We start from the raw sequence: 72089 nt of genomic DNA, 5'->3' as shown, positions 1-72089 counted from the left end.
CTGCTTCAGATTCTGTGTTTCCCTCTCTCTGCCCCTCCCCTGCTCATGCTCTGTCTCTCTCTGTCTCAAAAATAAATAAAAACATTAAAAAAATTTTTGAAAGCATGATCTTTCCGGAATGGGACAGAAGATGGGGGAGGTGCTTCCCAATGGAGGGAGTCTGGGCTGGCCTCCAGCACAATGCCTAGGGGCATAGTAGATGCTCAGTAAGTATTTGGTAAGCGCTGAATGAATGAATAGGATTTTGGAGAAGGGTCCTCCTGGGGCAGGATTGCAATGACCTATGAGCACTGGGTGTTTGATGTAGGGAGTCTTCAGAAGGAAACTGCCAGACATATACTCTACTTCCCAGTTCCACCAGACCATACCTCGCCTTTTCTACTCCACCACTCCCCAGATCAGAGAACCTGGACAAGTCAAACTGTGCTAACTTCATTCCTGCCTGGCTTTCTGCCTACTCCTTGGCACCTGTGCCATGTTAAAAATAGATACCGGTTTGTAAATGTTAAACAGCTGGCTCTGCGTGAGGCTGGCAGCTGGTGGCTAACAGGACTGAGGTCTGTAGCGTGAGAGTTGCCTCCTGGGAATTTGAATCCCCATGGAGGCACCACTATGGACTTCTGATTGTGAAGCATAGAGTCACACAGTGCTCCATCAGCTGCAATTTCTCTGGAAACATGAAAGAGTGGTGGAGGGATGGGTGTCAACCTCATCTCATCATTTTTTTTTTTTTGCTATAAAATGGGCCTTTCTCGGGCCACATACACCAGGAGGCCTTCTCACACTGCTGCTGGGGTGACACTTCATATTTTTGTTAAGCAGATACTCCCTTGATGCCAAAAGTCCCTCGGCCTGATAAATAACATCTCCTTCAACCTGACCAGACTCTGTGTGCCTTTCATGTCTCCCTGGGTCCCCTGTGGAGCTGCCTGCCCGGCTTCTCATCACGGTGACAGCTGACACAGAGTGACTTCATTTCAAATTTCAAGGTCACTCCCCCTTTGTTATCGCTGTCACTCACCCCTGCACGTACATACGCCATTGAGACTGGTTCAGCCTCAAAAACTCAGAAAACCCCTTCAGAGATTGCCTACACACCAGCTCCTAAAGATACCCAAACCTTCCAAGAGAACTGGCATTGGGTCTAAGACTATGCGCTACAGAAGGTGTGAGAGGGGGGTGGGACTGGAGTCCCAGGCAGTGCAGGATGATTAAGAGCATGGAGTTAGTTACACATGTTTGGGTTTGCTCTTCCTAAATGCAACACCTTGGTCTTGGAGCCTCAAGTTTCTTACCTGCCAGATGAGGATAATAGCACCAAGTCATAAAGTTACATTGGAAAGTAAATGAGATGAAGCATGTGTAGTGCTTTGCGTATAGTAACTGCTCAATAAATATAAGCTATATTATTATTAGTCATAAAAATAATGATGAAGCCATTCCCCTAAACATTAGACCAGGGGGAGCATTGAAATTGATGATGGTACTGTGCATGTTACCCTTGGCTCACAGTCTTGGAGGAAGAGTTAGGCCCAGCAACCAGGTCGGGAGACTATAGAAAGAGTCAGAGACTTGGGTTGTATGAGTCAGGGTTCAAATAAGGAGAACAGATACCTTCTGAGACTTTAATGCCAAAGGAATTTAATGCAGGGAATAGCTTACACAGATAAGCAAAGAACAGAGAAGCCTAAGAAAGTGAAATGGTGAGGCAACTCAGAGCTTGGCAACAGCAGGAAGCCCCTCCTATACTTGGCCTTTGGAACAGAGAAGATGGTGTGACCAGGAGCCAGGTCACCGTTTGGAAGCTGGGACCACAGAGAGCCTTCTCTCAGGAGCTGGACTCACAGAAGTGACACGGCTACTACTAGAGGTGCTGGCTGAGGCTGAGAAGAAGGGAGAGAAAGACTGACTTCTCTCTGTCACCCACCACTCTCTTACCTGTGTCTTCCACTGGCCAGCCCCAGACGACAGCTAGCAAAGTGTTCTGGGAAATGTAGCCCACAGAGGTCCGCCACCAGTGATAGGCAAGCAGAAGGTGGGAAATGGGGCTGAGACAAATAAGTCCAGTTTTGAAGGGGCTGATGTATGGTTGCCACCTAAAGCACAGGATTCCCAGGTAAATTTGAATGCAGATAAGCAGTGATTTTTTTAAAAGAATAAGTATGCCGGAATGACATTGTTACTGTTCATTTTCACATACTAAACTTTTTCATTGCTTATATGAAGTTCAAATTTAACTGGATAGCTCCTGGGTTTCATTTGCTACATTTGGTTACCCTAGATTGAAGGCAATTTTGGACCCACTGGAGGGTCCCAATTCTCAGATCAAACTAGGTAGGTGACAGGTTAGGAAGAGGAAGGAGAGAGGAATGGGGATATATCAAGCAGCTCCGAAGTTTGCCAAATGGATTAAAGCTGCCTCTGCTTGTCTTAAAGGGATTCATTCATTTATTCATTCAGTTGTCTATCCATCCTACATCCATCTTTCTGCTCATTTGTTCATTCCCTACTTACTGAACCTCTCTGTGCCTTGCATTATGTTGGGCATTGGGAATTAGTGAGGAGACAGATAGTTTCTTCTCTTGGGCAGCTTACATGCCAGATGAGAATACAGATTTTAAACCATAAAACACATGAAAAAGTATCTGGTAACAATTTTAACCAAGTCTATAAATGGTTGTACAGGAAGCCTGGACAGTCAGGGAAGGCTTTCTTGAGGAAGTGTTCAAACTGAGACATGGGGGATTAGTAGGTATTACTTAAGTGAAGGTGGAATTGAGGGTAAGTGTACCTAAAAGACAGAACAACATAGATAAAGTTGGGAAGATGTTTGGTGTGTTTGAGGGCTAAGAGAAGGTCCATGTGGGTCCAATGTGGTGAGCAAAGGGAAAAATTGGTACAGATGAGGCTGGAGAAGTTATCAGGGGCAGGGCTGCTGTGTATGGACAGACAGGGTTGTACAGGGCACAGCTCCACAGTATAATAGATCATAGTCTAGAGACTCATGTGCCCTAAAGTCACTTAGGATGGCCATATATGGTATTCACCAGCCAGAAAATGCAGGAACTTATGAGTCACGGTAAGGACTTAAGACATTATTTGTTAGAACCATGAGGAGGCATAACTAGATTTACATTATAGAAGGATCCTTTCCTTGGCAGGTGGAAAATGGACGATAGTGAGCCTAGAAGAGATTGGGATAGACCTATAAGGATACCTTTGTAGTCCTCAAAGTAAGCAGTCATGGTAGTTTATATTGGAATATTTGTGATTAAGGGAGAGGGGTAGGCAGATAGATATTCAAATGAATGGAGGGATGCCTTTTAAAGATCCCAATCCCTGGATTGGATGTGGGAGGGGGGTCATGAGCAAGGAAGATACCACTTAAGTTTCTGGCTTGGGAAGTTGGGTGGATAGATGGTGTTCCATGTGATGGTGAACACTACTATGAAATCATTAGAGAAATAAAACATAAACATCAAAGAATTTCTTTAGTGAAAATTTAAATCAATTCAGTCAAATCCACCTTATACTTAATTTTATATTTAAACTAGAATAAGATTCTCAATTTTTTTTTTTTTTTTTTTTGCCCAAATATTTTCTTGGTATTCTGAAATTGTTCCTTTCTGGTTGTGTGCTTTTTCCCTTCCTATCTTAGGAAGTAGAGTCCTACCACATGACCATTTTTTTTACTGTATGTGAAAGCAAGATAAATACATTAAAAAACTATTACATTTCATTGTTTCTAAAATACACATTAAATAACATTATGTCATCTCAAAAATTGGGATGCATCCGGGAGTCAATGGCCTCTTACAATACTGTCAGCTGGACAGCCATTTTTTATGTGGTTGTCATTGTGTTGAGTATTTGCACACTTGGTTCTTATTCCTGGTGGCCTTGGCTCCAGAATGCTTCAGTCACCCAACCATTAAAGACCACTGAAGTAAGGACTATGAATTCTGGTTGTTGTCTACTGCTACTTCTGGTAAGAAAGTTCCAGCATCCAACTTTGCAGGGTGAGATCATCAGCTTGGGAGGAGAACTCTGGGGGCAATAGTGGAACACTCTGAAGAAAAACTGTGTCACCAATGCAATGATATGCTGAATGTCATTGTGTGAAGAAAGAAATGGAGAGCTTTGATTGTGAGTCAAGAGTGATTCAGAAGAATTGGATTCTGAACACATAGGAGTTTTAGGAACACCCTACCAATATCTTTTGCTTATATTTTCCCTTTTTTATGAGTGCAGAAGAATAATATGTGATAAAAGTCCAAACAAATAAATCTAAAATAGCTCTTTAAGTAGGTATAAAATAAAAAATTATAAGTGATAAGAAAGCTTTGTGCCCTAGTTTAATTGGTAGTGTTTTTTCTTTCTTAGGGCTACATAAAATAGTGGTGAGTCAAGGATGAGTCTTACAAATATAATGTTGAATGATTGAAGTCATAAACAAAAGAATATATAATGTATGATACCACTTACATAAAGCTTAAAAAACCAGGCAAAACCAAGATATAGTGTTATAAGTCAAGGCAGTTGTTACCTTTGAGAGGATAGAGGGAACATAAGCAGGGCAGGCGGGGGACTTCTGAAAGGCTGGCATCGCTCTATTTCTTGACCCAGCAGGCGGTCACACAGGTGTTTGCTTTGTGATTATTCATTGAGCTATGCATTTATGTCTATACACTTTTCTCTCTGTATGCTGTGCTTCAATAAAAATTTTTAAAGTGGTGTCTTGTAATTGCTAGCATCTTGAATATGATGAAATGCAGAAATTGTGTGTGTGTGTGTCTGTGTGTGTGTGCGTGCACGTGTGTAGTATTTTCTTTTCTCTTTTTCCTAGTGTCCTTTTTTAATTAGTCAGAGGCATATATCTTGCCTTGACAAGAATTAGGATGGATATAGCAGGAACATAATGACACATTTTTATTTTGGTTTACAAAATAGGCTTATGATAATCCAAAGGGAAGAGAGGAGCAGGGCATAGTTTATGCCATAACTGCACACGTGACATAGAATAGAGAATAAACTGCAAAATAAAATGCATACTGTCAACCAGAGATGGGAGTCACCATACTGGAGGGAAGTGGACATGGTGGTGGGCGAGAGAATCACAGGAGAGAATCACACCTGGCAGAAACCATGTGGAACAGAGTTGAATTCACATGAAGTTATAGCTAAGCACTCTCTGAGACCAGTGCCAGGATTGGTATATAAAAGCCTGGAAGGAGTTATGGTGTTTATTTCTAGGTACTAGTATCACATGTATTTAAAAAAATTATGCTTCCCATATTTTTGAAATCTTCCACAATTCACATATATTATGCTTCTACTAAGAAAAAAGTTATTTTTAATTAAACAAGAATCTCTCCCCATCTCCACCATGTGTATGGTACTAGCACCTAGTGGTGCCTGTGGATGCTCTTAAGTCCTGAGAATGTATTTATAGCATCTTAAATCCTCTACCCTGCATGCAGTATTCTGAACACTGAAGGCAGGGCAGGCACCTGAAGCTTCCAGTTGAGAGAGCTATATGTGTAGACCCATCATTCTAAATGGTCCAAGCTTTCAGTTGCCCAGACTCCTACTTAGTGCCTTTTGTCTTCTGTAGTGTAAGTATAGTACTTTGGACAGATGCAATCTGTTGGAGGCAAACATGAATTTGGTTTAAAATGCTCCTTTTTTGCCAGTGGCAGCAGCTTTTCTTTCAACTGCTACCCAACGGAGCATATCACCATATGGCACCCACCTTTATCCCTCTGTGAGTGCCTTGAGGACACCTAGATGTATAGAAAAATAAAACACAGTTCATGCCCTCAGGGAGTTCACAGTCTCCTAAGGGAAGCAGATTATATACATCTAGTCAAAATACAGTGTGATGATTATTATGACAGAGGAGTGGAGGGAACATATTTTTCTCCCTCCACTCCCATCTTCCTGTGACATATACCAAGGAGATAGATATCTTTGAGCATAATAATGAGTAGGGAATGAGATTGTGGAGGACATTAATCTTGGCAGTGTGATAGATCAGATTACTTTTTTTTTTCAACGTTTTTTATTTATTTTTGGGACAGAGAGAGACAGAGCATGAACGGGGGAGGGGCAGAGAGAGAGGGAGACACAGAATCAGAAACAGGCTCCAGGCTCCGAGCCATCAGCCCAGAGCCTGACGCGGGGCTCGAACTCACGGACCGCGAGATCGTGACCTGGCTGAAGTCGGACGCTTAACCGACTGCGCCACCCAGGCGCCCCAAGATTACTTTTTGATAATCCACTGTGAGGGAGGCCAGGCTGAGCACACCTCTTCTTCTCCTCAGAGATCTGGGCCCCTTCCTCGTGCCCCAGTCCCCAGCCCAACAGTGGAACAAAAGGAGGATCCAGATGGCTGAAAAACTGCACTGGAAACTAAGCACAAGAAGATTGAGCAGTGGCTTGAATAAGCTAAGGGTTCCTGGAGGGAAGGGAAGTAGAGGATGAGGGTCCAAGTGGAGGAGGTTTCCAAATTGGTAATTCCTCATGGGATATCATTCTTGAGGGGGGAAAATCCCTGGATCTACTGGAGTAGCTTGTAAGCATTGGCAGAGTGGTATAATAGAATAAGGATACAACTTCAAAATCTTTATTCTCTTTGGAGTCTATAGGGATTGTAAAATACCACCCAAATCCCAGTAAGGGACTGCTCATAATCTTCTGAATTTGGTATAGGGGATTGATGGGCTGCACATATTTATTTATGGACTTTATAAACACCCTTCTGGATAAAGAATATAGTTATAGAGGTATAGTAAATATTTTTCTCTCTTTCTCTATACTTCAACCTCTGTATCAAGCATTTGTCATGTTCAGGGTGCTGTCCTAGGTGCTGACAGTGAAACTGGGAACAAAATAGAAATCCCTGCCTTCTTGGAGTTTATACTCTGTGGACGAGACATAATCTTACGGCAGCATGAGGGAGAAAGTGATTATTAGTGCCTGAGAGAGGAGGGATCAGCAAGGATTTCCACTGAGTAAACATTTGAGCTAGATCTTGGAGGATGAGGAAGGCATTGCCATGGGAAAAGGTGGCAGAAGACAGGCTTAAGGCAAAGGCTTAGGAGCATGTTGTCAGGTGTGTCTAGAGACTGTGGGTGGTTGAGTATGGGCAGACCTGAAGAGACTGATAATTGATCACACATGGGCTGAATTGGGCCAGCAGTCATGTTTGGTTGGGTGAGCACAGACTTTTTAAAATCTGAATTTAAATATCTTTAGAGGGGCTTGGCTCCCTATTCACTCAGTCCCTACCACTTCCTCGTTTTCCTCATACTTGGCCCTCTGACCCATGTCTCTTACATACATTGTTAAATACACACAGTGTCCTCTGAAGACTTTTGAGTTTGTAAGTTATTTGGCTAGAATTATTTTTAAATTGAAAATAAAAAAAATTAAGAATAACCTAAACATAGCAAAAAGCACAAATCATAAGCACATGTAGTGCAATGAATGTTTGCAATCTGAACATGTCCATGTAACCATACCCAGATCAAGAGCTGGATCTTTGCTAGTGTTCCACAATATCCACCATCACGCCTTCTGGTCACTACCAAGGGTATCTACTCCCTGTCTTCTAACAGAATAGATTATTTTGCTTATTTTTGAACTTTACATAAGTTGAATCTGACACCGGTATCCTTGTGTCTGGCTTATTTCATTCAACATTATAATTGTCATATTCACCCACATCGTTGCTTGTAGTTTGTTGATTCTCATTACCATATTCCATTGTTTGATCATACCCCAACATATTTACCTATCCTATCCATTCTAGCATTGATGGGCCTCTCAGTAGTTTCCAGTTTGGGCCCATTGTGAATAGTGATGCTATGAACATTTCCATGAATGTCTTTGGCTTAATATTTGTATATATTTCTACAGAGCACATACCTAGAAATGGGATTTTTAGGTTGTCGTATATGTATATATTCAACGCTAGTAGATTCTGCCAAATAGTTTTTCAGAGTACTTGTACAAATTTAAATTTTCATCATCAGTGGAGGAGAGCTTCAGCTCCTCCACATTTTTGCCTTGGCTAGAGGCTCGATTGTATCGTAGAGAAGGGAGAGACACAAAACTGGAGAATTGGCAGCAATAAGATGTTGCAAGATTTTAAGAGAAAGTGTTAGAGCATTTCATTATTTATTCATTCACTCTTTCAACAAATATTTGATGAAGATTTGCTACATTTCTGGCACTATGCTAGACTCGGGATGCATCTATAAAGAGATGGACAGAATTCCTGTCCCCACGAAGTTTATAGTCTATTGGAAAAGGAAGCATCCCTTGTTAGGAGAATTGTAGTACCAATTGTAGTACCCTTATTTTCTGATTTTCATTCCATATCCAGCCTGCAAATGGATTTCCTTTAGGCCCTGTCCAATTTCTCTCAGGCCATGTCTGCTGGGACCCAGCTAACTTGACTGGCTTCCCCGGGGATTATCGATTGCTTGGACATCTAGATGCATTTACATTCCAAAACTACAATGTCACTTCTGGAGGTCAATTAGTGTGTGGACTGGATCTTTGCAACTTGGAAATGATTCCAGGTTTCTGATTCATCATCTCCTTTTTTCTTGCTGAGGGCAGTTATAAAGATGAGGTCTGCACCTCAACCACTGCAGAGTCCTCATTAAATCCGTGCTTCTTGTTGATTAACCAAGCCATTATCCTTTGTAGGAACTTCTATTCCTTCACACACCTCACTTCCATAATTGGAAGTTGTAAAAGCCTTTCCTTACTTGAATTATTGTGTCCTTCTTCTTACATGCCAAATGTCAGTTTTCTCATAATCGCAACGCATGAAAAGTAATGATCCCTTTGGCAGAAGGGTAGATCAGACAGCGAAGGCTTCCTTCTAACCCACAGTGAAGAAGTTGTCCAAATTGCTTCAAAGTGGTTGTTGGAGCTGGAACGGGACCAAATTGGGAGGATTTGGGGCATCATGCATTGTAGGTGTGGGGCAAATTTTGCTCCACACTTATCCACCACAATTTATTGAGTAGCTACCTTGTGCCAGGCATTTGTGCTGGGCACTGACAGCATACTGGTGAGCAAGTTATGGTCTCTACCCTTGCGAAACTCAGTCTAGTGAGGGAGACAGATATGTCAACCAAAAAAATATAATACAGTATATAAACACTACCAATCGGGAAATTCAGCATGCTAGGGGATTGTAAGGAGGGGCCATCCACCCAATCTGTGGTGGAAGAAAGGCTTCCTGGAGGAAGCACCACTAAACAGAGACCTGATGGAGCTACAGGAATGTGGGAAAGTGAAGAGGGGTATTACAAGCAAAGGGAACACCACATACAAAGTCCTGAAAGGAAGAGAACGTGGTGAATTTGAGGGACACAAATCAGTGCGGTCTAACTGGGTGGGTTGTGGAAGGTAAAGTGAGGTAAGGTCATGCTTTGAAAGTGGGCCTTTAAAGCCAGAATGAGAAATTTGGGACTTTTTCTGATAACAGAGGGGGAGGCAGGATGGGCTTTTTTTTTTAAATTTTTTTCAACGTTTATTTATTTTTGGGACAGAGAGAGACAGAGCATGAACGGGGGAGGGGCAGAGAGAGAGGGAGGCACAGAATCGGAAACAGGCTCCAGGCTCTGAGCCATCAGCCCAGAGCCCGACGCGGGGCTCGAACTCACGGACCGCGAGATCGTGACCTGGCTGAAGTCGGACGCTTAACCGACTGCGCCACCCAGGCGCCCCAAGGATGGGCTTTTAAGCAGAGTGTGACATGTTTAATTTTGTGCTTTAGGGAGACCATTCTAATTGCACTTTGGCAGAAGGATGGTTCTGTGATAATTGGGCAGTTGAGAAGAGGGGTTAGAGCTGTCTTGTGTGGCAGAAAAACTCTTTTAGGATTGTCCTTGGTTAATAATTTGGTGCTTTAATATATATGCTTGGAGCCCCGCCCATCTGCCCATGACACTATTTTATGCATACTCAGCCCAAAGCTTCCAAAGGGCTGACAGTGATTCTGCCTGATGACTTTCTCTGGTAACTGGAGCCCCGTGAGCCTGTGTCCCAAGATGTTAATGCTCCATGGGATTAGCTCTCAACCAGTGACTGATGTGAGTTGGTAAATGAATACCCTGGTTCCCTTGCTATCCCAGGTGACATAACTGACTCCCCCAGTGGTAACCTCTTCAGTAACGTACTGTTTATTGACTTATTTCCTTTCATTGTCTCACTCCACCCTCTACTATATTGGACACTTGTGATATGCAGATGTCCGTTCATTGAAGGACTTCCTGCCTAGAGTGCTGTTAGCCAATGACCTTCAACTGTCAGTCCCTTTAGGGATCATCTAGCTGCAGACAGCTGCTGTGACCAAGGAAACACCTTATTCTGGAGAAGCCCACCCCTCATGACTGATTCATATGTGTTTATAAAAGCTCAGCCATCCCAGCCGAGTTTTGGACTACTTGTAAGTGTTGTTCCAGCTTCAGAGCTCTCTGTAGGGTTGGTGCAGGTATTACTGGGCCTGCATTGTGGCTAACCTCCTCCGCTTCCCATCCTCTATTCCTTCTGCCTTTTATAGGTGTTGATTCCAAGGGCATTCTGTAACTAACATCCTGCATGCTAACCCCATCTCAGAGTCCACTTTCTGAGGAACTCAACCACTGACATCTCCTTTCCTGGGGTCACCTCTCAAACTCCTTGAATCATTGTCTTTCTGGATTTTTCTGGGAGAACTAAACCCAAGACATTATTAAATCTTGCTAAGAAGCTGGGTAAACAAAGTTGGCTCAGTCTGAATTCTAGGGCAGAAAGAAAAACACGTGAGAACCCAATGTTTTGGAAGAAAATGATTAAGGACAGGGGATGTTTCTTTAGATATCAACACAAACCCTGTATCAACTATTTTCCCCTAGACTTGACTGTTGGAATATGTAACCATTTGTACAAAATAAATCTCTCTGCATGTTCTCTCAAGTACACTAAAGTACCTAGAGTTGCTCATGTGGGAAGCAATAATGCTATATTTTGTAGTGTCTACCCTTATGACTTTCATTTAGGGGCTCATTTTTGAAACCACTGTGTGTTTTCTGTGTCCACAGTTTTGTAATATAGCACATCCGGACAGTCACTAACTTCTCGTACTGCAGTGTTGCCTACAGAAGGGCAAGTGACCATTGATGTCCCCCTACGTATCCCCCCTCAGTCCATCTGGACTCACTTGCAGCTATGGACAGTTCCCACATGCATCTCCCTTTTCTGCCCTTCAGCTTCCTCTGGTACCTGGGAGAATGGTGTTAGATCTTAATGCCCTAGGTGAAACCCTCAACCACCGGAGCGTGGAAATCATCGAATGAATGACCCAGCCTCCTCATCATCCAGAGAGACCTTTTAGAGGAATGTTTCATATGATTTCTCATAAGATTCTAATAGGAGTGAGTCCTTATTTCCCCTGGTGGTATTCAGCTCATCAGAATGCTTTGTTGGCTCTTACCCTTCTCTGACTCACATTTCCCATTTCCTCACTTGTTCTTCCTGGGGTCACTTCCCAAGTAAACTACCTGCATTCAAGTCTAGCCCCTGATTTTAGGGAAACCCAAAGTCAAACAACTGCCTATCTGCAAGGTAAAATTCATCAACTTCACATAACCTCTATTTTTTTAGTTGATTGACCCAAATATACATTCCAAATTTAGTGAAAGCCTGCTATGCCTTCTTTTTTTTAGATAAACAGAACAAAAAAATCCTTAATTTTACTTAAGTAGATTTAAAAAAGGGGACTACATGAAGCTAAGTCCTTCTCTGAGTCAGAAGTCCAGACTTTGGACTGGACACTGGGGCCCATGGAAACCTCCTTCTGCCCACAGACCGGTTTTCCAATCCAGGAGAAAAGAATCGAGTTTTGGAGTTTGTACCTTGTCTTGCTTATATTGACAAGGAAGCCTCTGGCCATGACTGGGTTTGGAAGGAAGCCTGTGCAGAAAATCATCAGCTTTTCTTTTCCTCTGCACTTTGCGGGGCTACTTTTTCATTCCATGTCACAAATTTGGGAAGGCCCATCTGCCTGTGTGATTAATGAGCCCTCTCTGCAAAAGCAACAGAGATAAATGTCCTCTAGGAACCCAGCAAAGAGAAATGAAGAAATAGGATGGCTAATTTTCAGCCATTATTTTGGAGTCTGAACTCCTTCCCCACATCAATTTAGCTATTATTTCAAAAACTAATTAATCTTCACTCAGGCAGCTCCAAGGGACCCGTGTTTAGATAATTAACAACCCGTGGATTATGAAAAGTCTCACTTGCAAATTTGGCTACAGCATTTGGGTAGAAGAACACTTTTTGTATTATTCCATTTAAACCCTCTTCCATCCATCCTTCATTTCCTGACAATTAAGAGCAAATAATTAACCGTGATGGATTTTGCTTGCCTACTTGCTGCTCAAATAATGTTCTCCCTTCCTCTTTGTTCTGAAACCACCTCCATCTGAGCATTTTTGACCAGCTTTGTAGATAATTGCGTTGAACCAGGTAACAGTAGGCTTCATTCGCAATTAACACGCATCAAGAACATTTGGATTTTGCCTTGGATGGGAAGTGGGAGGAAATTCCCAGGGCTCCATCACAGAAGCAGCTTGTAATTTCTCCTTGGCCAAAGTCTCCAAAGACTATTGCGTTCAGGTATAACTCTATTTGTAAAATGTTTTCTATGCCAAATGTGAGGAGGAATTGAGGCTAGACATTAGGCATGATTTTGTGACTGAAAAGGCTGAAACACCCTAGAACAAATTACCAAAAGACATGTTAGCTTCTATGGAATTTCAAAACCACCCCCTCCTGGAAATGTCATTCATTCAACAAACTGGGTGCCTACTGTGTGCCAGGCAGTAGAGAAATTTCTGGAAACACAATGGCAAGGAAATCAAATGCTATTCCTTCCCTCATGAAATGTACAGTCTAGGGAGGAGGTCAGACGGTAATGAATTGATCCCCCAAATTTAAATAAAATTACCTCTGGAGAAACAGAATAAAATGGAAGTATTTAATAGGAAGATGTGATGTACAGTGGAAATGCTGGAATGGGTTGGAACGGCTTCCCTGAACAAGGAACATTTAAGCTGAGCTATGAAGGGTGAGTAGTTATGAACTCTTGCAGGAAGAGCATTACTTCTAGAGAACTGCATGTACAAAACCTCTGACATTTTGAAGGAGCTTGAGTGGATAGAAATCTGAAGATTTCTAAAATAAAAAATATCCTGTGGATTTGGAATATATTTTTTTATAAATAAGATATATTTTATTTTCAAAGCTTATATAAATGTTTCCTCATTTAAAAATTAATATTCAGAAAATTAAAAGCTAGAAAAGTTGGTAGCGGGAGGAGTGGAACACAATCATAGAAAATTCAGCTGCCTAAACCCCTCTGTGGAACTGCAGAATCATAGACCTCTAGAGGTCAGCTGGGTGGGGAAACTGACGATCAGAGAGTGTAAGTGACATGCTGAAGGCACACAGCTAATTAGTAGCAGGCATCCTCCCAGGAGTGTACGTGTCATTGGGGGTACTCATGAAGGTTTGGGGAAGTACATCTACAAATATTTTCTATTAGAACGGTTAATATTTGATTGAATGTATCAGGAATAATATAACTGGTTCATCATATTTGGATCTCCTGGATGGTATTGTTTAGAATGAGGTTATGTGGGGAAAAGTGACTTGGTTTAAATAAAAGCTTAATAACTACTACAGTTGATACACAGATACGGCAAAACCTGCTGACATTAACGAAGCAGAAGACAGGTAGGAATGGGTGCACCACACCGTGCTGCCCAGAATACTTTAGGGTAAATTATTTAGGGATAAGGGATTTTCCAGCAGACCTTACAAAGTCCCTTCAGGGCTTCTGGTTCCAAAGCACTTAGGGCTCTTTTCATCTTGTTCCATTCTTTGGTTTCCTTTCCGTGAACGTATCCCCTTGGTGTGGCACCTGGGTGGCTCAGTCAGTTGAGCATCTGACGTTAGCTCAGGTCGTGATCTCATGGTTCATGAGTTCGACATCCACATTGGGCTTACTGCTGTCAGCCAGAGCCAGCTTCAGATCCTCTGTCCCCCTCCTCCTCTACCCCTCCCCCACTGTGCATGCTGTCTCTCTCTCTCTCTCTCTCAAACGTATAAACGTTAAAAAAGAAGAAAATATCCCCGTGGTTCATCTTTCTTCAAGCTATGGGAGAAGAAAGTAAAAGGTTACCGACTTCACTTCATGTAATCTTAAAAATAATAGCCTTGAATATAACATTGGTTATGGCAAGTGAGAGATTTGTGAAGGGAGTTATCAGCACCTTTCCAAGACTGGGCAGTTAAGGAATGTGAACTTTGGAAGCAGATTAAGGCACTTTGGCAGTTAAACCTTTTAGCAGGAAGATTATACTCATTAAGAAGCCTTTAATTTCTGGGGCATTTAAGTGGCTCAGTTGGTTAAATGTCCAACTTGGGCTCAGGTCATGATCTCAAGGTTTGTGGGTTCAAGCCCTGCGTCGGGCTGTGTGCTGACAGCTTAGAGCCTGCAGCCTGCTTCCGATTCTGTCTCCTTATTCTCTGTCCCTCCCCACTTGCTCTCTGTCTCTGTCTCTCAAAAATATATTTAAAAACCTTTAAAAAAAAAAAAGAAGAAGAAGAAACCCTTAATTTCCTTGGCTTCCCTTTTCTCCAGGTTAGTTCTTCAGGAAAATTGGCCATCCCCCCTCATGAGCTCTCAGGATGGGCCGGAGGATGGTGTGGAAGGCAGACACAGGAATACTTGCTCATCAGTGGGCACAAGTTTCTGCTGAAAATGGTTTCATCTGAGAGCAGGTGTGGTCAGGGCTGATTTATTCATTAGCACAGTAGGTGCAATACCTAGGGCCCTCAAAAATATTTTAATTTCCTTTAAAAGCAGAAGAAAACCATGAATATAATCAAGCCAGGGTTATATTTGTTTTTATTACCAACACAGTCATAATATATGTATATTATATATAATCTATTTTTCTATATCTATGCATACATTTTATATTTTTTGAGGAAGGGATTCCTAGAAGTGCCTAAGACCCGTAAAAATCATAATGTGGCCTGGGGTACAGTGGACATCTTTATTTTTGTCTTCTCCCCATCTATTCCCCCATCTTCTAGTCATAGAACCGTAGTTCTCCTGCTGGAAACTACTCCTCCTATATTCTTCTTTCTGTAGGATTTTGTCTGATGGGTTTTGTCAGTCCTTGCTCCAGAAATGGTCATGTGATTCAGGCCCAGCCCATCAAGAAGCCCACATCCCTTATGATTGGTTCAGGATGAGGCAGTGACCTAAGTGGGGCCAGTCAGGGCCAACAAAGCTCAATTAATTGTGGGAAGTGAGGAACTGAATGTATGGAGGCTGGAGATGCTGGTCACCATCTTTATCTCTGTGTGTGGAGAGTTGGGAAAGAGGCTATCAGTAGAATAGCTGTGGGGTGTCCAGCAGTAGGAGTTTGCGGTCTTTAACTTAAGGGCTGGGACACCTCTCTACCCCAGACTCTCTCTGGAAAGAATCTGACTGGCTCATCAGTCAGGTGTTTACTTCTGATCGAATCAGCTGTGGCTAAGGGGTGGGTGGCAAAGTTCTACAAATATGATTGTGAAGATTCAGTGCCCTGTGGGAGTCTTGGGCACAGCAGATGGTGTCAAGTGTAGGTTATTTGCTAGAAGGATTTTTTTTTCAGGTTAGAAGGCTATGGAGTGTCAGGTAATATGGCTTGGCTTCTAATTTTGAATGGGGAACTTCAGGAAGCTTTGACCTAATTCGGAATTTCTGAATTCATGTTTCTGTGATACTAGTGTCAGTGGGGATATTCAAAAGGATTTTATGGTCAAGTATATTTGGGAAATAACAGTTTAAATAACATCATTTGAACTCCTTTCTTGTAGGACTTCTTGGATCTTTAATATATTTATGTACATGATGAATTTCCAGGGGAGGAGGAAATTGGAGGTCCAATATTTCTTAAACTTGTATGACCACCAAATTAGGGGTTTCAAGGAATTCCTAGCTTTGAGGAAAGCTACTCTTTTGAGGAATACAGTTTAAGAAATACTGGTCAAGTTGATTAACCTTGAGAGCATTAAATGCTATAAAGGAAAAACATTTAAAAATCTAAAACCTTTTAAAAAGTCTCTTTTTATGAGGATGCACCAGCATCTGACAGGTTCACAGTTTTCCCTACTAAGAGATGTAGAATCCTGTACCAGCTCCATCAATATTAAAAATAATAAAAAGCAACCTTTATCTAATGCTAATTCTAAGCTCTAGAGAACTGTGCTAAGGGATTTATGTGCCCTGTCTCATTTACTCCTCACCACAATAAAGGAGGTAGGTGCTATGATTAGTCCCATTTTATAGCTGAGAAAACTGAGGCACAGAGAGATAAAGTAACTTGCATGTGGTGGAGGTAGAATCTGAAGCCAGGCATTCTGACTCCAGCATCCTGCCCCCAGCTCAACCTAACGCTAAAATACTTTGCATATTACATTGGGCAAGTCTCTTCTCTTATTGAATCTCAGTTTCTCAATCTGTAAATTGAGTGCATTAGACTAGAGACCTTTTGTTTGTTTTGAGAGTGAGAGAGAGAGAAAAAGAGCTTGAGAGTGTGCATAAACAGGGAAGGGGCTGAGGGAGAGGGAGAGAGAGAACCTTGCATGCTCCAAGCTCAGCTTAGATCCCACAGCTGTGAGATCACAACCTGAGCCAAAATCAAGAGTCAGATGTTTAACTGACTGAGCCACCAGGCAGCCCAGACTAGAGACTTTTAAAGCAGTCTGGCTCTACATACATTGCATGATTTGATATCTGTAACTCCACCTTGAGGAAAGTGGCATCAATAAAATTATTTCCTTGTTGCAAGATGGAATGACTTAAGACGTGGAAGAAAACGGAGGTAGAAGTGGGGAACTTCAGACGATTGCTTAGGAACAGGGGCAAAGCCCTGAATGTAGGTTTCAGCACTGTAGAAGGACATGTGAGTGAGGTAAGAACCTGTGAAAATGAGGCCTCTGGAGAGGTCTCTATTGATTGCCAATCTAAATTTAGCTAAGATATCAGACGTCCAGACAGACATCAATGGCTGCATGAGAAGCCTCTGCTTCTTTCCTGGCATGCGGCAGACAGGCATTCAAGCCAGACTCAGCAGTTCACTGGTTTGCCATCCATCAACCTATGGCAGGTGGGCCTTGAGTCATCTCACGTTCTTCTGGCTCTGCGTTGCTCACATGGGACAGATGTCATGTGCCAGAATTGATGATTCCTTCCAGAGGAAGAGGACAGAATGGAAGAGGCCTGTTAAGCAAACCCTTGATGACACTATGTATCTCTAGACCACTTGATGCCTTCCATCTCATGAGGGCCTCACAGTGACCCTGAGAGATCGGTAATAATAAATGCAGCTAGAATTTATTGACCACATACTATGTTTTAGGCATGGGCATAAATGCTTTAAATACATTATTTCATTGTATCATTTCATGGAGATCCATACAGCTAGAGTGACCATATATTCTGGTTTACAAGGGACAGTCCTGATTCATACTTGTTAGTCTGGCCTTATTATTAATAGCACCCATTTCACCCTCAAAAAATGAAGTTTTACAGTTATAAAATAAGTAAGTCATGGGGATGTCATGTACAGCTTGGGGAATATAGTCAATAATATTGTATTGACTTTGTATGGTGACAGATGGTAACTAGACTTAACTTATTGTGGTGATCAGTTTGCGATGTATAGCAAGTGTCAAATCACTACATTGTACACTTGAAACTGATATAATATTGTATGTCAGTTATACCTCAATAAAAATGCTTTTTTACACAGGAAATTATATGGTCCTCTTAGCTATGGTCAGACCATGTGGGTTAAATTCTAGGACTTCTGTTAAGAGCTATGTACTACTTGCCTCAGCTTCAACATATAAAACGAGACTAATAACAGAAATATCTCTCTCTAAATTATTTTAATCCAAATTCAAGAACATACTACATAGTAAAATATATCCGTAGAAATTCATAGGATTGTGTATGTGGGGGAAACATATATATTTAAGCTACATATAATCTATCTATAGCTTAGCAGACTAACAGCATTTAGCAAGTGTTCCATAAGGTGGTAGCTTTTTACTCCTCTGTTTTTCCACCTGTAAAATGGCAACAATATCATATGCTAATGCCACATATCTGGTGTTCAGTGGTTGGGATTATTGTCTTAATCTTGGTAAAAAGCTCCCTCTGTGGAGGATTGCCATATTTTAGGTTAAAGAAATGGCTGTCTTACTCCACCAGTATTTTGTTTTGTTTTTTCTTGTTTTTTGTTTTTTGGGTTTTTTTTCCTGGTTAATAATGCCAAGAAGAGGCAATGTCATGCCTTGGATTGTAGAAGAGGTCCTGGAGAAATTGACTTTGCGTTGACCTGGAAGGTTGCTGGACAGGTGCTCTCCAAGGTCCTGAGGGGTATTTTGTAACTATCTCATTTGTAACCAGAAGGGCATTTTGAGACACTTGGGTGTATTTTGTGGTAGATGAATAGATGGTCTGTGTTCAATGAGTATCATGGCCCTGCAATTGAAAAATGAACTGAAATATTAATAGGTCTTACCAACTGCTGGGTGATTGCAGAGTTGAAAAGGCACAGGAAGCCTTTGGGACAGAATTGCTATGTGCTAGAACAGAAATGATAGGAAAGGAAAAATGTTATGGGCTGGGGAGAGTGGCTGCCCAAATTGAGCAGAGCTATTATTTGAGGGCAAGGACCACATATTCTGTATGCTATTAGATGAATTTTGCCCCCTTAGGATTATCAGTAAACTACTTGTATCTGTGCTTGGGAAATTCACCAAAGACTGGGTCGAATTAGATGACAGTCATAGGTAAAATGATGAAGTAGGAGAATGGTTTAGTTTTAGTACCCTCTTCACATCCTTCATACCATACCTACACCCTGAATACAAGAACATATCCCCATGTCTTGGAAACTGCTATCTGGACCTGCCTGCCACAACTCCATATTCTTTGGAAGGACCTGTGTAGTTAGGGATATATTTAGCTGCAAGTAAAACTCTTCTGTAGTAGCTTATAACAAGAAGTCAGGAAATAAATGGCTACTGGTATTGGTTCAGTGAGTGGCTTGGGAATATTAGGGCCAGTGTATCTTTTATGCTTGTTATCCTAAGATCATGTGACAGCTGCTTTAGCTTCAGACATCACATATATATATATGTTCAAGAAAGGAAGATGGGCAGGGAAAAAGGCAGTCACCACACCGGCTGCTTCTCTCTCCTCTTAATAGGAAAGCAAATGCTTTTCACAGGACTGCTGCCTCAGCTTTTGGCTTACATTTGTCCCCTGTGCCTGGATCACATAACCATCCTTAGCTGCAAGAGAGGCTGGGAAGAGGGAACAAGATTGTCATGATCAAATTAGACCAGGCACAACCAATTTTCTGGCATTGGCACTCATTTTTCCAAATAAAATTTGGTTTTGTTATCAAGAAATAAGGAGGAATAGATATTGCTGAGGCAATGAACAGTGTCTTCCATTGTCCTTTTTCTTTACCATCTGAGATAGTAATCTGGGGAAACTGATTTCTATTATGTTTTTATACCTTAAGAGTCTTGAACTGTGCTTATAGCTTCACAGAAAATGTTTAAATGGATAAATGACTAGTGTATTTCTGCTGAATTATAAAACAGGCCAAGTAGTCTCATTTCCTGTTAATATATTTTGGTTTGGGGCTAGGATTTTTATGAAAACACATCACAATTTAAAGATGTGGTTCTAATAATGAGAATTTCAGCTAACAGCAGGTCAGAAAGGGCAAGTCATAGAACATTGGACTGTGCAGTATCCCTTTGTTCAGATTTCCACTGCTTTTTAGTTTTCTGAGGAGAGTCCTAATTTATCAGCCCTGGAAGGAGTCTTTGATGATGATAATCAATAGGTAGAATTTTTGAACACTCACCACTTGCTAGGTACTCTACTAGGACTTTCAAATTATCAATTCATTTCATCCTTGTGAGGAACCTATGAGGTAGATACTATTATAATCCTTATTTCATAGAGGTGGGAAATTAACACCCAGAAAGATTTAGTAACCCACCTGTGTTTATACACACTGCAAGAGGGGGAGCTTGGGTTCAGATCCAGACTGCTGGCTGCAGAGCACATACTCATATTCCTTAGGCAAAGTGGCCTCTCTGGTAATAATAGCTTCCCTTGGTTGAGAGTCTATTTATGTATCTGCTGTACAGCATACACTTATGTAAGCATGTTACATATGTTTTCTCATTTGATTTTCACAGCAACCTGATGACATAATTACAGTTGTTATCCTCATTTTACAGTGAAAGAAACAAAGCACAGAGAGGTCAAGTGACTTGGCCCAGAATTAGTCTGTGTAGGGTGAACTCTGGCTTCTCTGGGCACTAAACTCAGGATCTTTGCTTGTATTGTTCTATATTTCTTGAGATCAGTCTATTTATTTATTTATTTATTTATTTATTTATTTATTTATTTTTAATTAAATTTGTTTTAATGTTTATTAATTTTTGAGACAGAGAGAAAGAGAGAACAAGTGGGGGAGAGGCGGAGAGAGAGAGGGAGACACAGAATCCAAAGCAGGCTCCAGGCTCTGAGCTGTCAGCACAGAGCCCGATGTGGGGCTTGAACCCATGAACCTGAGCTGAAGTCGGATGCTTAACCAACTGAGCCACCCAGGTGCCCCCAAGATCATTCTTTTTAAATCCCTCATTCTGGAGATGAGATTCAACAAAAACAGGATGAGGAAAGCTCATTGAGTGTGGTTAGAAAGTTCCTAGATGTTAGGAAGTCTGTGAGGTCAGGGTTATTATCTCCACTTTACATGTATTGGTTATGTTACGTGCTAACATGCTATATCCAAGAGGCTCCCAAATAGAGTGGCTTAAACAAGGTAGAAGCTTATTCTTTCCTGGTGTGCTGGTGGAGTTGGGCGGTTTGAAGCAGGCTTCCATTATTAGATTCAAGGCAGCTGTCCCACTTGTAATTTCTTAGCAGAAAGGAGAAGGGTAATGTGGACAGAACTTACACATACCATTGCAGTTTCTCCCGTTTACATTTCATTGGTGAGACTGTGGTCACATGTCCTCATGCTGCAAAGCAGGCTGGGAAATACCGAGATGGGTGGGTGGCCTTATGTTCCGGGAAAGGAAGGAGGGAATGATGGGTAGTGGAGGCCAGTCAACAGCCTGTGCCACATCAAAGGTGAGGAAATGGAGGCTCGGAAGGGTAAATCTGTGTCTGGTACCATAGAGTGGCAAACACGGAACGTGCACATTTTGAGGAAGACTAGATGTGGGAGAAATATCAGGATGTGGGGAAATAGCTCAGTGGGTCGGGTGGGGGTGGGGCAGAGAAAGCACACTGCAAAGCCCTGAGTGGCAGAAACAGGCCACAGTGAAAGACTCAGGTACCTGGAGCAGCCAATCTTAGAGGCTGGTAGAGTGGATATCTGGGTGCACATGAATGCATGCTTATGATTGGGTGCTGTGATTGGAGGCACAGACAGGAAGCAGGGCTTTAGGACTGTACAACTCTAGGGAATACCATTTCCAAATAGCACTGTGGAAATGGTGCCCTGGACTTATGCAACACTTTGACTCTGCCAGGAAGGCCTTTCTCCTCTTGCACTGTCATAGGTTGAAGTTCTTAGGGAAGTGGACTTTGAGATGGGGATTGGCATGCGGAGGGGTTGTTAAGGAGAGCTCTTGGGATCAATACCTATGGGGGTAAGAGAAGGAAGTAAGATTGAAAAGAGGAGGAAATTGAGCTGTAATTTGGTCTCAACAGAAACTTCAGCCAGCGTTAGGGAGAGTTCCGAAGAGGAGGCAGTCTTCCAAACTAGTCTCAGAAGTTGTCTGTTAATTAGTAGTTGGGGACAGCCTGCCCAGGAAAGGCAGCATGACCTTGGGCATGACCTTAGATGAGATAGCTCTCTCCAGCTGAGGCAGTCCCTGAAAGGAGCTGATTGTAAAGGGCTCTCTTTTAAAAGTACTTCAGGAGTTGAGCTATTACATCCTTCATTTCTGAAACACCTCACAGTATCCTCTGCATTCCTCAACCAACACACTGCCTGCTCTTCCTTTATCACAGAGTGTGTTTTGAAGAGCTCCCTTTGTCAAATCCCAAATATCCTTAGATTGGTGGGCCAGGGTATCTACAGCTTAGATTTCATTATGAACTAATTAACTGTTAGTCTATCAGCCCCTCCTGGAGGTCTGCTACTAGCATCAGAGAACACTAAAGGGACAGGTCACACCAAGACTAGATGGGACAAGTGACAGGAAGCCTACAGGAAGCAGAAGCGGAAGCTGAGAGGGAGGCATAACCAAGTTCTTCCTTTCCTCACCTCGCTCAAGGCAGATTCTGCCAGCGGCGGGAATCAAGGGGAGAATGGGATGCCACGTGGTTCTGAAGTCAGACTTTGCCAACTGACAATTTTCCCCAAAGCCAAGCCTACCCAGACATTCCTTCTTTCTTTTGTTTGAATTTCTAATTTGCTCTTTACCAAGATGGCTGCCTGTTCAGGAGGATGAAAGATCACAGTTTGATCCTGTTCAGAGTTTGATTTTTTTCTCTCTCCCGCTCAGCATAACAGCTCACGCATCCGAGGGCTACAGCTAAAAAGTGATTTTTAAAGACTTCTCATTGGCAAAGAAATCAATGGAAAGAAATCTCTCCCCCCACCTTACATTCTGCTTTTAATTATTTTACTTTCCAATCCCCTGCTAGGAAAGTTTTGTCTGAGGCCATCTATCATACTTTGTCAGAAAGTTGCATTGTTAAGGATGGGGGTCCTGCTGGTTGAACTGAGGAGCTGGTGAGATTTCCCCATAGTCTTGGCAATTAACTCAGTTTGAGGAAGGGGTGGAATCAAAGAACTCCATCAGGAAGATGGAATCCCAAGACAAAGTCATCTTTCAAGGGCAGGGTTATTGCTGAAATATCTTCACGGCAGCCTCCAAGGAACAAGTTTCAGAGATGGTGGTGTTGATGAAAGGGACAGGTCAGAGAGGGATGACCTTTTAAAAAGATATGGAAGAGAGGACTTGGATGTCCCAGATGGTCTCCCTCCAAGGCTCCTCTGTTGCTCAAAGGTTGTGTCACCTTGGGTAAGTTGGCTACCTCTTTGAGCCTCCGTTTCCTTATCTCTGAAATGGGTGAATACTCTCTACATATTTTAGTGAGATGAGGCAGTGAGGGAACTTGGAGGGACCATAGGCCAGGATAAATAAAAGAGACTTTAACAAAATTGTGGTGAGAACACTTAGCGTGAAAGACACTCTATTAAGTTTTTTACATGAATGCTACAGTATTTTTAGCTATACGCACAATGTTGTATAGCAGATTTCCAGAACTTGTTCATTTGCATAAGTGAAACTTTATCCTCATCGAATGACAACTCCTCATTTCCTCTTCCCCCCAGTCCCTGGCTACCACCATTCAACTCTCTGTTTCACTATTTTAATACTTCATGTAAGTGAAATCATGCAGTATTTGTCCTTCTGTGACTGGCTTATTTCACTTTGCATAACGTCCCCTAGGTTCTCCATATTCTGACATATGGCAAGATTTCCTTCTTTTAAAAGGCTAAAAAGTACCCCATTATATATATACCACATTTTCCCTATCTGTAGCAAAAACAAAAAACCTGAATGAAAGGTGGGCAAAGGACTTAACAAATAGACATTTCTCTAAAGAAGACAGGCAAATGGCCAAGCAGTATGTAAAAAGATCCTCAGTGTTACTAATCACCAGGGAAATGCAAAACTAAGCCACAAATGACATATCACCTCGAACCTGTCAGGATGGACAAAAGATAATAGGTGTTGATGAGGATGTGGAGAAAAGGGAACCCTGTACGTTGTTGGTGGGAGTGTAAAATGGTACAGCTTACTATGGAAAACAGTATGAAGGTTTCTCAAAAAATTAAAAATGGAATTATTGTATGATTCAGCAATCCCCACTCTGGGGACAAAAGGGGCTTAATCATCAAGTCCTTGGAACTGGAATGAAAAGTTACCAGAATCTAAAATATCTCTAATGACCTTCTTCTCTTTCCTTTCCTAACTCATGGTCTCTGTCTTTACTTCTGGATTCTTCTATTCTCCTTTCTACAGACCTACCTCATCTGTAATGCATGGCTTCTGCTTACCAAAATAGCAGCTGGGACAAGGCTTTTGCAGTGTCTCCATCCTTACTCTCCGTTAGGAACTTTCAGCTTCCATTCCCAAGAACAGATACCTCCTCCTGTTTCTTAGCTCACATTCCTGTGAGAGAAAATCTGTTTGGTTCAGCTCATCTTTATGCACTAGGACTCCGGATGGCTTCCTTAGGTCAGGTGATTAAACCTATGCCAGTCAGCTGTCCCTGAAAGGGTGGGCTCACAGCACATTACATCACAGGGAAGCTTATTGCCTAAGGAATTTTTACATTTATGAATGAGTGGTTGAAGTTGACCATAGTATTTGTGGTATTCTCTGGTGCTGCCCCCACTGCCTTTCTCAGAACTGCCTCCTGCAAATGACCACATGAAGAAAACAGTCAAAGCTGCCCAAGCCAGCAGATTCACACAGAGAATCCAAACCAGTTTAAAGTGGATATGAAATCAGTGCAATGTCTTATGGGGTTCCTGACTTGGCTTTCTTTAGCTTTAATCTGATTAAAAGGGAGATAACTAATTAAGGTAGAGTGTTTTCCTTGGAGGGTAAAGGCTGGGGTAGGGGCGGGGTGGTTAGAAAGTTGCTAAGTATGGCAGAATATATTTTCCAGTGATGCTCACACCAATATCTCCAATCCAACGTGCTTTTCTGGAGCCTTGATACTCCCCATTAAGTATCCATGCCACTTCCCCCCCAACCTTATGACTACCTTGAGCAACAGAATATCATGGAAATGGTGTTAAATGATGTCCCAGACTAGTTCACAAAAACCTCCTCCTTGTTCTATTAGGATGTTCTCTTTTGGTACATAGCCACCATGTTGTGAGGAGGCCCAAGTAGCCTGTGGAGGGGAACCAAGCTCTTCAACCCATAGCTTTGGCTGGATTCCCAGCTTAAAACCAGCACCAACTAGCTGGCCTGTGATGAGCCATCTTGAAAGATCTTCCAGCTCCCAGTTCAGATGCCTCACCTAATGCTGCATGGAGCAGAGAATAATCAGCTCTGCCAAGTCTTACCCAAATTGCAGATTTGTGGGCAAAATAAATGATTGTGCTCGTGTCAGGCCACTAAAGTGTGGGATGCTTTGTTAGATAGCAATTAATAGCAGATACAGCATTAAAGAAACACTCTTACAAACTTTCCTAGTTTCGTGTATGAATGGGGAGTTAAGAGGGTTAAAAGCCAAATAGAGAGAAGAAGGTTGAAAATGGACAAGGGGAGGTCAGAGGTCATTGGCTGCACAGGAAGGAAGACACCCCAAGTCTTAAGAATCACCACTTACTGAGTACTTACTATGCACCAGACTCTGAGCTAAGGGTTTTAAACTAATCCCTTATACCTCTTCTGAGAGGTGGTGACTATTACTGACATCATTTGACTGCTGAGGAAACTGGTATTTGGAGAGTTTAAGCCTCTCACTCATGGTCATGAAGCCAGTATATTGTAGAGTTCACATTTGAACCCAGGTCTGACATCAGATTAATTCATTCTTGACCAGAGATCAGGAATCAGGAATAAGATCAGAGATAAGCCTATTCTTAACAAATGTGTAAGCATTTAACGGGGAAAATTTTCTCATCCCCTTTGTGATTCATGGTGAGTTTCACAGTTCTTTCTAATATGTATTTAGTGCTTACCATGTGTCAGGCACTGTTCTAAGCCCCTTACTTACATATTGCACTTAATCCTTAACATAACCCTCATTTTTCAGATGAAGAACCCAAGATTCTCAGGGGTTAAACACTTGCTCAAGGTCACATAGGTCATAAATGGTAGGGCTGAGTCTGATACCAGTTCCCTACCTGTTAGCCACTTCTGCTCCCTAATTTTGTGGATGAGGATGGGAGGAAGAAGGAAGCAACAGGGGGAAGAAGGAAAGAGTTGGAAACAGGAGGGAAGGGGAAAATCCTAAAGTGAGACACAGAGGAGGGAAGGAGATAGACTCAAGGCAGCTGGGTTTTGTTGATGACAGAGCTGGTCATTTTCAGATGGAGACATCTTGGTGGGGGGGGGGGGGGGCCAACCCCCCCCCCCCCCCGCGAGCAAGAAACGGGGGGGGGGGGGGGGTGGGTGGGTGGGGGACATTGGCAGGCTGACTGTAGAGCCTGCCTCTTACAGAGCTATTCTTCCAATAATGTTGTAGAAATATATAGAGTGAAGGAGGAGAGTATGTTGGAATGAAATACTGTATAATTCATTTGTCTTCTTTACTGAGGAAATCTCCCTATAATTTATCAGTAGGAAAGGTTTAAGTGAGTTCTGTAGTTCTTTTTATATGCCCTTAAGAGGCAGGCTCCACTTTGCCAATGGGGGCTTTTTTATCATTCCCTGAACCACAAGTGAGGATCATGCTTTAGAAAAAGGAGAGGAGTTGTAAGAAAAACAAACAAGCAAGAATTTTTGCAACCAAAAGCTACATGATCAAATGCAAAGAGAATGCAAATTGTGACCCAGAATGTAAATTTCCTTCTCTCTACCCTATACAGTATGAGCATGAACACAGATACGCGCGCGCGCACACACACACACACACTCGTTGTATGTGCATAGTCATGCACAGACACGCACACAGACACGGACACACACACATACACACAAACTGCTATGATTCCCTGAACACTGTGTTTACATGTCTCCTAAAATTCTATGGAGTTCCTGAGGCTAGTTGGCCTGAATTCAAATTCTGTTTCTGCCCCCTGCTGGCTTTGTATCTTTGGTCAAGATACTTAACCTCTCTGTGCCTCAGTTTCCTCATGTATAAAATGGACATAATAGTATGTCTAATTCATAGAGTTGCTGTGATAATTAAGTCATTTATTGCATGTATAGTGCTTAGAAAAGTGTCTGGCACATAGTGGCTCTCCATAAATGTTGGTGATTATTGCTATGAATTGGGTAGATTTCACCACTATCATCACTATTGTCATCATCAAGACCTCCCTTTTATTGAGCCCTGCTATTCTGGGCCCTGTGTCAAGGGTTTTGCTTGTATTATCTCATTTAATACTCAAAATAGCTGAGTAAGGTAGATACTATTTGGATAGAAAAGGAAATTGAAGCCTGGAAAGATTCAGTAGTTTGGCCGAGGTCACACATGTGGGAAATGGCCAAACTAGAACTTGAACCTAGGTCTGTTTAATTCCAAGCTCTAGTTGTTAACTATGTGCAACATATGATTTCCCTTACGAGAGAGGGAATCAGAGGGGAGGAGGAAGAGGGAGAGGAAGAATCCAGTGGGATGCAGGGGCCTGGAAGAAAGCAGAGGAGACCACGGAAGAGAGAACGAAGTGAATTAGTCATATTACATGCAGCAGATAGAGCTGGACTGAGAATTGTGGTTCCATAGGGTAGGCTAATAATTGTGCACCCTTCAAACTGGTGCTCTTTAAATATTTGCTTGGCATTCATTTGGAGGAAATCCTGAGCCTGGTGTGGGGCAAAGGCCTCTCCCCTACTGACCTTAAGCAATTAGCTTTAGCTCCAGGCTTGCATTTCATATTCAGGAAAACAAAAGCCCTGCAGTTAAAGAGATCAACCCTCAGAGGAGGGCAGTTGGAAAGCATTTGTTGTTACTCAAGCGTGCCTCCTGGGGAGATGTCACTGTCTTCCCCTGTAACTTATCAAAGTTTACTTTCCAACTGCACAAGGTACTATCCCTAAGAGGAGTTCTGGTAAACACAATTGTCATGTTGTTACCTTTCCAGTGATGTTTTAGAGTCCCATATAGACTTGGGCCCTGGGTAGCTGCCTGGCTACCCTACTAATTAGGTCTAGGAGGAGGGAAGGGATTCCGTCGGTTATTGCCAATAACCTTGGGCAGAGCAAGCCAGTGCGGAGGTGGGGGAGGATGCTAGATGAGGCAAAGAGTAGCTAAATGTGTGCTGAGGACGTGGAATCAGTAAGTGTGAAGAGGTGCTTTTGAGAAGTTTGATAGATTGAGGAGACTGCAGGGTGAAAGGAAATGGCTCTCCTTTTTCTTCAATTACAGGGGAGATCAGAAGATGTTGCTCAGCAGAGGGAAAGGGTTTGTTACACAGGGACAATTCTATGTAAAAGAGAAGGAGCCATTGAGGGGCAAAAAGTGTCAAGAGGAGGCAGGAGTGAGAAGGATCAAGAGGGATCTAGAAGCTTGGGCTTTGGAGTTGGACATATACAGATTTGAATCCTGACTCTACCTCTCTAGCTGTGCATCATTAGGCAAATTGCTTAACCTCTCTGGGCCTTGGTTTTCTCAACTCCAGAATAGGTATAACAATGCTTACTTCACAGACTTGTTCTAAGGCTAAATAAGAAAATGTTTGTAGAGTGCTTAGCAGAGTGCCTAGTACTTAGGAATACTCAGTAAATGCTGCAACAATGAAAAACAAAATCAGAGGTGAGGCTAGGGGAAGATCTGGTAACATTTAGGAATGAAACAGATGTTACGTGCTTGATTAAGTTTTGCTCTGGGAAGCTTAAGAACTTTCCAGGACAGTGAAATCTGACGGAAATTTTTCTGGGTGCAGAAAAGCCTGTGAAAGGTTTTTCTCCTTCATGAAAACTGAGTTGAGAAGATAAAGTCCTCTTTGGAATACCTTTGGATGCTGTTGAGGGAGTTGTGATGTCTGGAGCTGTTGCAGTCATTTTGCCACCTGGGGAGAGGTATGGGAGTGTTAAGTCTGAGACTAAAGGTCAACAGGAAGATGGTGGAGTGGAAAGGTGGAAAGAATGTCCATGACAGAGGGTCACCCAGTCTTGGGGAGTAGGGAAGGGGAGGGAAGAAGGGAAGTAACAGAAGGTCCATGACATTGTTGAGCTGCTGAACAAACTAGTTTAAGTTCCTTATTGTTTAAGCTCTTTTTAGTTGGATATTTTGTTAACTGTGGTCAAATGTACTGTGATTGGTAAAGTGTCCCTGGAAGAGGGCGTGGTATTTGCAAAAATTAAGGAGGCTGGAGGCACATGCTCAGAGAACTATAAATAGTTTGGCTGCAGAATACGGTGGAAGGCAGGAAAGAGAATTCTGAGAAGCAAAGAAGAAACACAGTCAGGGAAGTGAGAAACAGTGCAGTGTAAATGGAATATTCCCAAACATTTAAAATATTAAATGTCTTGATGCTCAAGTACAAAGTAAGATCCGTGAAATAGCTAGTGACAAGGGCGGAGATGCTTGCAGGGGACAGATCACAAATAGTTGGGAACTTTACTAGAACTTTACAGTGGAGAGCCATTGAACAATTTTCAACATGAAGGGCTTTTGTGAGCATTAGGAAGTAGTGTAGTGAGGGGGAAAGATTGACCTCTTACCGCTTTTTATTGTCTGTTCCAGTGGTGCCTGTGTTCCTCGTTCTTCCTTTGGGATGAAATTTTTACTTACGTTACATCAATGAGCCGCTTACTTCTCTCATTCAGTCTAGGTCACAGATTCCAGGATAAATGGGGGCACTGGTTTTATGATGAGAATAGGCCAGAACATGTGTTCATCTTCAGCAATGTGATATTTCTCATGTACTTTCATTTAGCAGCCTTGTCTCTTATTAAATCTAATTAGTTTCTCTGCTGCTAAGAGATCGAGGGCCTCCTCAAAATGAAAATGTGTAGCCTGACTCAGATTTAGCAGAGGACCTCATCCAGGGTTTTCTGTCACCCTTTCCAGAGGTCCTGAGCTTTTATACTCAACATTGCTACCCCCTACCCATTGTCAGTTGTTTCAAGGATAATAGACATTTAGAAGTTGCAAGATCTGGGAATGTACGCAGTCCTGCCATTTTACTATTGAAGAGCGCAAATGACATTCCTGCCCAATGTTACACAGCACATCGGGAACACAGGTAGAACTGGACCACAGATCTTCTGACTCCCAATCTGTTGCCTTAATGGCTGTATCAAGGTGAACATCATCTGTAGACTTTTGAATGCCATCAATGCATGAAAATGTTCACTAATGAATTGTCCACTTAACACATCAATCCCCATTCATATACTTTCACTCAACACTCGTTTATCCCCACTGTCAGTGACCTGAGATTGTAAAGCTCCACTGGTGTGAAGGGAATACAGTGCAAACTGGCTGCAAAGAAAATGTTGCATGGAATGCAGGATTTCATGAAGCTGATGACCGTGATCCCTGGTGAGCTTCTCACATCTCATGCAAAGCCCTTGACAACTGAGTACTTGCCAGAGTTAGGCAGTTAAAAAAGACAAAAAATCTGCAAGGGTGATCCCATAGTGGGAGCTGCAAAAGGGAGAGAGAAGAAGAGCAGAGGATTAAAAGAGATTTCTGGGGAAACTGATGTAGCTCATCTTTATGAACTTGCTGTAAAAGTCCAGCATGAGGTAAAGCATCTCCACATCATGTTGGGATGTAAACTGGCTACAAGAATTATGCTCTGTACCAAATAAATCACTAATACATACTTGGTTTTAAGAATGAACACATGGAGGTCCACCTTGGTGGCTTAGTCGGTTGAGCATCTTACTCCTGATTTTGGCTCAGGTCATGATCCCAAAGTCATGGAATCGAGTCCCTCATTGGGCTCTGTGCTGAGCACGGAACCTGCTTAAGATTCATTCTCTCCCTTCCTCCCTCTCTGCCTCCCTCTCTCTGCCCCTCTCTCCCACTCATATGCTCTCTGTATTAAAAAAAAAGAGAATGAGCATATGGAATGATAGAGCAACTTAATTACAATTTCAGTTTGTTTTAATATGAGATGTAAACATTTTCATAATGTTAAGTTTGATTTTAACAATAAAGTCCCAATCAAAGCTTTTTTCCCCACTATTTTTATCAGGATTTTATTATTTTTTTAATGTGTATTTATTTATTTATTTATTTTTAATTTTTTTTTTCAACATTTATTTATTTTTGGGACAGAGAGAGACAGAGCATGAACGGGGGAGGGGCAGAGAGAGAGGGAGACACAGAATCGGAAACAGGCTCCAGGCTCTGAGCCATCAGCCCAGAGCCTGACGTGGGGCTCGAACTCACGGACCGTGAGATCGTGACCTGGCTGAAGTCGGACGCTTAACCGACTGCGCCACCCAGGCGCCCCAATGTGTATTTATTTTAGAGAGAGAGTGGGGCGGGGGAGGGGCAGAGAGAGAGGGAAACACAGAACCTGAAGCAGGTTCCAAGCTCTGAGCTGTCAGCACAGAGCCTGATGCGGGGCTTGGACCCACAAACCACAAGATCATGACCTAATCCGAAGTCGGATGCTTAACTGACTGAGCCACTTAGGCACCCCTATCAGGATTTTATTCTGCTGCAGGTAGCAAACACCTGACTACATTGATTTAATTTTTTTTTTTTTTTATCATAACATGAAGTTGAGGAAAGGTGGTTTCTGGCTCTGGTGTATTGGCTCAATAATTCTAGAATGATGCCTTTGTAATTTTCTTGTATTTTCCCTCAAGTTTACAAGATGGCTGTTGCTGTTCCAGCCTTCACATCTGCACTCAATTCAAGAAGGGAGTGGGGAGACAGTTATGGTAGTCTTATCTGACTCTGCATTAAAAATCAGAAAATCAAAGCCTTTCCCAGAAGTCTCATTAAAGATTTCTGCTTATATTTTGTAGGCGATATCTCTCCTAGCTTCAAGGGCATCTGGAAATTTAGTACAGTATTTTGTTTTCCAGTCTTCAAGTAGAGGGACATAGCAAGGGATAATGATATTGTGAATGACCAGTGTCTACTACAGTGTTTCAAGTGGCCTTTTAAACAACTCTAATATTGGGGCACCTGGGTGGCTCAGTCAGTTAAGCGTCCAACTTCGGCTCAGGTCATGATCTCGCAGTCTGTGAGTTCGAGCCCTGCGTCAGGCTCTGTGCTGACAGCTCAGAGCCTGGAGCCTGTTTCAGATTCTGTGTCTCCCTCTCTCTGACCCTCCCCCGTTCATGCTCTGTCTCTCTCTGTCTCAAAAATAAATAAACGTTAAAAAAAAAAATTAAAAAAAAAACAACTCTAATATTAATTTTCTAAGATGGTAAAATTCACCTGTACCTGGAAATTTACTTTCAAGGCCCCAGAAGCTCCCAGAGGTTAGACTTTGGCACATCTTTTAGCAGGAGCTGAAACTGAAATGGAAATTGCTTTGGGCATTGTCAACTTCACATGATCCTTGCTTTTAGAAACAGCAATGACCATGTGTGCAAGTGGTTTACCTTCCATGTGTAGTATCTTATTTGATTCTATCACAACCCCCGTGAGGTACATGAAAGAGATGTTATGATATTTCACATATCACAAATGAAGAAACTGAGGCCCAGAGAGATGAAGCAGCTTGTCCAAGCATCCCAGCTGAAAAGTGGCAAAGTTGAGATTTGAACCTTGGTTTTGTCTGATTCTAGATTTCTTCTTCCTCTTTCCACTATGCTGAAATACCACATATCAGCATTTTCCAAAGCATGTCCCATAGAAATACAGTTAAGGAATTTCAAAAAACGTGGGATATAACATATGTTGAAATAAATTTGAGACCTTCTGTGATAAACAGAGTCAGACAGAAGCTTCTTGGATATTACATTGTAATTCTCCAAGGACAGGCGAGGATCTGCATCCTTCCCACAATTACTCAACTGTGGCACCTTTGAAATACAACATCCCATAGGACTATCCATTCATTTGTTCATCTAACAAAAATTATTGAGCGCTGACCATATTGCAGGCATTTTTCTAGCTCTTAGGGAACATTGGTGATCAACATAGACTTGGTCCTGCCCTCAAAGAACCTCTAGTCCAGCTTGCAGAATACTTCTCTAAATACACTTTGGGGAAAACTGTGATACGTAGTTGGGTTTGCCTATTCCCAGAGAGGAGGTGTCCCAAGGGCAGCCAATGACTAGAGTCAGGTCTTAGTGGTGACCCAACTTGATTTGCTACCTGAAGTCTGCCTGTTGGCTTTCCAGGTATGAAAGGGGATATTTTCTTTCTTTCTCAACCCACATGAGATGAGAGATAGGTGGGCTAGCAGAGGCAGAATGTTCTAGAAGGAAGATAAATAGGCGAAGGGAGGTTGACCAGATGTTCTGGTAATGTTTCTGTCTCACTGGCTTAGAGCCTATGATGGCAGGTACCCCAAGATCCTCACCTCTCACCGTGGGATTGTCTGTTTCTCCCTCTCTACTCATTGCTTTGCCCCCTCCCCTATTGCTTCCCTTTTCTCTTGTTGCTTTGAGTTGTTTGTTTTCCCTGATGATAGCTGACCTCTCTGTTTTTAATCCATTTCTAGAGTGAGAGAATGACTATGAAATATTAAATCCTAGTAAATATTAATGCCCCATCACTGTCACATTAATTCAGCCTTGTGAATTGAGAGGTCAGGATTGGGCTGATGAATAAGTTTTACCATGTTTACCCATTACCACCACTGCCATCACCTCTGCCACCTGTATACCTTCACTGCCACAAATGCCACCACCAGCAACTTTATAAGGTCTTCCAGCAGCCAAGAAACCATCCCTTTGTGAGCCTCAGGGACTTTTCACTGCTTATTCTCTTCACTAGCTACTTCCTAAGGCTCAGAAGGTATACCCATACCCAGTAGGGCCATTACATTTTAAAGATTTGTTGCTGAAGGGGGCATCTTGAAGACACCAAGGCAAATTCTAATCTGGATGGTGTCTAAACATGTCACCTCTCTCTACTTCATCCTTGTTTTGTTTCTCATCATTGTCCACATGGTCAACATAATTCCTAATAGTAATGGTGTGATGAACTGGTCAACTTAAAAACCATTTTCCTCAATGTTGAGAGAAGTTGCTACATTTCCAGCTGCTTTTATATCTAGAGGTGGAGACTTGGCTTGAGTGTTTTATGTAGACAGCAAAACAAGTAAGTACTCATTGTGCCAGGGGAGGAACACACAGCAGGTATGTTCTGGGACAGATAAAGCCTTTTTCTCCCTCTGTCCCTTGTTCTATGGACCTTGATGTCTTATGTGGAGGAGTTAGATACATTTGCATAGGGAACCTCAGGAATTCTTGGGAGAAAACAGATTGAAGTTCTGAATGTTAACCTTTTGAAGTTGAATATTATTAGAACATCTTTGATGGACTAAGAACTTTACCTAACATCAGCTGATTGGACTCTGGGGGCCCGGAGGGGAAACTCATTATGAGGGAGGAAGGAAGAGGCTGGGGTGGTGACTTGGCTCTCTTTCAGGGCTGAGTTCTTCCTAGGAAATATAGTAGCATATGGATGATGTTGACAGAACTTCCACCCTAGCTGTACTGGCACTGTGGGTGTGCTATAGGACTTCTCTCTGTGTGTTTTTGAATGTGTTTAAAGCAATTTTATGATTAATATCTTTAACATGTATCTCTGTATACAAAGTATCCTCCAACGTGTATATCCATGTGTGCAGGTGTTTCCTTATAATTCTAGAGATGGGCATGCTTGGTCAAAGAGTGAATCAGTCAACGTAGGTTGGATATGCAGCAATAACAAACAACTCTAAAAATCTTAAACCAACGATGGCCTATTTCCCTCTCATCCTGTGTGTCTGAGTTATGCTTGTGTCTTCTTATTCTGGGACCAAGGCTGGTGGAGCTGCCACTATTTCAGACATTGCTAGTCACCAGGAAAGAAGAAAAAAGTGCCCTGGGTGTTACCTGGGTGTTACATTGACAATTCAATGCTCTGGCCTGGAAGTGGTACTCATTTTTTTTTTTTTTAATAACTCATTAGTCAGAACCAATCACATGGTTAATGACTAGGTGGATAATAACTAGGAGACCATGAAGTTCAGTTCTACCCCATGTCTGGAAGGTGGAGAGCCAGAAACATTGTGAACAGCATTAGAAACATTGTGAACAACATTAGTGACTATTTCAAGTGGTATGAACATTTTTAAGACTTCTGATGCATATTGCCAGATTATCCTCTGAAACGGTGTGTCTGTTTACCCTCTTACTTGTTAAACTGACCAAGACTTGTTTTAATAACCATGCCATGCTCCACTGCATGGATGTATCATAAATTGTTTCATCAATCTGAAAAGCAGGCTCCAGACTCTGAGCTGTCAGCACAGAGCCTGACATGGGACTCGAACTCGTTAACCACAAGATCATGACCTGAGCTGAAGTTGGACGCTTAACCGACTGAGCCACTCAGGCGCTCCAGCACTAATCTCTTCTACTGCAATAATGTGATGAACATTGTTGTACACACATATATTTGTCCCCTTATTTCTTCAGAATAAATTCATAGAAATGGGACTGTTGAATCAAAGTGTATGAATACTGTTAAGACTTGATACAAACTCTCATACTGTGCCTTTTTATATTCCTCCTGTCAGAATAGAGGAGTGCCCGTTTCAGTGATTTGGAGAGAGTGATAGTAACAGCCGTGTCTTTTAAGTTTCTTGATTCCAGTCTCCAAGTCCAGATGGTCCTGACCTTGGGTGGTTAGAGACTGAGTTCAGACATTTGGATTTGCATCAGGTGAGGAATGAAGAGAGAGAGCTTAGCTGCAAGAGCCATTTACAGGCTGGCAGACTTTGAGCGTTCTAACTTGCTTTTGTCTTAACGTTGAGTGTCTGCCCAGTAGGTTTACCTTGAAACCTCGTCTCAAATCAGCCAAGCTAATGGATGAGGCTCACCAGATGATAGAAAAACTAATGGGGCACTTGTTCGACACACTACATCAGCAGACTACTCAGCTTTCTCTGTGATAGCGGCCAAGTCAGCCCCACCCTGCTGATCACAGTGTAAGGGGAGAGGGCAACTGGCAAATTGAAGCCATTAATGGAGTAACTGAGGAAGGACAGATGAAGGGGAGAGTGAGAACAAGGGCTTGTATCTGACAATGGATTTATAACTTTGGAGAAAGGTAAAGAGCTACATGCATGGAGACGGATCTGAGTTTTGCTGTTTGAGACAGTAGTGAAAACGTAGGGTGTGGGCATAAGGGATGCCCACATAGCTCTGCCTTAAAAGATTCACGACACATTTGGGAGAAGATGAATTCTCGGATTATAATGTTACTGTTTGTTTCTCTCTCGTGTTCTTTTTGTTTCCACAATAATGATGTTTACTAAGGAGGGAAGAAGAGGAAGCATGGACAATTTTAAGTAAAGGTTACTATCAAGCGTCTGTTCTAAGCTTTAGTATAGCCGGCATGCACTTGTGTGCACGCATAAATATACACACATAGGTGCACATGCACCCTTTGTACCTCTTTCTAGCCGTGTATTAAAAAAAATTTTTTTGGGGGGGGCGCCTGGGTGGCGCAGTCGGTTAAGCGTCCGACTTCAGCCAGGTCACGATCTCGTGGTCCGTGAGTTCGAGCCCCGCGTCAGGCTCTGAGCTTGAACTCATGAATGTGAGATCGTGACCTGAGCTGAAGTCGGATGCTTAACCGACTGAGCCACCCAGGCACCCCTAGCCCTGGATTAATTAGGATATTCTGATTGCGTAGAATAAACCCAACTCAAAGTGACTTAAGTAATAAGGATATTTATCAGTAGGGAGACCATATCATTTATCATTCAAGCCAGGAAGCTGTTGTTTAGGACAAATGCTAAAGCAGACAGCACACTGGCACAAATGTAAACTGGAATAGTTCCAGGATTGTTATGAACGGAATGTTTGTGCCCCTCTGCCCCAACCAATTCACATGTTGAAATTTAATCCCCAATATAATGGTATTTGGAAGTAGTTTTGAGGAGGTAATTAGGTCATGAGGGTGGAGCCCTTATGAACGGCATTAGTGCTCCCATAAGAAGACACCAGAGGGCTAACTAGTCCATCTAAGGATACAAGGAGAATTCAGCCTTTTGCGACCTGGCAGGAGAGGTTTTTCACCAGAACCTGATCCTGCTGACTCTCTGATCTCAGACTTCCAGCCTCCAGAACTGTGAGTAATGAATTTTTACTATTTAAGCCACTCAGTCTATGCCAATTTATTATATCAGCCCAAGCTGACAAAGACAAGGTTGTATGAGCACCAGAATTATCCTACATATCAAGATATCTCTAGGCAGGACAGCTCTAGAGTCAACTTCAAGGACCAAAGACACTGAGGCTCTCAAAGTCTCACTGGCTAGCTTTTGCCCTTATGCTTTTCTCTTGGAGCTCAGAGGTGGCTGCAACAGCTCTAAGCATCAAAACATCAGCATTCTCCAAAGCATTGACTTTGTAAGAGCAAGGAATGCATTTCCCAGAGCCGCACCAGGCTTCGTATCATGTCCATTGGTCACAATCATGTCACATGTCCATGCTCCAGCCAATCACTGAAGGGGCAATGGATTGCCATGGTTGGTTTTGACCAGTCAAGGCTCACCCCTCCCTTGGATCTGAGAGGGGTACAGTACAACTTTAAGCACTTGGCTGTTAGGAGATTGAATAAAATCAGAGTTTTATTGGGAAGGAGGAGGAGGAGGGTGAGTTGTTGTTGGGTGGGCAGTCAAGGGAGCCTGCCACTCACCCACTCTGACCAGACCTCCTGTGTGGGATCAGTTGAGAAGCAGAGCAGGGAGACAGACATAAGTGATCAATGGAATGCATAAGCCATTTATAAATAACCAAGGTCTTACAGTATCTGTGCGTAGAATGATTTAATGTACAAAGAACCTTTGTTTCTTTCATCTCCCTAGCTCTCCACAACAATCCTCTGAGATTGGCAGTGCAGATAGTAGGGTCTTTCTCAGCAGCATCCAGGGCCCAGAGGCTGAGGTGTCAACAGCTGTATCCAGTGGGGAGGAAAACTCGGGCTCAGAGTAGTTAGTAACTTGCTATTGATCCCAGAGCTACAACTGTCCAGGAAAGGATTAGAACTCAGAACTATCTGATTCCACTGTCCATTGTCATACTATGCTATGCTGATCTTAAAGGCAAACCAGTTTTCTTTGGTGGGGGGTGAAGGATATAGGAAGTACATTAGGACAAACATCATTTATAATGGGTTGGGAAGATGAGAATGGTTGGAGTTGTGTGCCGTCTCTGGAACTCGGTATATTTTCTCTCCCATGTAAGACAGGACACTGGAATATAAGTGCCAGAAAATGACATTATTAGTGAGACAACTTGAACTTAGGGAAGGAAATCTCAGTTCTTTAAAAAATACCCCATCTTGGAGGGTACCATGTATGTGGGCAACCCATCATCTCTCTTCCTCTTCTTCCGTGCCCTACCTCCTCCCATCTCTCTTCTAATTAAGGCTACTCAGGACCCATTTCTAACAAGGGGTGATGTGAGTGCTTCTTGATGAATTCATTTTCAACATGTCATGAGTCAGGAGGCAGCTGGGAGCAGAGCAGCTCAGATATGAGCAGTCCTGGCTAATTAGGTTCCTCGCTGCCTTTTTCCTGTACCACCACCCTACCAGTCTGCCGCCCTGTCACGCCCTCTGTTGGATTTCATTCTGTTGGTTGTTTCAGTTAATTTGCAGATCTCACACAGCACTGCACCATCTTCTACATTTATGAAAGGTTTCTCCGCTGGGACTGATAATGTCAGAAATAATTAGCAAATCCATCATCCCCTGGGGTATCTCCTCAGTGGGTGACCTTGTAGTGGTCAGGGAGGGTGGACACTGTGAAAGGTACATTTGTCAACGTATGGGGGAACGTTTGATGAACAAAATGACTGGAGGAGGGGTGCTAGCATCTAGTTGAGGGGGCCAAAAATGCTAAACTTCTTGCAAAGTCAGTCCTGCACAATGAAGAATTGTCCCCAATATGCCAATAGAGACCCATTGAAAAGCATTGCAAAGTACAGAACAAGAGAGATTTTTAGCTTGAACTGCTGTCCTTAAAGAGGCTCCTGATGTAGGTATGGGAGTGAGAGAAAGGGAGTTCTGCTCTCTATCTGAAGGTGCTTTGGGCACTCTTGGCTTGTTTCTGGTTCATTTCTGGGCCTCTAGGACCCCACACAATGCCAGGCACATAATGGGTGCTCAGTCATGCAATGTTGATCTGATTGGCTTATGAAATTTTCTAACCACAGAATGGTTCCTGGATTCAGTGAATTTTAACTGAATGTCCACTATATTATTGGGAAGATGTAAATCACGTTAGGTATTTTAACAGAGAGAGTTTAATATGGGGAATTGGGTGGAAAGCTTGAGGGATGAAAAAGCAAAAGCAGAACAATGAGATAGTTCCGGTAATAACTGAAGGAAGTAGCTACTTCCCCCATAGCTGGGAGGAGAGGCCCATGGATCTGGGACTTAGAACTCTGGTTAGAGGACACTGCTGGTTGCTGCTGGTCCTTGTGAAAGACTGAAGGCTGATTCAGGGAGTTCTGAAAGCAACTGGAGACTAGAACCACTTGCCAGTGTGGGATGGGGGTGGGGAAAGGGGGTTGGGAGGTATTGCTTTGCTGAGGAGGTGCTTAAAGGGACAGGACACCAACAGGGAGATGGACCAAGTCCCTTCTCCCTATTCCAGCCTTCATTGTCTCCCCCTGTTGATGGAACTGATAAAGAAATCTGGCTGGCAAAGGAGAAAAGTAGTTTCCAGGTGTATTAGCAGCAGCAACACAAGATAGAATACTAAAGGGTCAATACAGAGCTGAGACACAAGAGCTGAATAGTAGCAAACCTATTTCATACCAGAGTCCATGTTAGGTCTTGGGAACTCAGAGGTGAGCAAGACAGACAGTCCAGCGTTTACAGTCCCTGGACATTACGTGAATAATTACATACACAGTTTCTATTACAACATGTATTTTTAAAGCACAAGTACAGGGCACAGGGTGGGGGGGCATATAATAGGGGACAGGAACTTGCTTGGGGCTGAGACGCTTCTCCTGAGGAAGAGTCACTTAAGATGTAGACTGAGAGGTGAGGAGGAGAACTTAGCAAAGTGGGAGCGGAGGAACCAGCAGGAGCAAATGGTGGGAGATGAGAGGGACTTTGGAGCATTTTGGGAACTGAAAGGAACATAGCATGTGAGGGGCACCAGCATTGTTCAGGGCTCCAGTCACTGCCCAGGCCCCCCTCCTCTCAACTCCCCTCTCCTCTTCCTCCCTTCTCTCCCCTTTCCTCTCCTCTTCTTCCCTCCTCTACCCTGCCTCTCCTTCATCCCTCCTCTCCTCCTCCCCTCCCCTGCTTCCTCTCCTCCCTCTCCCATCCGCTCCTCCTCCTCATTTCCCTTACCTTGGTCTTCCTTCTCATCCTGGAGGTCTCCCTTCCAGCTCCAGGACAGCCACTGAGCCCTTTCCTCCTGAACTCAACCTTGACCTCCTCTAGCACTTAGTTCTGTATCAACTCCCGCTGCCTCCTGGCTTGCTGTCTCCTACTGTGTGGTCCTTGTGTTGATAAATGATTTCCTAGGTGTTACTCACCACTTCTCCCAACTCGCCTTCTCTTTGCTGAGCTCAGAGCAGTTACTCAATAGGTGATTGATTTAACCTCACTTATAATAAAAATTGCAAATTCAACTATCCTTGAAACGTCATTTCTCATCTCTCAAATTGAAAGATATGTAAAAAATTACAGTACTCAGTGAAGGTACAAATGTGAAGAAGTGAAAGTCTTGTACAGCGGTGTGGGAGGGTAAATTCACACGAATTTTATAGGAAGGAAATGGACAACATGCATCAAAAGCCATATATATATATATATATATATGCGCAAAGCCAAATATATACGTATATTTAATGCATCACAAGCCTTCTATATATGCAAAGCTCCCACCCAACACTAAACTTTCACTTATGGGAATCTATTCTAGGGAAATTATCACAAATGCACTTGAAGATGTAGCTCTGAAGATGTTCACAGCAGCATTTTTTATACTACTGAACTAGCTAAGTGTTTAACAGCTAGGACAGGGTAAACAAAATGTGGCATGCACATATAGTCGCTTTTGTTGGAGCCTTCAAAATGATGTTATAGAAGAATATGTAATGTTCAGAAAATATATTTATTATGTATTTTTTAGTGAAATGAGAAAATTTTAGAACACGATCATAATGTAAAAAATTATTTATTGAAAAAATATGTATGTGTATAGGATATGTATATGTGCATGATATATAGCCTATGTATATGTATATGATATGCACACACATATGCACATGAGATATACTTGACATGTATTATATACAGTACATATGTAATATATATGTGCACGCACAAGATACACACATGTATATGAATAGGAATATATTAGCACGTGTATAAGAATATCTATTTATGGCCTGCATGTGATATACACATGTGACCTGAATGTGTCATGTCATGTGTCACACATATGTATGTGTTATTGTATGTGTGGGTGTACGTGTATGTATAGGTATATATATGTGTGTGTAGCACCTGGGAAGTGAATGCCACAGTAGTTAGGGTGAGTATTTCTTATTTTATTATTTTTATTTTATTTTTATTTTATTTTACAAGAGAGAGAGAGAGGGAGAGAGCATGAGCTTGGGTGGGGGCAGAGAGCGCGGGGGAGAGAGAATCTTAAGCAGATTCCACACTTAGTGCAGAGCCTGATGAGGAGCCTGACCTGGGGCTTGATCCTATGGTCCTGGGGTCATGACTTGAGTCAAAATCAAGACACTTAACTGACTGAGCCACCTAGGCACCTGAGGGTGAATATTTCTTAATGATGGGATTAAGGGTGTCTTTTCTCTTCTGTGTTTTGCTTATTAGCATTTTTTCCAATTTCACACCATGTATGGTGTATTGAGTAAGAAGACAGAAAAATGGCATATTATTGTAACAAAAAAGATATTTGAGAAAAGGGAACAAACTAGCCAACTCTATCCCTGCTGCATTTAGGGCTCAGGATTCTACCCTACTTTTGCTCGTGAAGGTTAATTCAACACCCATGGGAGGTGGACACTCCTTGTCCACAGGATACTGACAATAACAGGATCCTTTTTCATAGATGAGAAATAGTTTGCAAGGTTGGCAGGAGTGTCCATCTCATAGTCTGTTGTAAGATTCAAAACAGGTTAAGTGCCTAGGCCAGGACCTGGCACAGAGTCGGCTCTCAGAACACGTGAGGCCCCTTCTCCTTTCCTAGCAGTAACTTATGTCTGGGTTCCTGTCCAAGTCTGGGTATATTCTCATCTACTTTGTCTCCTTTTATATCAGCCATTCTTGAAGCTTTTAGTGATCACTCTTGATGTCTCTGTATTGCTGAGAGTCTTGGGAGCACAGAACTGTTCAAATCTTTGAGATACTCTGGAGTCTTCACCTGTATCTCTAGGTTGTGTAATTGATGGGAACTAAAAACCCTTCATCAATTTTACTGATAACCTACTCTGTACCAGGACCTGTGTGGGGCTACTAACAGTCTGCAAACTAACAGTCTGCACCTTGGTCACCCTGAGGCACTAAGATTTTGAGGGAGAGAGGGGCTCTGGCTTGCTCCTTGTTCTCTCCCAAGTTTCTAGAACAGAGCCTTGTACATAGTAGGAGTTCACAATATTTTGAATAAGACAATGGGGGCCAAAGAAGGAGGAAGGGGCAACGGAGAAAAGCTAAGAGGCGCCGGAAGAGTGGACCTTCTGAATTCCACGTCAACAGAAGGTGCCTGGTAAGCGTGCACAGCTGAGTGTTCTCTGTGCCACATATCCTCATGTGTGGTCCAACCCCCAGAAGACAGTCTCAAACTCTGGATAGCTCTGTACTGGGACCAGTTTTTCCACTATTTGAGTAGACCAAAAAAATAAAAATAAAAAACACAGGCTAGTTTCTGCTCCCACAAGAGAGGTTAGTGATTCCCCAGAAACTCAGAACTGAATCCAAATTCTCATTCAGCAACTTGTCAGTTTCACTTTTTTTCTGGAGTAGCCCCTGAATTTTCTGGAGCCTCTGATCCCTTGTACAAAGGGAAGGACTCTGTCTTCCTCAGTGGGGCTGCTGTGATGTTGAATGTGATGATGTGGATGTGGATGAAGAGTGAAGCTTCCACCTTTGTGGGGTTTTTTGGTCCCTGAAATATTCAAGGTCACCTTTTATGCTAGACTCTCTTTAGATCAGGACTTAGTCTCCATTGTCCTAAAGGAAAAAAAGGAATACAGTGACATCTGCTGCTTTGGAAGTCCAAAAGGCTAAGGTCTTGATAGGAACCAAAGTTTGGGAAGATTTCCTAGGGAGCCATTTATCCCCAAACTCGCCAAACTCTAGACTGGAAGAAGGGAGGAGAGTTAAACACTGACACCCATGTGGGACTCTGAGCAGTGCCTCCCCGAGGGTGAAGCTCCAGAGGGGTGTTAGGGAGCAGGGCCCCACATTTAGTTTTAGATTCTGTGGGTGTCTCATTGCCCTGGTGAAGCCTGTATGGGTCCCACTTCTTGATGGCTGCATGACCTTACACAGGGGACTTACACTTTTGGATTTCAGTTTCTACATCTGTGATGGGATAATAGTGGATCTTACCATGCTCAGCTGTGATGTGAGTGATGAAGCACATCTTATAAGGTACCTAGAACAGTGCCTGAGAAGAGCTCAATATATTGTGAGAGGGAGGGAGGAAGGAAGGAACGGAGGAGGGAAAGGAGGAAGGAAGAGGGAGGGAGGGAGGGAGGAAGGAAGGAAGACAGGCAGAGAGGGAGGGAAGGGAAGAAGGAAGGAAAGGAGGAAGGAAAAGGGAGGGAAGGAAGGAAGGAAGGAAAGGAGGGAGGGAGGGAAGAAGGAGGTAGGAAGGAAGGAAGGAAAGAAGAAAGGATGAAGGAAGGAAGGAGGGGAGGTAGGAAGGAGAGAAGGAAGGGAGGGAGGGAGATGGCAGATCTCACGGAGGTGGCAAGAGAGCACCAGTGCCCTCGTGGCATCATGGTGCACTAGTTGGACAGAGCATAGACATGGTGAGCGATATGGCCAGGCATGTGAAGTCCAGAGACAGTGTCTTGCCAGTGGCCTTGGAGTGTCATGGCCCGTGGCCCCCTAAGTGGGTCTTGGAAATTAGGAGGAAGGGAGGGAAAGAATAAGATAGCAGTTTTGCAAGGTTTCCCTTGGCCTGGACACAGGTACTGCAGCGAAGGATGTGAGGACCGGATGAGGTGTGTCCCATCCCAGGGGTCAGCCAGTGTGGAGGGTGACACTGTGGCATGGGTCACATATCAGTGGATGCCCTCGAGGACACAGACAGATGAAAATACAGACCTGGCCACCCCTGCCCACTGATGGCTTGGGACATTTGCACACCCCCTGGAATTTGGCATCTTCCCCACTGAGAGGAAAGGAGTGAGAACATCTAAAATCTGACTTGGTTTGACCTGAAATCAATAAGAAAAATAAAAATCACTAAAATGACTGTGGTGTTTATCTGGAAGTGACAAGATTAAATGTTCTGCTTCAGAGAGTTTGCGGGGCTCAAGACAGAAGTTAAGTTCAGTGGGAGAACACATCCACATCCACACGCACAGAAGTTAGCATGTTTTCACTCCTGAGAGGATGCTAGGGAATTCATAGTTGCTACATTTGCAAAGGGCTTGGCGCATGGTCAGTGCTCCACAAACGGGAAGCAAATACATAAGTACTAACGTAAAACAGTCTGCCCATGGCGATGGCTGCCATGTCCAGGTGACAGAAGGCATGGGGGCTGAGAATCAGACTCTGTTCTCTCCCTCCTTCCTCCTGACTAGTCCCAGTATCGGGCCGTACCTCCTCCTCGCCCAGTATTGAGAGCGGAGCAGTGAACTTGGAGTGCATGCCATCCCATAAATACTTCCAGTGGGAAGAGAGATTTATGGTGTTATAAATGCCAGCGGCAGGCCCAGTTTGTGTTAATAGCCTTATTAGTTACATTGCTGTAAAATCCAGATCTCCACACTGTTTAACAGCTACCGTTCTGCTCAGCAGCATTAATTCAATAAATCGAGGCCTCTTGACATAAATCTTAAAGCCCCTGGAACCTGATTAGGAAATCCCTCCTGATGGGTTAGAGATGGACAGATGGAGGGAGGCCGACGAGTTCTAGCAGGAACAGTGAGTCTCATGACACAGCTCTCTCCTGAGACCATCACTGTGGGTCGTTTCCTGTCTCTGAGCCCCATGTGCTCCACTTTGACCTTGAACATGGAGTGGCTGAGAGGGATTGCTGACCGCCCACGGGAGGTTAACTCAGAGCCCTCGTTAGCCTTTGTTCAAATTAGAAAAAGATGCCCCCTTCAGGTGGCTGTAGCCTCACAGGTGCGTGGCCTGGCTGGGGAATGGTGCCTTTGTGCTGATTAGAAAAAGGCCAGAGGAGGAACGTCTGGGTGGCTCAGTCAGTTGGGTGTCCAACTTGGGCTCAGGTCATAATCTGACAGTTCGTAAGTTCGAGCCCCGCGTCAGGCTCTGTGCTGACAGCTCAGAGCCTGGAGCCTGCTTTGGATTCTGTGTTTGCCTTCTCTCTGCCCCTCCCCCACTTGTGCTGTGTTTGTCTCTCTCTCTCTCTCTCTCTCAAAAATAAATAAAACATTAAAAAAGGCGGGGGGAGCTGCAGGCTGAATTGCAGCCCCCACCTGCAGTTGGAGCCCTAGTGCACCAAAGAGCCCACACAACAAGGTGGCCTGGGTGAACTTATAAAATTCAACTACATTAAAAAGAAGCGAGAGCCTATAATTGAAAGACCTAGAAATTAGAAAGTTAAAGACAAGCAGAACTACATAATTCATTTATTGTTAGGCATATATATATGAAAACATGAAAGAAAAAAATCAATGGAATGATTAATACAACATTGAGTATCATGGTACCTTTAAGAAAAAGGCAGGAGATGGGATAGGAAGGAGCGCATGGTTAGATGAAATTATTGCTAATAACATTTAGGTTCTTGGTTTGGGTGGTGAGTTCGTGGTATTCATTATACCATGAAACAAATAATAAATAAAAGGGTAATCATTAGCTGGTGATTAATCTGAATCTGTAGACTTGAGGAGGGAGGCACAACAGAGAGTGGAGACTAGACCTGATATTGTCCCCATTTCTCTGTCTCCCTCTCTTACCCCTAAGGACAAGCCATACATACTGGCACCATCATCCTATTCCATCCTCATAACCACCCTACATGCTGGCAGAGTACTGGGGTCAAATCCTGACTCAACCACTTAAAAGCTGCGTGATCCCGAGCGAGTTACCTAATTACTTTGTGCTTTAGTTTCTTCATCTATGAATTTTTTTTTAAATAACTGAACTGCAAAGATCAAAATGAAACAAAGTTAGGGTGAGCTTTGGGCATAAATATAGGCAATAAAATTAAACAAAGTGCGTATAGCTAGGAGTAGCTAGCTACTTTTTAGGCTATAAGGATTAAATGATACTGCATTTGGACCTGGGTTTGACACAGTAAGTACTCAGTAAATGCTAGTGATCAGAATGTCATTACGCCCATTTTACAGATAAGGAAGAGAGATGCTTTCAAAGGTTAAGTAACTTGCCCAAGACTGCATAACTGGCACCAAAAGGCCATTTCTTTCCTCCCTTTATATCCAGTCTATTCTCTTTACTCTCTTTCTAGCTCATATACAAATTACTTGATCGTTGAATGTGAGCCAGGAAATGTGCTGAGTTCTGAGGTGCAGAACTAAGAAGATAATGCACATAATCCTTACCTTTAAGGATCCTTCAGGCTATGAGGTTTGGGTTTGGTGAGGGTCTGAGGGGTGCTTCGAGGACATGGGGTTCCCCAAGAGACAGGTAGAGGAGGAGTCTGGCCCAGAGGCACTGGCTGCCTTGAACTCTTTACCATCAGGCGTCCTTATACTGGGGCAAATCTGTCCTTGCTTTACCTCGTGACTAAGCTGCAGACGTGGGAGAAGAATGGGGTTCCAAAGGCCCTTAGGAAGAGAAGAACTCGTACTCTTGCCACATGTGCATGGTGTACAGGCTTGAGTGGAGACATGGTTTCCCAGGTGTTTGAAGCAATTTCAGTTGTCCTGAGAGCTCACCAGTGTGACCTCCAGCCCAACACATCCAAAATGGCAGACTTTCCCATTGGTTTCTTGAGTGAAACACCACCCTAGTCCTCCATGGTGGCCCCAAAGAAAATCAACAAACCTTTTATGGAGAGAGAAGTGTGGTTGGGCCTTATAGTCAGAGTTCCCTGACCTTCATCTCTTCCTGAAGGATCTGTCCTTAAATACTGCTGTCAGCCCATATGATAAACAGTGATACAAGGGGATCTCAGCAGAGGGGTTAGGAGTCCAACAGAACTTGTTCCCAGTGTGGCCTGGCCATAGACTTAGAGCAGTCACTTAAAAAAATGTTTTTTAATGTTTTATTTATTTTTGAGAGACAGAGACAGAGATGGAGCATGAGCCGGGGTGCGGGGGAACAGAGAGAGAGGGAGACATAGAATCCGAAGCAGGCTGCAGGCTCTGAGCTGTCAGCAGAGTCCCACAGGGGGCTCGAACCCATGAACTGTGAGATCATGACCTGAGTCAAAGTCCGACACTTAACCGACTGAGCCACCCAGGCACCCTTGAAGCAGTCACTTTGCTTCTCTGAATCTCAGTGTCTTCTTCTTTAAAATGGAGAGAACAAAAGAACTTCACCGTGGTGTTGTTCGGGACAGTGAGTGAGTTCGTGCTGTGGTATGCTGAAAAAAGACCACCAAAGATGCTCACACCCTAACCCCTAGAACCTCCAATTGTCAGTTTATATGGCAAAAGGGACTCTGCAGATGTGATTGAGTTAAGGATCTCCTGAGGTGGGGAGATTTTCTTGGAATATCTGGGTGAATCTAGTTGTAATCACAAGTGACTTTACAAAGGGGAGACGGAAGGAGCTCTGAGTACAGAGGAGGCAGTGGGGATGGAACGATGGTTGCAGTGTTGTGAGGGGGGCCCTGAGCCCAGGATGCAGCTGGCCTCCAGGAGCTGCTAGATGCAAGGAAGGGGATTCTCCCCTAGAGCCTCCAGACAGAATCAGAATTGCTGACACCTTGAGTTGAGCACTGCGAGACTGGTTTGGATTTCTGGCCTCCAGAACTGTAAGAGAATAAATTTGCATGGCTTTAAGCCACCAAATTTGTGGTAATTTGTTACAACAGCCCTTGGAAACTTACACAGGTTGTTGGCACACTTCCAGGCATGTATTTAACATGCAATGGATGTTCATGGGTTTATTATAACTTTTAATTTTAATTTTATTGTTTATTATTTTTGAGAGAGAGAGAGAGAGAGAGAGAGAGAGAGAGAGAGAGAGAGAGCGCGCGCATGAGGGTGGGAGGGGCAGAGAGAGAGGGAACAGAGGATCCAAAGAGGGCTCTGTGCTGACGGCAGCGAGCCCAATGCAGGGCTCAGACTCATGAACTATGAGATCATGACCTGAGCCAAAGCTGGATACTCAATGAACTGACCCACCCAGCGGCCCTATTGTAATTTTTTAAAGATAAAGGCACCCAAAACTTCCTTCATAAAAAAAAAAAAAGTCCAGATTATCCGAAGGAGCCAGTGATTGACTAAATATGGGGAAGGGAAGAGGGAAAGCCTGGGTAAATAGGTCTAGTCACTTCTTGCCATGTGGGAATTCACCCTTCCCTGGCAACCTTGACAGATGGCTTGGCTTTATTAAGGGAGGTAGTGGATCTGCTTAGAGTATCCCTGTCTTGACTGATTGTATTATTAACAAATACTTAATAAGCATCTACCATCAGCCAGGCCCTGGAGAGGTGGTGCTTAACAAGACACAGCTTAGCTCTTTTCCTCCTGATGCTAATGTGTATGTGGATGGTGGAGGTGGAGGAGGTAAGCAAGCAACCATGAAGGTAATAAAGTGGAGGCCACGCAGAAGAGAGAGGGAGGTGCGGTGGGAGCTAATAGGAGGGGCATTTTATCAGTTGTTCGTTGCTATCTAACAGAGCATTCCAAGATACAAGGGCTTAAAACAAATAGTTTATGAATCACACCTGTGTGGGTTGGGAATTCAGGCAGGGCTCAGAAGGATGGCTTGTTGCTATTCCATGTGGCCTTGGCTTGGGCAACTGGAGGATCCCACATCTAGGCCTGTCACGTATATAGTACTTCAGAGGGACGGCTTGACCATCCCAGGACTTGGTGGAGTGGCTGAGCCATTCTTCTCTTGGTGTTGGTTCTCACTCCTAATCTGGGACCTTGGTTCTCCTCCCCGTGGTGCCTCTGTCTCCTGGACTTCTGACTGAACGCAGAAGAGGCTTTGTAGCCTCTTAAGGTCTGGAATCTGAAGCTCTAGAAAGTCACTTCTGATGCCCTCTATTGGTTAAAGCAAATCAACAGCCAGCCTAACGCAAAGACTGGGGGGAACCTTGCATCTCGTGTTGGGAGGAGCACTGTGGGCCCACATGGAGACGGAGGAATTATTTGGTGTTAGGTTTGCGCAATCTGCCATAGGCATCTCACCAAGTCTTGAGGGATGGTGGTCAGGGAAGGCTTCCTGGATTAAGCAACATCTAACTGGACACCTACAGTTTAAGTAGGAGTAGACTAGAGACTGTGGAATATTGAGCACAGAGGAATAGCATGTGTGTGCTGTTCAGAGGCAAAAGGGAGCATGGAACCTTCAGAGAATAAAGGAAGTTCAGTAAGGAAAGTAATGGGAGTGGTAAGAAATGAGGCTGGAGAGTTGGGCAAGGGCAGCTAATGAAGGACCTTGCAGCCATAGTTCTTTATCTCCAGGACAGTGAGGTGCAGTTGGAAGAGTTTGAATGCGGGGGTGACGGACCTGAATTAAGTTTTAAGAAGGTCCCTCTGGCTGTTCTAAGGAGAATAGATTGCAGGAAGCCAGACTGGATGTTCTGAGATCAGCAAGAAGGGTGTAGAGTTATCCAAGCAAGAAGTGATGGTGGTGATAGTGGATATGGAAGGTTGTGGGTGGTTGGGGAAGATTCTTACCAAGTCAACATCATGGCTGGGTAGGGCCAGGACATCATCCATCCAGTGCCCCTCGGCTCGAACTGAAAGGAGTTGCCTTCTCCTTTATGCTCTGGTCTCATCAGTTCCCGCGTACGCAAAACTTCCTCCCTCTGTACCTTCCTTTCCTTTTGGGGGCAACCACCCACCCTCCCCACCCCATGGCTGGGTGGTTCCAACCAACAAGCTATTAATTAGTCTCCCTGTATTCTGGGTTTCCCCCTTCTAATCCATCTTGCATACTCTCACTAAAGTGAGTCTTCCAAAATACAGCTTTACATCATGTCAGCTCTCTTGGGAAAACAACAGAACCACGGCAGGGCTCCTGATCCTTATAGGAGAAAATAACAAGTCTTTTATGTGGCGTTACGGGTATTCCTCAGGGTGGTCTTCTAAACTGTATCCCCCACTGTTGTTCAATAGTATGCCACCTGCCAGATATAAAAATATTGCTGGTGGTTAGGGAATTCTTCCATGTCAGTCATAACAGCGACAATCCTGAGGTATGGCTGTAGTTATCAAAATTCATTGTTTGCCTTTTGACTTGGGTTGGTGCACAGGGAGATGTGCTGTTCAGATTCCCCTTCAAGGGAGGACATGCCACCCTACTGTGGGGAGTGTGGTCAGCAGATGGCTTCCAACTGTCAGCTCCTTTGACAGCTGCAGAGAGCTCTCTCACCCAAGGTCACGGCTTTCTGGAGCAGTCAACATCCAGTAACTGAGCAAGACAGGGTAGGAGGCTTGGCTATTTGGGCTCAGTCATTCTCTGCCTGGTTGAGTGGCTTTTTTGGGCTGCATTGTAGTTTAGGCTCTTTTGTTTGCCCGATCCTGCTTCTTCTTCCTTCCCTTCAATATTTTTTTGGACAACTTTCTTGAAATATAATGTACACTCCACATGATTTACCTATTTAAAGTGAACAGTTTAATTTTCAGTGTATTCACAGAATTGTGAATCACAATTTTAGAGCATTCTCATCACCCCAAAGGAAACCTCATACCCATTGGCACTCATTTTTCATCCCCCGCCCCCAACCTTCCAGCTCTAGGCAAGCACAAATATACTTTAAATTTCTAAAGAATTGCCTATTCTGGACACTTCAGATAAATGGAATCATTCAGTCCTTTGTGTCTGATTTATTTTATTTAGCATATTGTTTTTAGTGTTTATTCATATTGTAGCATGTGTCAGTAGCCCATTCCTTTTCATTGTCAAACACTATTTATTCTATTGGATGGTTGTGCCATTTATTCATCCATCCATCAGTTGATGTACACTTGGATTTGTTTCCATTTTTTTGGCTATTAATCAGTAAGGTTGCTGTGAATAGTCACTTGTAAATTTTTGTGTGGACATATGTTCCTAACAAACACTTTGCAGCCCAAACTATCTTAGTGTCTCTTCTAAAAAAAAAATCCAGCTTGTGACACCTGGCAGTCTCCCCTTCAGGAATTCATCCTTCAGATACACTTGCCTGATACAGAGTGACATGTGTACAGTGTGATTTACAGCAGCGTTATTTGTTTTGGCAAAATGTTAGAAACAACAGGACTAAAAGAAGATGAGCTCAGAGGGATCAGAGAAATTAAGTGACCTGTTAAGTAACACAGAAAGTGAGTGTTGGATGCAGGGTTTGAACCCAAGCCCTTGACTGCATAGCATGTCCTTATTTGGCTGTCCTCCTTCCCTCCCAAATGGATTCTACATGGATTTTGTACACAAACTGGCTGCCCTCAGTCTAGAAATAGCTTGCCCATGCATGTATTTAGTTTGAACTGTACAAGTGTGAAATGTTTAAAAAATCTGGAGATTGCACATGAAAATACAGGTCAGGAGTTTCTTTTTTGGAAACAAGAGGGTGCAATCTGCCAGCATTTGACTTGTACATCAACAGAGCAAGGCTGGCTGATGTTGAGATGTGTCTGTGTGCTTTTCGTGGGGCTCTCAGTTCCCACCTCTCCCTTGTGTGCACAGCCAACACATTTCACTCACTTCAGCTCACTGCCTGGCTCCTTGATGCATTTAAGTTTGAGACCCTTGCAATTTCAGGGTTTCACTCATTTTGGGTATGTGTCATTCTGAGAGGTCGTCTCTGGCTGGTGACCTAGTCTTCATGCTAGGGAAACCCAGCTCCTAAGCTTTCCCTTTGCTGATTTTCTTTTTTTGCTGGGAGAGGGGGAAGGAAAGAAGGGGAGAGAAAGAGAGAAAAAGGGAGATGGTGTTTCAGTTAGCTTGGGCTTCCATAAAAAAATACTATAGACTGGATGGCTTAAACAACAGAAATTTATTGTCTCATGGTTTTGGAGACTGGAAGTCCAACATCAAGGTCTGGCAGGGTTTTGTTCCTGGTGAGGGCTCTCTTCTTGGCTAGCAGACAGCTGCCTTCCTGTTGTGTCTCTTCCTCTTCTTATACGGGCATCAGCCCAACAAATTAGGGCCTGACCCTTATGATTTCATTTAGCCATTATCATCTTCTTACTGGTTCTATCTCCAAATACAGTCATATTGGGGATTAGGGCTTCATCGTATAAATTTTGGGAGGTACACAAACATTCAATCCGTAACAGACAGCTGCCCTTTTGGTTCCTACGGCAAAACTGCATCTAGTTCTAGATGATTCCTGCAGTCCAGCTAATTCCTTGCCTATGGATTCTGGAACACCCTGATATCCTTCCTTGTAACAACCCCCCTTGTTCTTAAGGTAGTAGCTTCAGTGGGCTCCTGTAACTTGCTACCAAGGCTGACCACAAGCACTATGAATGACAGGCACTAATGCATGGCACTTATAAGCAAGGATGTAGGAGTCAGTTGGCTTCTGACATTCAATTGTTCCCTACCCACAGGCAGTGACTTAGACTCTGGGATCCTCAGTTGCCTTAACTGTAAAGTGGGGGTGAAATAGTACCTAATAGGGTGGGTTATTGTGGGGATTTAATGACATGATGTATGTACAGTCTTAGCAGAGTACATAGTAAGTACTGAATAGACAGTTGCTCTTCTAATCATGATAATTATTGTTATTATTTAGTAGGCCAGCTGGGTCAGATAATTTCCAATATTTCTTTCAGTCTTGATGTTCTCATCCCTTGGTTTTAACCTAGCCTCCGAATGGGGTTTTTGTGTATACCATGCTCCCCAAAGATATTTTCTCCTGGCTAGAAGGGTCCAGGCCTTTCCTTCATGTTCTTAAAAGGGTCTGTGACAAACTCCCCCAAGTAGTTATGGGTCACTCTTCTAGAATGTAAGGATTCCACATATGTCAGGGTGACCCCAAGAAGGTAGAAGTGGATCCTCCTGAGGATTAGGTCAGTACTAAGACAGATTTTAGTTCAAAGCCTTAATGTAACTTCCAAAAGCTCAGTAATGTGGTCCATAATCAACTTTATCAAAGCAATTTAGCAGGGATGTAGCTATCTCCCCATAGTGTGCGTCCCCATGGGGAAATAAAAATTTCATGGGAGCAGTGAGGACTCTGGTGTCCTCGGGAAAGGTCAGCCTGACGTGTGAAGAAGCCTTGAGTATGAGTGAATGAGTGGGGTGCCTGGAACATTCCAGAATGAGGTCACAGCCTGGACCTCTTATCAAGGTTCACATGGGATGTAAGGGGTATTTGCTGCAACCCTGAGCCTGGAAATTATGGACAAAAGTATCGTGGCCCAAAGTTATGTTCTAAACCCACAGTTAAGGTCAGGTTATGCCACTCCGCAAAAACCTCTGTGTCTGCCTCTTATTTAAAGCCATATTTCTTAAACTGGGACATCTGAAGCCCTGAAGATGGGTGACAGTGAACCAGGAGAGACAGAAAGCCATGTATGTATGTGTATGTGTGTGTGTGTATTTGTGTGTATGTATATATGTACATATATTTTTGTGTGTGTGTGTGTGTATATATACACACACACACACACAAATAAACAAATAGTTTTGTTTGTATTTGTATAAGCAAATAATTAAAATACACATGCATGTACATAAGCTAAGACAAATGTTGCTGGGGAAATTTTGTAGTTCAGTTCACGAGCTCAGCACTTCAGAATGGACAGCTATTGAATTTGTTCTCAGTTGTATATAGATGCTTTGGTGAAAAAATTGGAGATGCCCTCAACTTCATAGCAGAGCATCAAAAGCTCTTTACAATTTAACCCATATTGCAAGAAGCATGATGCCCTCCAGCAACTGTAGGCTTATAGTCTACTGGCTGAGTTGTACAATGGAAGGGAACATCATCCCCCAGTGGTTTCAGTCAACATCCCAGGGTTGGTGTGCGTTGACATTAATTAGGTCATGTGTACATCCCAAAACAAATTACTGTGATTTTGATTGGCTAAGCATGGATCGGCGGGGGTGGGGGGGGGGTGGTCATCAGCTCCATCTGAACGTCAAGGGCTGAGAATGCATGTGTGTGTGTGTGAGGGGGGGGGGGTGGTTCCTTAAAAAAAAATCAGAATACTGGGGTGCCTGGGTGGCTAAATCTGTTATGCATCTGACTTTGGCTCAGGTTATGATCTCAGGGTTCATGAGTTCAAGCCCTGTGTCACGCTTGCTTTGGATTCTCTGTCTTCTTCTCTCTCTCTCTGCCCCTCCCCTGCTCATGCTCTCCCTTTCTCTCTCCCTTTCTCAAAAATAAATAAATAAATAAACATTTAAAGAAAATCAGGTACTGTTCTTAGAAGAGGGTGCTAATAAGACCCAACCTCATTTACTGTATGAGGTCTGCTTGACCCCAACACCCACACTTTCTTAATCTACACTCTTCTCGTCCCTTTTATAGAGGCAGGAGCTGAGGTCAGAGAATGGCAGGGCCTTCCTCATATCGTATATCACTTTAGCAGCAGACGTGGGTTTGGGTCTCTGGTGTCCTGATTCTCGGTCAAGCCTACGCTGTGTGTTGTGAAGAAGACCCAGGAGCTAATTTGCTTGGCGAGCATGGGGGAGGTCATGATGCATGGCACCATAATCCTGTCTGTTATGAGTGGACGAGAAGCTCCCAGAAAATTTGTGAGCCTGGTGTAGTACAATATCTATAGACATCCTCTTTCCCCTGTTGCTCTAATGTGTCCCTAAGGACACAGCTTCCCCCAGAGCCTTCTCAGGTGGTGGCTGCTTTTCTTGCACATACCTCCTACTCCTTGAGGAAAGGTAGGCATGCTGCTTGCTCATACATGCTACTTCCTACCCTTCCCAACACCCCCCATGCCCTGCCCAAGCTCTGCATCTCCTGTCATCTCTCCATCACCCGCTACCCCACCTTGTTGTAATTCATCACTTGGTGATTTAATGGCCTACTCACCATCAACACTTGGATGTCTAGTAAGCAACTCAAGTTTACCAGGTTCAAAACTGAACTTCTGGGCACCTTGGTGGCTTAGTTGGTTAAGTGTCTAACTCTTGATCTTGGCTCAGATTATGATCTCATGGTTTGTGGGCTCAAGCCCTACATGGGGTTCTGTGCTGACAGTGCAGAGCCTGCTTGGGATTCTCTCTCTCACCCTCTCTCTCTGACCCTCCCCTGCTCATTTGCTGTCTCTCTCAGAATAAAGAAATAAACTTTAAAAAAGAAATCTGTGCTCCTGATCTTTATCTTCTGCTCACCTCCCCCAGGGTAATCCATGTCAGGTTAATGGCAACTCCATCTTGCAGTGACACAGAAGAAAAGCCCCAAACCCTCTCCTTCCATGCCCCATTAGCAAACCCTATGGGTTTCATCTTGATACAATAGAATACTACACAGCAATAAAAAAGAACAAAGTATGAATACATTCAGCAATATGGATGAACCTCACAGATGTAATGACAGGTGTGAGAAGCCCAATGTGAAAAAGTTCTGTCTGTATGCAGTTCAAAAACATCCACACCCATAGAAGTCAAAATATACAAGGATTTTTAAGAATCTGAGAACATCTAAATGTATAAACATCAAAATGGTTACCTTTATGCAGACATTAGAATGGGTACAAGGAAACCTTCTGGGATGCTGATCATGTTATATAGGGTACTCTGCATGGTTGGCATATGGGTGAAGACAAATGTAAAAATTCATCAAGCTGTGTATGGAAGCTTAGCATATTTACTGTATGTATATTATGCTCCAAAAAGAAATTAAAAATATGTATATATTCAGAATCTAGGCTTAGCCCTTAGACCTTCTGGGTCTCTTTCCTATTGCAGTGACTTAAAGAAGGAGTCTTCTCTTTTGTTCATCCTCCACATTCAAAACGTAAGTAAGTCTGATCAGCTCTACTGTCAGAACCATCTAGAATTTGTTCCCTTTGTTCAGTCTCCACTTCTAACTCTCCAGGGCAAGTCATGATCACCTGTCACTGAGCAACGCAATAGCTTTGTTCCTTTTGATGACTGCCTTGTAGTCCTCATATACTGTATGTCGTGAGCTGAATGGTGGCCCAAAGATATGTGCATATCCTAATGCCTGGAACCTTCTCTTAGTCTGCCTGAGCTGCCATAACAAAACATCACAGACAGATGGCTTAAACAACAGGACTTTATTTCCCACAGTTCTCAAAGCTAGGAAGTCCAAAATCAAAGTGCCAGCAAGGTGGGTTTCATTCGGGGGGCTCTTCTCTTTGTTCTAGGTAGCCGTTTATTTGCTGTGATCTCTTCTTGATGTGCACTTGGAGGGGAGAGTGAGCAAGCTTTCTGGTGTGTCTCCTTATAAGGGCACTATCCTATCACGAGGGCTCCACCCTCATCTAACACTAATTACCTCCCCATCTGGAAATCCCATCACATGCTGAGGGTGGCTAGGATTTCAACCTATGGATTTGTGGGGTCGGGGGCATGACATTCAGTCCATAACAAGCCTGTAAACGTTCCCTTACTTGGAAAACGGGACTTGTAGATGTGGTTAAATTAAGGATCTTGAGATGTGGAGAGCATGCTGAATTATCATTGGGCCCTAAACGTAATCCCACGTATCCTTGTAAAGGGGATGCAAAAGATTTTACACACAGACACATACAGGGAAGGCACGTGTGGAGATGAAGCAGAGAGAGATGTGGCCACAAACCAAGAAATGCTGATGGCCACCAGAAACTGGACTCCTGGCCACCAGGAACGGACTCTCCCCGAGAGCCTATGGAGGGGAGCCTGGTCCTGCGGACGCCTTGCTTTCAGACTTCTGGCCTCCAGCTGTGAGGGAATAAATGTCTGTTGTTTTTGGCACTCGATTTGTGGTAATTTGTTACAGCAGCCCCAGGAAATGAATGCCCAGTACTGTGATTTGTGTGACCATCCCTGGTTGATGGACACGTAGGTTACTATAAAGTTTTCTGTTTCAAACAGCATTGCAGTGAACATTCTTGCTCATTGTCCTCTTACAGGCGCGCAAACTTTTCTATTGGAGAAACTCCTGGAAGTAGGATTACTGGGAATTAATGGGCATGAGCAGTTAAAGTTTGGGTAAGTGGAGGGGGGCCCGGGCTCTCTTTAAAAACATTGCTGCTATGCTGTGCACTTCGCAGACACATTGGTATTATTATTGTGTGCTCCTCTCACAGATTAGGAAACCGAGGCCCAGAGAGGTTAAATCTTTGCCCAAAGTTATTCGTTTGGGAAATGGCTGTTAGGATATAAATCCTATCTCTCTGACCTTTTGTTTAAGATGATGAATGTAAATCACTTAGCATCCTATTTGGTACTGACTCAGTATTGACTGTATTTTTTTCAAGGTATGTTGTGAAAGTAGTATCATGTATGATGAAATCAGTGGGTATTTATTGAGCACTTACTATGGACAACACATAGGGCATGATGCTGGAGGTATATCCATGAATAAGTCCAATATGATCCCTGCTCTCCCAGAGCTTATATTCTATCAGAGGAGACAGATTTTGGCCTAATATTCCAAATGTGATGAATTTATGGGGGAGAAGTGCCAAACTGAGGAGGCATTTGGGGGGGTGCCTCATAGGTGAGGCAAGTTTGGCTCTCCCCAGTGGCTTGTAGCAATCTTCAAACATCCACATTAAGTGGAATAGTACTGAGAAATGGTGATTTGTCACTATCAGGCCTTGGGGGCCCTTCCTAGGGTCTAAATCAAATTCAGAAGCTTGAAGAGCCAGCCCTGAGTTTAGTGTGGATTTTACAGGTCAGTGAGGCTGAACAGCAGCTCCCCAGCTGGTGATAAATGTGTTGAGATCTCTCTATGGCTCTGCCAAGGCCACTGTCAACTAAGTGTCTTCATTCCCCAGACTGTCATGGAGAGGCTGCAAATAGTCATTCAGCTGCATTCCTGTCATCTGCCGGGGTCTTTAGGAGAACTCTAATGGGTTGGGCACCTGCTTCTGGTCTGGGTCCAGGGTAGTCTGGGATATCCTCTATCCTGGGAAGTGGCTGAGATAGGGGGATATGAGGATGAGCTCCTCAGTGTAGGGACCACATATTGCCATTCCTGTGTCCCTTTGCCAAGAATTGTGCCCAGCACAAGGACATATCTGTTGAATTACCTAAAAATGGGCTTGTCAGAGAGAAAAGACAGCAGAGTCTTAGGAGAGGAGAGGATATGTGGTGGGTAGGGGGTTTTGGAGGTTTGGATGAATCCTCAGTAGTGAGAAATGTGCTGACAAGGTATGGGGAGAGTTGGTGTGTCAGACAAAAGGGTCCTTTAAAGAGCGTTTCAGTAGATCACGAATCGGATGCTCGTTATTTCTGACCAAGAGCTGCAAAAAGACTGGACTGGCGTGGTTTTGTTTGCCGGGCTGAGTTCCTTCAAATTCTGCAGTGCTCCAGGCGTGATCACATGCTCACTGGCGAGGGTTACGTGAGCACGCTCAGGCCGCTTCTGGCTTCCAATAGCAGCTGGCCTTAACCATTCTGAGACCCACCCTGGGATTGTGGGTGATCTTGGCTCTTTTGCCCAATAATTTCAATGGCTATCAAATAACAAGAGCTTGGTAAGTGCCGGGTATTTCTAGGCTTATTAGTGCTCATGACAGTATTTCAAGGTAGATATTATTATTATTATTTCCTCTTTATAGAGGAGGAAACTGATGAGAGATTAAGTAAGCATCAGGCCCAAGGTCACAGAGGTGGTAGGCGTGAGGTATACACTTAAGCAGTCTGATTCCAAAACCAGAACTCTCACCCTCTTCTGTGTAGCTCTCTGGGCTCTTGATTTTCACACTGTCATGGGAGCTCAGTATCTGTTGTGAAGGGAGAAGACAAATTTGTCGTCCTTTCTATACTCAAGATGAGATTTTACATCACTATTTCGTAAAGCTCTTTTTCTCCCCAGGGCGCACACACACACGCACACACATATATCCCATCATTTGGGTTATGCTTAGTTCCAGCTGGTGCATGTTCCCTAAACCTCCTGCTTCCCTCCGCCCTTCAGATTTTGTTGTTAAGTCTCCTCCAGTCTCCTTTTCCTTTTACGATGAAATTTCTCTCAGGACCTAAGCCATCCCTCCTTAGAACTGGGTTTCTGTTACCTGCTCCCCTTTGTCCATTTATCTGTCAGACAGTGTTTGAACATGTATACACCTCCACTACAGATAGGATTCATATTTATCCCCAACCCTCCACCCCCCACCCCAGTCTTATATTTTAGTTGGATGTAAATAAATACTTGGGGGAATGAGCATTACTCATCTCCACAGGCAGAAGTCTGTAAATCCCAGCCCTGACCCTGCTGGGTTCCCCATGAGATTTTAAGTAAGTTATGTCACACTGTAAGCAGCCTACAAGTGGAATTATTAATAATGCATGGATTTTTGTAAATAACAATGATGATCAATCTGGATGTTTGAGGTGGAGCTTCAGGCTTCATAAATGGAAGACCCTTGTGTACCCAGTGCCTAAACCCCCTTCCTTCTTGATATTGGAACATTTTATGTTTTTTTTTTTTAATTTTTTTTTTTTCAACGTGTATTTATTTTTGGGACAGAGAGAGACAGAGCATGAACGGGCGAGGGGCAGAGAGAGAGGGAGACACAGAATCGGAAACAGGCTCCAGGCTCTGAGCCATCAGCCCAGAGCCTGACGCGGGGCTCGAACTCACGGACCGTGAGATCGTGACCTGGTTGAAGTCGGACGCTTAACCGACTGCGCCACCCAGGCGCCCCTGGAACATTTTATGTTTAAACAGGCAGTGGTACACCCAGTTCTAGGCTGTGAGTCATGATGAGTGGAATCCAATTTTGACACTCTTGTTCCTTCCTTTGCCAGTGTGCCTTGCACGGAGAAGTGACACAAATCAGGTCAATGGGACCTAAATGGAAGTCTGCTGTGGGTACTTCTGGGAACAAGGGTATCTCCCAGTAAAAGGGAAAACATACAGCTGGCACCATCCCCCCTCCCTTTTTCTGCTTGGATGCAGCATTTTCAGACGCAGGGACCACCCTAAGACCATGAAGTGAAAAGCATAGTGATAAACACTGATGTGCTAAGAATGGCCAATGGCTCTGGGTCCCTGATGACTGAATAGCAGCCACCTACTTTGACATCTTGTTAAGAGATATCCTGCCCCCCCCCTTTTTTTTGGTCTAAGCCACTGTAAAGATTTTTCTGTTACTTGCAGCCAAATGTATTCTCAGCTGATACAGAAGTGATTTCTTTTTCTTTCTTGTTAACAAATAATAAATGCTCATTTTAGAAAAATTTAAAAATGGGTAAGCAAAAAGAAATCTGTAATCACCACTGACATCCTTTTGAAACTTTTCTGTGATTAAAAGATATTTGGCAAGGGGCGCCTGGGTGGCTCAGCTGGTTAAGTGTCCCAACTCTTGATTTTGGCTCAGGTCATGATCTCATGGTGGTGAGATCAAGCCCTGTGTCAGGCTCCGTGCTGGATGTGTAGACTGCTTAAGATTCTCTTTCTCTCTCTTTCACTCTCAAAAAAAATTATTTAAGGAACATTTGTTGAATGTGCCTATAATGACAGGCATGTGTTAAGTATTTTACTTCCTTTATTCCATTTTATTTTCACAACAATCTATTAGGTATGAAGCATTACAATTCAGAAAAAAATATGCACCTGTCCCTCTGAATTCCCCTCTCCTTATTAAAGTTAACCGTTGTTATTGATTTGTTCTTATGATACCAGATATTTTTCCTATGCAATTACATACACACTGAGAAGGTTTTTGTATTTTGCATAATAATTAGATCATACCAGGCATGTAGTCTTTAACTTGCTTTTTGTGCTTACTAATTTTTCTTGGAGATTTTTCTGTATCAGTTCAAATAGATCTATCTCAGAATTCTCAACAGGCTGTGTAGTAAGTAAGGCAGTTTCTAAGTGTCAGAACTGCCCCACGATGGAGCGGGCAGCTTGAGAGCTAATGATCTCCCTGTTCCTGGAGGAATCCAAGTAGAACTATGGTGACCACTTGGAGAGAGAGGTTACATCAGAGGGTAGATGGGACTGGGGTGGCCTTTAACGGACATACTTACCCTGAGATCTTGTGACTCTCTGGCTCGACAATCTGTATTTAGTGACAGGAAAGAGGTTTCTAAGTTTTCGGGTATCATAGAATAGTGGCTAAAAGCACAATTTTCTAGGTGTGTGACCCTGAGTAAGTCATTTTACCTCTGTGAGCCTCAGTTACTTTACAAGCAAAATAAGGCATTAGATACACCTGGTTGCATGGTCCTGCCCCTTTGCTGCGTATTCGAATCACCTGGGAGGCTCTTTAATCTGCAGGCAACAAATGGATCAGCTGAAAACAAATCTTTGAGAATGGAGCCTGGGCGTCCTTACCCAGGAGAGAAAACCCCCAGATGATTCTAGTACAAAGTTAGAGTGGAAAGCCATTGATTGACCTGGCCCAGTGCGTGGGTCACCTGGAAGTCATAGTTAATTTCATCAGAAGCCTCCGAGGATAAGCGGTATCTGTGTCACAGATGAGAAAACTGAGGCATGGAGAAATGAATTGACTTGGCTCAAGAGGTGACACCAAGATTCCCACCCAACTCTGGGGTTTGGTGATTGATTATGATAATTCTTGGAATCACCTGGAGGAACTTTTTACACATCCTGATGCCCAGGTCATATCTCAGACCATTCACATGAGACCTGGCCATGGATACTTTCTAAAACATCCAGCTGATTCTTCTGTGTAATCAAGGCTGACAGTCTCTGGTGTAGACACAGTGAACAAATCACTTGTCATACTCCTTCTATGACAGGTGAATGACCCTTGCTGTTAGTATTGCTTATCTTTTAGAGAGGAAATGCAGCAGTTTGGTTGATTGTATGAGCTTTGGAATCAACCAGACTCACCTGGCATCATTCTGAGATTATTCTGGTGCTTTCTAGCTGAAAGGCGTGGGCCAGTATTGCTCTCTGAGCCTCAGCTGCATGGTCTATAAAGTGGGCATAAAAATATATGCCTCTAAACATGGTGATTGTGGTATAAGAATATTTGAAATGCACTGTGTACAGGGTTGGGCAAACAGCAGGTACTACAATGTTTTGGGCAATAATTACCATAATTCATAATAGTTGAGCCAAGCCCATTGATTTTTCAAAGCCTCTGTTTTTTCATCAGTGACATGGACCCTGTTTATCTTAGAAGATTCTTGTGAAACCAAGTGCGTAATATAGAGAGAACTGCACAAAGTATATGTTTAATAAATGACTACTTCAGTGATGACAAAAAATGGCAGAGGCTCATCCGTCCTTCTGGTTTCCCCATCAAATACATCTAATGTTAAAGCTGAGATCATAGTCAGGCTACATTGAATCAAAAGATGTGATTCTGTGGCCTGAATAGTGCTTATAGAAATATATATATTTAATATACTTTATTTGTAGAGGAGTTTTAGGTTCACCAATGAAATTGAGTAGGAAGTACAGAGAGTTCCCATAGACCCCTTGTCCCCATCCATGCAGAGCACCTCCCCCCCCCCCCCCCACTAATCAACATCCCCACCAGAGAGGTGTACTTATTATAGTCGATGAACCTGCACTAACACATTGTTATCACCCAAGGACCGTAGTTTACTTTCAGGTTCACTCTTGGTGTGCTATATCCCGTGGGTCTGGACAAATGTATAACGACACTTATCTACCATTATAGTATTGTGCAGAATAGTTTCCCTGCCCTAAATATCCTCTGTGCTCTGGCTATTCATCCTCCCTTCATCCAAATCTCTGACACCACTGATCTTTTCAATGTGTGTTTATATTTAAAAATTGGTGCCATTTCTCTAAGAATTGGGAGCTTGCACGTATATTTCTGGATGCCTAGTTTCTCTTGAAATATGGAGAGATCGGATAGTAATTGTGCCCAGATCCACAGGGCATACTTTCTAAAGCTCAGTAGTAGCATTTAGATGACATCAGTCTTCAGTCAGACTCCGTGCCCCTTTTTATAAAAGAAAAAAAAATTTTTATAACATGCTCTTTACTACCCAGAAATGAATTTCACAGATAGTAGAATCTATATATACACATAACTTCAAGAAGTCAATATAATGTCCTAACAATATTATAACAGAATAAACTAAAAGGAGTAATAAGGTAGTATATATTTCAATATGTAAATGCTTAGATATGACTCTACTATAAAACGTAATGATAGAGTTGGATAATTGCTTCTATATATAATCACTGTGACTTGTCACAGCTATGAAGGCAGACTTGTACAGACGTGTGGTGTCACCACCAACAACAAAAATACCATCCACAGTGTTGCCGCCTACGACCCAGTTTCCTGAAATGGTGCGCTTTGGTGAAGTTCTGGACAAAGCAAAGAACAACCTTTGCTCAACTTACCCAGTGGTTATATTCCTTTAAAATTCGGTATATGCTTGAACCATGCAGGAAATAATTTTTTGTTTACCTGTACAAAGAAGTTAGAGTTTGGCTCACATGATGTTTATTTTTCATGGAGTAAGTGTCTGGCAGGACATTTATGTGCAAGCTTAGTGGCAATCTGAAACATGCCCCCGATCCACATTTCCAGATACTTCACTAGGGGGCAGCACCACCCCCACTGAGAACTGGTGCTTCAGGACAAAGGGTGCTTTGGAGCTCCAGGGGTTATGTGGAGCTGCTTTGCTGGAGCTGTTTAACTGGACCTTACATTTCCACTTAGCAAGTGCTTGCAGTGGGAAGGTTGTGCGTTTGTTTGCTTTTGTTTTGTTTTTTGTCTTTTTTATTAAACTTGGGATTCCAGAGAGCTTTTTGTATTATTCCATCTGTTTCACCCAAAGTATTTATTATTATTGTAATTATTATTTTAATGTTTATTTGTTTTTGAGAGAGAGAGAGAGCGAGCATGAGCAGGGGAGGGACAGAGAGAGAGGGAGACACAGAATCCGAAGCAGGCTCCAGGCTCTGAGCTGTCAGCGCAGAGCCCGACGCGGGGCTCGAACTCACGAACTGGGAGATGATGACCTGAGCAGAAGTCAGATGCTTAACCGACTGAACCACCCAGGCACTTCTGTTTGCTTTTGTTTTAACGATGACAGACATTTCTCTGGGTTGAAAGAACTTTTGTCTTCTGGAGTTAACTGAGGGAGCAGAGATTCTTGTCCCCAAGCAAGGAAAGCCATAAAAATAAAAGATCTGTCAAGACGTGCAATTTTTTTTTAAATTTTTTTTTCAACATTTTTATTTATTTTTGGGACAGAGAGAGACAGAGCATGAACGGGGGAGGGGCAGAGAGAGAGGGAGACACAGAATCGGAAACAGGCTCCAGGCTCTGAGCCATCAGCCCAGAGCCCGACGCGGGGCTCGAACTCACGGACCGCGAGATCGTGACCTGGCTGAAGTTGGACGCTTTACCGACTGCGCCACCCAGGCGCCCCAAGACGTGCAATTTTTTATAGAACAATTATTCAATTGCGATAGCTGCAATGGCTTATTCTCTTAATTTTCAGTGAGGTATGATTGACATATGACTTTGTGAAAGTCTAAGGTGCAGATTTGATACATTTACATATGTCCCCCCACCCTGCTCTGCCTTCTTGTTTTCCCATAGCGTTTCTTACCTTCTAGAATACCAGATAATGTACTTATTTATTAGGATTATTGCGTGTCTCCTTCCTGGTGTGTAAGCAACTCAGGGACAGGATTCTTCTACTGTTTTGCTCATCGATATGCATCTTGGCATCACGTGCCTAGAATGGCACCTGGCACGCATGGTGGACGCTTCATAAGTGTTTATTGGATGAATGAGTAAATTTCATGTAATCCTCCCATCACCCTCCTGGTGAAGCTGTTGTAATTTGCGCTGTACAGTTGAGGGTGGGTCAGACATGTACAGAGGTCTGCCTGAGTCACACAGCGAGTGGCTGAACAGTGCTTGGGCCTGGTCTCCTGACTCTCCTGCCTTCCTTGTGCGATTGTGGAAGCTTATTGGGATGTTTATGAGCGTAGGAGCTGAGGTCAAACTGCTAGGGATCAAAGGCCTGGGTCGGACTGGTCCAAGCTAAGTGGTTATTTCTCTACGTGATTTATAGGATTGCTTTAGGCCTGTTTCCAAACCTGTAAAAATCAAAGACTGACTCGTTAAACATGGTATGATCATAACTTGGGTGTTCCATTAACTCCTTCCCCGCCTTCAGCTCACCTTCAAATATGAGGTCAGGTCTTGACTGTTCTACCTTCAGAGTGTGCCAGAACACCTCTCAAATCTGTCCCCTTTTCTCCATGTTCACATGGAGCACTGTAGTCTAAGCTATGAGCATCTCTTGCCCGGACTGTTATAGCAGCCTCCCAGCTGGCCTCTGCTTCTACTCCTCATCTGTGAATCATCCTCTACATATCAGCCAGAGTCATATATATATAAATTATATATATAATATATATTATATTATTATATAAATATATATTTATATATATATAAATAAATATATATATTATATAAATTAATATATATATATAATAAATCAGATCATGTTATTTCCATGCTCAACACCCTTCATTACCTTTCCATCAGCCTTAGGATAAAATCTGGCCTCCTTACCTGCCCTGTACAGCACTGTATGACCTGGGCCCCATTATTCTCCCTGTCCTCAATGCTTTCCCCCCTCCCTCAATACACATCAGTTCCTCCAGCCTCTGTCACTGTCTAGGACCCACCAGAATTTTCTGCCACAGGGCCTTTGCACTTGCTGCTCCCTCTATCCAGAATACTCTTTCTTTGTCATTTATAGCATGGCTCAGATGCAACCTCCTCAGAAGGATTCTGTTGTATTCTGCAATAATGCTTGGTGATGGTGGTGGGCATCACAGCAGGTGATGGGATTGCCCACTTCACCTTCCTCGCCAACTTTTTAAGCATCTCAGACCAATCCAGTGTCTTCTCACCATGTGTAGGGTCCCATCCAACTAGGGCGTTAGACCTTGGTCAGGTGACAGATTTGGCTCCACGTCTGCCTACAGACAAAACTGCTCCGTTTCTTCCCTCCCAGAGAGTTTGTCTTGTTTCACTGATGTTCTGCTCCGTGGTTGTCATTTTAATACCTGTTTAATCAGAAGGCAATTAAACATGCATTTCCCTTTTCAGTGAATCCAGTCTAGGGCAGGTAAGATAGAGCTTGGTGCCCCTCACAGGGGGCTCTGGCACAGATTCAGGCGAAGGGCGTCACCTGATATGAGGGATCAATCACCAAAGATCTGATGGAGCCCAGCAGTGGACTCTGCTTTGGGTCAGGTCATGTGGACAGAGAAAGCCTCCCCTGCTGCATCATTCCCAGCGGCTCCCACAGATGTGCCCTGGTCCTCTGCTGCTCTGCAGTCAATACTGTGTATTCTGCCTGGGAGGCTTCCCCTTCTATCCACCTGGAAAATGTCTTCACAGGCTCCAAGGTTCAGCTCAAGAGTCACCTCCTCCTGGAAGCCTTCCAGGGCCTTCAACTGCATTCCTATATGCACTTCCTTAGTTCTTTTTATGTGCCTTTGCTATTCTAGAATTTTCTCTTATTATAATATAGGTTGTTTTCAGCCAGTGACTCAGTCCTCCCATTTATTCATTCATCACATTTGTACTGAACATTTGTTATGTGCCAGGCAATGTTCTAGAACAGTGTTTCTCAACAGTGTTTTTGGAGAGCTGCCTGCTTCAGAATCAACCACACCCTGTAACATGCTCCTCCTTACTCTAACTGCACCTGTAACACACTCCCCCTTGCTCTCTGCCTTAGCCACACAAATCACTTTTAGTCCCTGCTGCTTCTGTATTCCCTCCTGCCACAGGGCCCTTACATATGCTCTTTTCTCTACTTGAAATGGCTTTCCTTCCATTCTTCATGTTCATAATCACTATTATTAGCCATACCCTAGCCCAGTCATCACCTCCTTAGAAATGCCTTCCCTGATCTCCTTCCATGGTCAGTTCCTCCCATGTTGGCCCTCTGAACACCAACATCACTCCTTCTAAACACATGTATAGCCACAATTACACATGTACATGACTCTTAGATAAATATCTGATCCCTTGCTAAACTGAGTTCCATAAGGTAAGAGGCCAAGTCTGTCATGCTCATCACTGTGTTCTCAAAACCTTAGTGCATGGCACAATAAATACATGGCGAATAAAGAAATGAGCAAAGAAACCCTGACTTGACTTCTCTGTGCCTACAGCTCACTTGTGTGTGTGACAAAACTAAGCCAATGGAAGAGTGATAGAAGGCCTATAGAGGACAAAGGGCTTGACCTTCCCCTCTCCCCAAGGCTGAGGGTACCATGATCCCTGGTAATATGACAATATGAATGGTACAGGGCCCAGGACTGGAGTATAAACAATGTAGATTCCAGTCTAGTGTCTGAACCTGTTAGCTGTGTGGTATTGGGCAAGGCATTCTATGTGCATGAGCCTTAGTATCCTCATCTGCAGAATGGGTTGATGATACCTACTTCACAGTGTCATTGGATTAATGCATGCTAATGTTTATGGAGCATTAACCACATGCTCACCTCACCCTTATAATAACCCTTCAAAAACGGTCCTACCAATAATCTAATCCTTGTTTTATAGATAAGGAAACTGAGGCCCAAGGTCATATAAGCAGTGAATGGTAGGGCCAGGGTTTAAGGCAGTGTGGATCTAGAGCCTGTGCATTTAATCACTGAGCTTAACTATCAGGTGGCCTCAGCACGTCTCATTTTGTCCAGTAAAGCACTGGCACAGCACCTGGCACGTATAAGCACTCACTAAATGTGGTTTTTCCTTCTCTTTGTTTCCTTGGCTTGAATTGGGGGTGAGAGAGGACCGCCCTAGCATTGATTCATGGCCTGGCTCAGTCCAGGAGATAAGGTAAGGACTGAGTGAACCTCAGCCTTTGAGAGGCTCGGCACGCTCCTGTCAGCCTCCCAGCTCCACATCAAAAGGCATTTTGACAAGCATCTTTATTACCAACATGAAAGAGACCCTTTTGTGCCTGGAGATTGGCGCTCAGAGCCCGGCTTTCCCGCTGTCTTTACTGGTGACCTGGAGTGGGGCATTTAGCCCCTTCTTCAGCACTTCTGTGATCCTTTTCACATTTTCCATCATCTCGGCAGATATGTGTTCAGCAGCTACCGCACGGACAGCACAATGCTGGGTGTCATGAGGGATGTCAAAGAAATGGTGGATGCAGCCCGTGCTCACCAGGAGAGACCAGTCTTACAGGGTGGGCTTTGGATCCAGGTCAATCTGGAGACGTCAGACATGTGGCGTAACCTCCCAAAACCCGTTTCCTCATCTGTAAAATAGAGATGGTAACAATATCTCTTCAAAGTCTTGTCATGTGCTAACCTGCACAGTGCTCAAAGAGTGACTGCATGGTAACAAGTTAAATTTCACTTGTGTTAATGGAGAGGAATCACTGGAATGAATTATTTTAGAGACTTTTATTTATGAGAGCATGGGCGTGTGCCACTGTCTAGACTATGTATCCTTTATAGCATTTTCTGTGGTGATCACCAGTTATCCTTCAAGAATTAACTCAGTCATAAAAAAAAAAGGATTAACTCAATGAAATTTGATCACTTCCTCCTTTAAGTCAAGAATGTGCCCAATAACCCATCTCAATTTTGGGACTTTTCATATGATTGCAATTGTAGTAGTTTATCTGTTTCAACTACCAAACGATGACCATCTTCTTGAGGGTAAAGATTGTTTCTTAACTCTGTCTATATCAACTACCATTGAGTAGGACGCTAAATAAATGATAGCTGATCTTAAAAAAACCAGACAAACAAACAGTGACTGAATGGAATTGCTAAATAAGTGTTAGCCATTAGGGCAATAGTGATGGCGATAATGAGGAGGATGGTGATGATGGTGATGGATAATGATGGTCATGGTGATGAAGAAGGTGGTGAGGTGATGATCATGATGGTTATGATAGTGATAGTGATGACGGTGGTGGTGATGATGAGGAGGAGGAGGAGGATGGTGATCATGATAGTTTTAATAATGATAGTGATGATGACGATGGTGGTTATGATGAAGGGGATGAGGATGATGATGATGATGGTGGAGATGATGGTGAAGATGGTGATGATCATGATGGTTATGATAGTGACAGTGATGTTTGTGATGATGAAGAAGGCAGTGGTGGTGATGACGGTGGTGTTGAGGATGGTGATGGTGAGGCTGATAGTGATGAGGATGGTGATGATGGTGACAGTGATGATGAAGATGGTGATGATGAGGATGGTGGTGATGATGATGAAGGTGATGAGGATGGTGATGATTATGATAGTTATGATAGTAATAGTAATGATGGTGATGACAGTGGTGATGGTGAGGTTGATAGTGATGATGAGGATGGTGATGGTGATGACATTGATATAGAAATGATGATGGTGACCACAGTGATGATAAGGGGTGGTGATGGGAAGGGGATAATGGGGAGGCGGATGGGTGATTTGATGGTGGTGGTGGAGATGATTATTGATGATGCAGCAGAGACCTTGAGTTAATCCCCAATTTGTTAATACCAGATTTCTGAAAAAACTTACATGAGTTCAGACAGACCTGGGTTCGAATCTGAGCTCCACCGTGTTTTCAGCTGTGTGACCTTGTTAACCTCTCTGAGCTTTAAGTGCTCCCTGTGTAAAGTTTTGGTGATTGTCCCTATTTCACTGAGATGTCTCACATCCAGATGGTGATGTGAGAGAGCACCAAGCAGAGGGGATGGTACCCAATGGGTGTTCATTAAGTGGTATTTGTCTGTCCCTTTCTTTTCCTTCTTCATAGAATCCCTCATTAAGTACTAAGGAATAGCATATTCCCAAGAAAAGAGTTTTGAACCTGGAGTCTCTGCTTTCCCCTCAAAACCCTTTTCTCCAAATAAGAGAGATCTCAGACTAGCTCAGGGAAACAGTGGGATTTGTTGAAAGTAACAGGGCTGTGTCAGGAGCCGGTGGGGGAACAGATGCAGCCAGGCCTTCCAGGACCCTGGAACCATGAACCAGAAAAGGTCTAAAACTAAAGCAAATTATCTCATTCTCTCCTCCGGTAGCCAGACCTGGAGACACCTTTCTCCACACACTCTTTCTCTGCTTCCTTGGTTACATGGTAGAAGATGGCATCCTCTTGGCTCATGAATTTATACTCTTCAGTTGAAACAGCCAGCGGAGTCTGACTAGCTCCTTTCGTTGCACCCTTGGTGTCTGGGAGAGAGAATCTGATTGGTCGAGTTTGGGTGAGCGTTCCTTCCTGGTCTAACCACCATTGGCAGAGAACTCTGGAGGGGGCGTGGTTACGGCTTCCAAGGGTAAACTAGGTCGTGGAGTGAAGGATACTTTTAGAGAAGGGTGAACACCAGACAAATTGCCTACTATAGCCCAGCTAAGATTTCCGCACCCTTCCCATGAGCCGGGCGCTGTGCTAAGTGCTTCCCATGTGTTGTTATTTAATGCTATTAGTCCTCTGAATTGGGTCCTGCTTTTGTCCTCATTCCAAAAATGGGAAACTGAGGCTCAGAGCAGCAGCAACACAGCTAAAGTTAGACAGGAGGCAGTGGCAGAGTCTTCACCCAGCCTCCCCCCTAGGGCTGCAGTTTTCCCCAGGAGCTGCTTCCAGATCGATGTGTTCTTCTTGCTCTTCAAATCTTGGAGGACAAGAGGTTCCATCCCTTGGTGAAACGCTGACTGCCTGACGATGATTCTTATAAAGTTAGAGCACCTGAGTTTTGATCACTCAGCATTAGTTATGCTGGTCATATCCCGTATTCCAGAACTGTGTTGAGAAATGCAATTTGTAGCATCCCAGGTGGAAAATTTCTGATTCTCTCTGACGGAGGATGCCAAGGAGAATTGGTCTCTATCCTGGTGGAAACATAAACATCAATTCTGAAAATGAAGGAGGGAAAATGAGGTCCTGGAAATTGATGGAAAGCTGGCTGTTTGGCATCTTGAAATTAACCAGGACTCTCCCTGTTGCTGGTTTCTTGGGCTCTGGCAATGGGTTTCTGAGACACATTTTTTTAAATCCTCTTGTCATTTCATTTGACCTGGAAAAGAATATAGATTGTTAGGTGCTCGGGCTGTAGAATTTACACAGAGGGAGAATTGACCCGGTGGAGACTGATGTGGCTGTTCACTCACCGACCACACAGCTTCATGCGCAGCTGATGGACGTGTCCAGGACATTGGCCAGCACACAACGTGGACTCCATACATGTATGTTTTCTTCCTTTGCTTTCCTTCAGAGAAAATCACATGCTGACTTTGGGAGGTTATTTGTTGCTACTGCCAGCTAATAGAGGGTGCTGTGAATGTAGTTGGTACAAATTGAAGAGAGGTCATTCTATGAAAGAGGAAGTACTGCCATATAATGAAATATTGCACACGACATGGTAAATAGATTGACTGTTTGTGTCTCCAGGGGCACATTCTTCCAGAGTTTCAGCCACTAGGTATTAAACACCTACTATGTACTTGACCCCGGGCTGTATGCCGGTAAGGGTATAATAAACCAAATTATTCTCTCTCTCCACCAGATATAGTGAAGCAGAGCCTACAGTTTATAAAGGTTAAAGGAGACAAGGATAATAAAAGCTATGAAGTCATAGCTATCACTTATCAAGCACTCACCGTGTGCTGAGCATTGTACCAAATGCTTTTGCATATAATCTCATTTAAGCCATTCTTCCACTCCAGAAAGTAGGTGTTCTACAGAAGAGGAAACTGAGG

This window comes from Herpailurus yagouaroundi, unplaced genomic scaffold, assembly GCF_014898765.1.
Source record: "Herpailurus yagouaroundi ecotype Mexico unplaced genomic scaffold, PumYag 191, whole genome shotgun sequence".
Classification (NCBI taxonomy): domain Eukaryota; kingdom Metazoa; phylum Chordata; class Mammalia; order Carnivora; family Felidae; genus Herpailurus; species Herpailurus yagouaroundi.
The sequence above is the reverse complement of the archived record's forward strand: the minus strand, read 5'-3'. Positions refer to the sequence as shown.